This window comes from Dioscorea cayenensis, chromosome 2 (genome assembly GCF_009730915.1).
Source record: "Dioscorea cayenensis subsp. rotundata cultivar TDr96_F1 chromosome 2, TDr96_F1_v2_PseudoChromosome.rev07_lg8_w22 25.fasta, whole genome shotgun sequence".
NCBI lineage: Eukaryota > Viridiplantae > Streptophyta > Magnoliopsida > Dioscoreales > Dioscoreaceae > Dioscorea > Dioscorea cayenensis.
In genome coordinates, this window is record NC_052472.1 from 17,785,439 (window position 1) to 17,857,527 (window position 72,089).

The following is a 72,089-nucleotide window of genomic DNA, read 5'->3' on the forward strand; positions in this document are numbered from 1 at the left end:
CACAAACCATGATATGTATAAAAACACATTCCTTACCTCTTGATTCCTAACCAATTCCACAAGATATACATATTATCACCCACACATGAGATCAAACAAATGCATTTAAAAATTTCAACTCATATTTAGCAACAAACAAGGGATCCACATTTATTATTCCTTCATGAAGGAGTGCTCATACAAACTAACAACTAAGCCCATCAATACCATTGAAGTCATTACAAAATTAAATCACACAATTCTCACAATTATATCCCCAAATATTTGTATTCAACACTAGGAGGCAATTAGTCAAACACCTTATAGATCACCCAAATTCCATTCCATGGACTCTAGCATAACTCAATAATATGATTTCTTTACACACTAATCTACACTTGCATAATTCACCAAAAATAGAACTCCCCAAGACCTTACATCTGTCATGGACCCAATTAACAACAAGTATGATATTTTTAAGCAAAACCATGCCAAGTTCCAATCAACATCATGCCAAAACAACACCCAAACATGCAAAATAATTTACAAGAACCAAAATAAATCAAGAATGATTCGGTTAGCTCCACTCACCTTGCCATATTCTCTTCTCATCCTCTCTACTTCCATTAATCTAGGGAAAATAAGAGGGAAAACAAGAAGAACACAAAACCCTAAGTTTATACTAAGGTTATCAACAAGAGCATAAAATGAAAAGTAATGGAAACAAGAATTACTTACCTATCTTTAATCATTAAAAGCAAGAAGAGGAGAAGGACATGGCGGGGTTTCCAACAAGTATGAATGGGAAATGGAAGAGAGGGGCTGAAACTTTTAGAAGGGAAGAAAAGTATTTTCGACATGCTACGATCTGCGTCTTTGTAGTGTTGGGCTTTATAAAGTTGCTACGATGAATGGGTCTGAGAGTTATAACTTGACTATGGTACCAAATTTCTCCTCGGAGCAACCGGTACCGCAGCCATGGACCCGTGCGGATGCTCAGTTCGTGAAGGATGCGTCGACGATCTCCCCTGTATCGTACCCTACGAAGGTGGCGCCACTACCGGAGGACAGAACTTCAGAGGCTACGGAGGGTGGGGATGATGCGCTGAAGAGAAAAGCTAGGGAGGTTAAGAGCAATGAGTTGGTGAAGAGTTATTTTAGGGTTCAAGCGGAAGAGGTTATCCCGTTTCTGACTCTGATCATCAAGCAGGAGAGGAGGCCGCAGAAGCTACCAATGAATCTCGGAGAGGCCATCAAAGAATTAAAGGCTAGTACAAGTATAAAAAAAAAAATCATAATTTCCTTGAAACTGTTGAAACCCATGTGAACCCTGGTGTGGATCCGCATCGAGGAGATCAGATGATATGGGGTGCTCTAACTCTTCCTCATGGCTCTAGGAAGACTGTCAGGGTTGTTGTATTTGCTGAAGGTGCTGCAGCGGAGGAAGCGAAAGCTGCAGGTGCTGACATAGTTGGTACTTGGTAGTGATGAACTCATTGAGGAAATAAAAAAAATAGAGGTGGCAAGATTAATTTTGATAAGTGCATAGCAACGCCTATATATGATCATGCCTCGCCTTTCCAAGATAGCTAGGATTCTTGGTCCTCGTGGTTTAATGCCAAATCCCAAACTAGGTTCTGTGATCAGTAATGTTAAGTTTCTATTACAGTAAAAGAAGCCAAGAGTAGTCGCATGCTGGGCTTGGGAAGGTTAACTTCTCAGATGAGGCCTTATGGAAAAATATTGGAGCTTTTGTGAATGCTCTTTTGCTGGCAAAACCTGTTGGCCTGAAGAAGACTTCCAAATATACAGGGTACGTATGCGAAGAACTTCACATTAAGCAGCACGATGGGCCCTGGTTTCCCTGTTACGATACAATCTTTATCTGTCACCGCCGATAAATATGCCAAACTTCAAGTCTCGTTCACGCCGGAGAAACTCAGAACCGAATGATGCAACAATTCTAATATTTTTTTTCGAAATATCTCACAACGCCCTTTTTGCCGGTAATCGACATTACAAAGAAGACATTCTATTAAACCCGGGAGGCATGCAGGCAGGGTCTAACTATCATTTATCAATTACCATGCAAAGTTGGTGGCCTCTAATGTCTCATAAAAAATACAAACTTTTGTGACCATTCAGTATTGTTGGAATTTTTTTTTAAGTGCTACTTTACATATGAAAATTGTGCATGCTGAACATTTGAATGAGAGCCTGATGTGTTCTTGTTTTAAGTACTAATAAACGAATTCAAACTAAACATAATGGAAGTCATGTCACAAGACTGATGTCCAATAATTTTGTAAAAAATCATTATATGCATGCACATATGCAAAATGCACGAAATTAAATAAATAAATAAATAAATAAATAAGGAGGATTCATTATATGCATGCATACATGCATAATATAAAAAATTCATTATATGCATGCATGAGATAAAAATTTAAGAAGCATGCTATGGTGTCATAAAAGGGCCTGGGCCCACTAAAAAATTAAATACCTGCTTGATAAACAAAATTGAAAAGCATGCATAAATAAAATAAAAAAATATTAAAAAAAATGAAATGAGAAGCATGCATATGTGCATGACATGAAAAAAATAATAAATATAAAAATGAATGAAATAATGAGAAGAATAGGAGGGGCATGCATGACATAAAAAAAAATGAGAAGATGGATAAAAAATAAAAAAATAAAAAAATGAGAAGCATGCATGATAAAAAAATGAGAAGCAAAAAAATAAAAAAAATAAAAAAATATATATAAAAAATAAAAAAAATTTTGAGAAGCATTCACAGGTGCAAATATAAAGCATGCATACGGCCCACTATGAAGAGATATACATGGGCATGTTAAAAAATGAAATTTATTATATGCATGCAAGCATGCACGTTCCACCTTTCTATCAATGGCATGAAAGAACTATAATAATTATGGGAAGTGCTGAGAAGTTGCTCGAGAGGAATAAGCTTGTTTCAGCAACCAAGGAAAGATTTGATAATCACTATTTAGAGGATTGAGATCATAAAGAACAAGTTCATCAAGAAAATTTTCAAAGGAACAAAGAAAATTTTCAACGCAACTGAAATAAAGCTAGTTGTCTTTTTTATATCATTCACAAACCCTGGTACCCAAAACGACACATAAATTTAGTGACTATAGCATGCGTCTGCACTGAATCCATTCAACCTCTTAGGCCGTTCTGCCTCAAACTAAGAAGAAAACCTGATGATGATCAAATCCCAGCCGTCCATTTATTCTTCAGATCACCTTGCTTCAGTTGCCTCGAACTTAAACTATGTGGCTTGATAATGAAATCTGGACCCTTGATCAAAATGTTTGATAATGAGATATTTATCTCAAGATGGCGATCAGGCATGCAATATGGCGACGAGGCATATGCAACAAGTTATGTTCAAGTATATATGTGATGCGACAAAAAATATATATATATGGATGTATAAAATCCAAAGCCAAAGCAGCCAAGCTAGGACTCAAGATATGAAAAGAGTCAATATTTGAAAATCTATAAAAAATTGACAATTGAGCTCAGTGATCTCAAGACATCGAAAGTCAAAGACCCAAAGAGTTTCACAAGTCAATATTTAAAATTCTATAAAAATCGACAATTGAGCTCAACGGTCTCAAGACATCAGAAATCAAAGACACAAAGAGTTTCATAAGTCAATATTTAAAAATCTATAAAAAAAAAATCGACAATTGAACTTAGTGGTCTCAGGACATCAAAACTCGAAGACCCAAAGAGGTTCACAAGTCAATATTACAAAGAATTTATATATATAAATTGACAATTGAACTCAGTAGTCTCTAAACATCAGAGGTCAAAGACTCAAAGAGTTTCACAAGTCAAGAAGGGAGCTTCACAAGTATAAAAGCCGAAGCTTATGAAAAGTCAAAATCAAGTCTATGGTTCATCAACATGGAGAAGTCATAACTTAAAATTCAAGTCAAATTCAAGATGTAAATCAAATCCACTATGCAAAATGTCCAAGACACAAGTTCGGATACAAGTCCCATAAGTCAAGATGATTTCAAATTTCTTGTATTTCGAATGAAATATATGAATTCATATTTATCAAAATATATGAAATTGATTGTCACAACTTGTTTCATTATTCACACTTATTTCTTAATCGGAGGTTCTGCGACAATGTCCAGGGTAATTAACATTAACGGGCTTGCCCCTAATGGAAGTCATGAACCCATAATCACTTGAAGTCATAAAAAAATTGATTTGTGATCCATGCTTTTTTAACCGGTTTGACACCAAAATCAAAGGCCGGGTGGAAAGAAAGGAGCCCACAGTAAGTTTATTATTTTTCAAAATTCTTTTTGAAGGTGTAATTTTAATAATTTTGTATTGAATAATTTATTTGATAATTTTCATAGGCTTCACACCAAACTTTGGTAGTCATGAAAAGGAACCACATACTCACAAAAATTAAAAACAGGAGGTCAATATCAAAAGAAAGCATAGTATTTAGAATTTTTTTTTTAATTATTTCATTTTGTTATTTAATTTTTCTTATAATGATTCACAATGTGTATTATTTTATTATGTTTGTTATTTTTGGCAAATTATGTAATTTTGTAATAATTGTTATTTTAAATTTCTAATTATTTTATTTACCTATTATTTTATTTTTGATTCAATTTTTTTTTTATCAACTTTAGAAAAAAAAATGGCATCACGTGGTGGAAGCTCGAAGGGAAAGAGTGTCGTTGGTTTGGCCTCGTTACCTACCCAATAAAGCAATGAATGGCAAGAATATGAAAGTCCTGTCGAAGAGCTGACACCGTCTACTTTACCTTCAGAGACCGGAGGAACAAATCCAACAAAAGAATTTACCCCTAAATCCGACTTTTTAAAGTGCATTTTACAAAAATATATAATAATGATGGTATTGTAACCCATGCTAAATGTAATTATTTTAATTATGAATTTAAGCATAGTAAGGGAGGAGAGTATGCCACATTTACTAGATATATGGAAAAAAACATCCCGACAAATTAGGACATTCTCGGACACAATCTCAAATCCGATTTGCCATAGATGAAGGCACGGATTCTCACTCTTCTTTATTTACATTTTCTCAACCAAGATATAAGGATAAAATCACGGAGACAATTTTATTGGAGCACTTACCATTTAACTTTGCTGAGCGATGCCAAGTGCAAGAATGCATCAATGAGACATTACAACCGGCATACAAAAAGGTTTTAAAGAGGACTATTCAAAGAACAATTTTCAAATGTTATAAACACGGTAAAGAACAACTCTGTGAGTATTTTCGCACTTGTACTTCTTCTATTAATTTATGTTGTGATATATGGACTGATGTATTCCATGAAATTCTTTTATTGTTTTTGCGGCACATTGGATTGATGACTCGTGGAATATCCAAAAGCGAGTCATTGCTTTTAGGGTATTCAATGAGGCCCATACTACTGATAACATTTACAGAATGATCCGTGAAATCATCGAAGAATATGGCTTAACTTTAAGATTTTTTCAATTTTCGTTTGATAATGCTTCTGCTAATACTGCCTCAATTATACCTTTAGAAGAATATTTGAGACCTAATGGGGGGGCAAATATTTTCATATTAGATGTGCTTGTCATGTATTGAACCTATGTGTGCAAATCAGGCTAGAGTCCCTAAACCAATTTGTAGGACCAATTAGGGATATGTGGTATCATATATAGGAAGGAACACGACCCTCATGAAATAATGGTCTCGTTATTATAGAGCAAACAACATGAAAGGCAAAAAGTTCCCAAAAGATGTTAAGACTAGATGGAACTCTACTTATCGACTTCTTAATGCGACATTTTCTTATAAAACATTGTTGACTGCTTTTGTTAATGAAGCTTTGCTTGGTTCTAGTTTATTTGAATATCAATGGAATATTATTACTAGAGTTATGGATTTACATTGTGTTTAATACATGTATAAATTTATTTTCGCAAGTTTATTTTTCCACTGCACATTTATTCTTATGTGGTGCTATTGATGTTACTGAATAATTGTGGAAGTTTAGATTAGATACTCAATTAATTATGGGCCTTATGGACATGAAGGCTAAGTGGTTGAGCTATTATAGAAATATAACTACTATTGCTTTAGTTGCATTTGTTTTGGATTCTAGACAGAAATTAGAAAGTTTATCTGCATATTTAGAAGCTTATTATAAGTTCTTAGTGTTCAATGGAGGTCAGGATTCCCAATCATGAGCCATGAGTGAGTTAGAGACCCAATGGTATGCATTGGAGTCGGACTTCTTTATAGATGTTAGTGTAATTGTGGTTAATGTTAAGTCACAACTTTTTGAATTGTATGAGAGCTATTGCTCTTATTATGTCCATGTAATTCCACAGGTTACAAATGAGGAGATAGGACAGTCCAGTAGTAACGGGGGAGAATCATTTCGGCAAAAACAAGCAAAAAAGAAGCCTAAGGGTTCATAATACACTGAGGTCGATCTGTACTTGAACACTACCTTTCGGTTCTCTGAAGACATGAATGTAGATATGACCTTCAATATTTTTCAGTGATGGCAAAGAAATAAAAATCAATATTTTATTATTTTATTAATTGTAAAATATATTTTTGCGTGCCAGCACTAAGTCTCACTTTTACTGTACTCCTTTGTACAATCCCAACAATGAACAAGATTATTGCTGCCTTGCAAGCTAACATGCATAGACTTTGGATTCTCCAATCAAAGCTGAATTGGCTACTGTAATCTTCACAATTTAGACCTGTCTCTCTAATGACTTGGTTCCATCTCGTCTATACTGTGATTGCCCGGGGATTGCTCATCTGGTGAAGCACTACAACGCCTGCGTTGCTTGGCACGTCAAAATGGAGCTCCTGATTTTAAAGTCTACCCTGGCTCGTTGCCCCAACATCTCTATTGAAACGATTCCGAGGGTGGAAAACTTTGTTGTTGATGCTCTCACAAGCTTTGGAAGATTGAATCATGGGCCACCCAAATTGGCTCGACGACCTCCTAGCTGCTCATGATCTTAACTTTTAATTTTGTTTTGCTTTTGTTTTTGTTTTTCCTTTAGCTTCTTGCTCTGTTTGTCAAAAAAAAATAAAAAAATCTGGTAAAATCACAAGCCAAAATTGCAAGTTCACTATTGAACCCAACTTCATCAAATGGTAGGCCATGCAAACCTTTGATTGAAGTCTAGTTTATTAGCATGTTACCCAACCCTATAACCCTACTATCCTCTACCCTATATGGTGAGGGGATCTTTCTTTGTTATAGTAGTGATTTACAGTTTGCTAAAAGACAAGTGAGATGATGATTTCTAGCCATCTTTAGGGACAATGCAACATAGTACTTGTTGAATGGCTACGATTATTGCATTGGAAGAGGGAAAGAGTGAAAGTGACCTCTACTTCATTTGTTTAGAACACATAATATTAATTTATTATTTTCTACCATGTATATATAAATATATAATTTTTCATGAAGTTTTAATTCCATTATTATAAAAATATCTTTAAGTGAATGAATATGTGAAATATTAATTATCCTTCTGATAATATACTTTTAAACATTTAACATATCTTTAACTTCTTATTGCACCTTTGTCTCTAATTAATTAACATGTTCTAGATAATATGTAAATGATTAAAAGATACAAAGGATTTTTTTCAAGTACAAATTATTAGTCATGTAATAACCCATAATTAATGACAAAGTGTTGCATTTTTGTAATTTAATTTTGTACCAGCTAAATTATTTTGCTTGGATTAACACATGTAGCATATTGATGACACAATTCATTGTCACTCTTGACACATATCTAATGATTTTGATGCAATAATAAAACCAGTTACAGATTAGACTATGTGCTAAACAAACACAACAATAAAAGCACAAAACTAAGAATATTTAATTAAAAAGAGACAGCAAACCAAAGCCAAATCTATTGGCAGTTTCTCAACAAAGCAGTAACACAAACTAGATCACTCCATAGCGAGTAGCAGTACATCTAATGTTCCCCCAAATGATCATACAAATCTAACCAAGTGATCTAGCAGGGAAAACCATGTCAAAACTTAGCCTATATATATAAAGCACACTCCCTCCCTCTCTCTCAATTTCCTTCACTCCTCAACATTTGAGCAATGAAAAAGACCTTCACATCAAACATTATCTGAGGTTGATGAAGGAAGCAATGGTTGAGTTAAAGAAGTCTTGAAAGCTGTAGCAGTGGCTGCTGCTCTAATGGCATCATGTTCTTGAGTAGAAGTAATAGTGGAAGCAGCTTCTCTTGCAGCAAAGGCTTTCTCTTCACTCTTTCCATAGAGCACCAAGTATAATCCAATGACTACAAGTATGGCTCCAATAATCCTGTTATAATTATGAGATTTAAGCAAAGTTAATTATAATTATTAAGTATTTAGATAAACATAAAACAGGTTCGAAATATAATAACTAGTGTATAAATTATAGTTACCCTCCAAGATAGAACTCTTCTCCAAGTGTTAAAGAAGCCATGATGGCCACTGTGAGTGTTTGCACAGGTTGGTAAACAGCCACAAAGACAGGACCACCCCTATCAATGCACCATATCTGAACTGCAAATGCAATACCTGATGCCACAAAGCCCTGCATATTCTCATTCAATTCATTGTTAATTAAAAGTGTTTAGGACTCTTAACATACTTAAGAAGTATACCTTTTCTTATAATATAATTATTATAAAGATGGGGCCTTTATTGATTCCTTTGCAACCTTTTCTTTGCAATATTTTTCTTATAAAACAACAAAGAAGGTCCTCTTTTCCATCATGGTTCTCACACTTGGTTCAACTTTAATTTTGATCACTCACTCTCTCTCTCTCTCTATATATATACACACACACACACTTTTTAACCTTTAAACTGAAGAAGAGTCTATTTTGTCCACATGCATGTTCATGTGTGCATATATATATGTATATATATATTAAGAGTGACATATATTTAATTAATTAAAAATATATGGAAATATTACCGCATATAAGATAGTGAAAACTTCACCACCAGAGTGAAAGATCCAAGAATTAGGATCTCTTTCCATGAAAGCAGCAATGGCTAGGAACTGAAGAACACCAAAGAAACAAGTGTATGAAGTAACTGAGAGCCTGGCAGGGTACTTTTTAAGGACAGGTGCCTGTAAAACAAGCCAACCAGACCAAGAAAGACAGTGCCCAAAGAGGTATAGACACCCTAGAGTCCAGTTCTTTGGCTTAGCATCTCCAAGCCAAACCAATGCTGGAGGCTTCTCATGGTTCAAAGACTTTGTAGGTGAGAAGATGGCAGGGCCTTTGTACAGTGTGATCACTGAAGCTCCACAAACACATGCCAAAGTCCCTGCAATCTTTGCTATTCCATCTCTTCTGTTTAGCTTCACCTTCTCAATCCTATAAATAAAACTCACATCATGTTAATTACTTATGAACATAATATATATATATATATATATATCTTGAAATGTAGGAGAAGTGAAGCGCACCGGAGAGCGGCAGCCATAAGAAAAGTAAGGACAGGGACAGAGTTTTGAAGAGCGGAGGCGAAGGTTGGAGAAGTGTTATCAAGGCCAAGGAGATAGAAACCTTGATTTGCAGTTATACTTAGTTTGCATGAACAAATGAAACAAACACAGAAGATTAATAAGTAAACATATAACTTGAAAGATGGAAAAGAAATATGAATATGTTAATTAGGAACATATATATATATATATATATATATATATACCCAATGAGAGCAAGAAAGAAGAACTGAATGATGAAGGAGAGATTCATGGCAGGGCGATCCTTCCTATCAAAAGTTCAAACAAGATAAATAAAAGAGAGTAAAAATAATAAAAAGAGAGTTGAAGAGGAGCTAGGATGTGTGTATTAGTACTTTTCAAAGAAGTAGGCGAAAGGGAGGAGGAGAAGGAGTGCAATAATGTTTCGGTAAACAGGGTAGACAAGCTTGCTTATGCCCATGTTTAGGGCTGCCCTTGAGACAACATGAAAGCCAGCATAGCCAAACTGTAAGGCTAACATGGCTCCATGAAGTTGCACCTTCTCTGGCACCCCACATATTTGCTTATCTGCCATTGTTCTTCCTTACCAGCTAGAACTCTTTACTTATTTCACTACTTCAAGAATTGAAGAAGAAGAAGAAGAAGAAGATGATGAAGAAGAGAGTATAGAGAGAGAGGAAGGTGGTGGGAAGGAAGGGGAAGGGGAAGGGGTCCTAAATATGGAGGGAAAGAGGAGAGGAGGTGGAGCCCTCAAAACAAGGGCACATTATACTCAATGTATCTCTTAAAAAATGAAAAAATAAAATAAAATAAAAATGAAGAAGTTATATCAAGGTATAAACTGAGTGAATCTTTTTAGGGAGGGTGTCTCCCACTTGAAAAGTCCAAAGAGGTTTCAAACAGACTTTGATGAATGGATGGCGGCAGTGTGGTAGAGCTTTCACTGCTTGCCAACTTGATTAGGGTTAGGGTTTCACTGAATGATACTGCATGCATGTGCATGTGTTTTTGCCCTAACTTGTATGAGCTTATAAATTCATTAAACATTTTCACTAGTTTTAAGGTTTCTATATATCTATATATATATGCATTTCTATTCTGATTTTTGTTATTCAAATAATATTAAGCTTGATCATAGCTATATCTATATACATATAGTATGAAACACACACACACAAACACACACACATATATATATATATAAAGTATACAATATATATCAAATGTAGTCATGCAGGAATATGTTATTGTGATACATATATTTATATACATATATATTATATATTGTGAAAAAGTGTGTATGGATGATCAAAGAGGGTGGGGGGCAAACACTAGGAATGATTAATGATGAAATAGATAGGAAAAGCATGCACGAGGGGCTCTCACACTCTCACTTGACTCCTCGAATGGCCCCTAAAGCATCCCACATATCTCCATCAACCAATCTTTGTCCACTCTTCCACTATCTCTTCTAATATATATATATATATATATTATATAGTAATATACTTTTTAATAAAAGTAAATTGTAATAATAAATTGTACGTATGTATTTGATTAATGATTTTACATTAAAGTATAAATCTATTTGATTGAAAAGGCAGTAAAACACAAGAATGTGAATAAAATGTTCACTCTCTCTTTTTCTCTAACATGAGTACTTTTAATTCCTTGTGTTTCTCCAAAGTGAATAGAAGGTTGCTGCTTTTGTCTCCTGATTCACCTGCCTGCCAAAGTGTGGGTGAAATCATGAGAACCCTGTGCTTGTTTCTTATAAACATTAATTGAAATATATTTAATATCATATGACAGTGCAGTTGGTTTTCCTTGTAAAGAAGACCTTTCTGTTCTTTCATGCTCACTAAAAGAACTACAAAAGTATTTCTCTGAACAACATCAGAGATTCCATGAGTTGCTTTCTTATATATATATTTATATATAAGAGATTTATTTGAAACCATTCTTTGAGTCTCTGAAAAAGAGGAGTCTTGTTTTCACTGTCAAAAGTAGATTGTATAATCCAGCAAATCAGTCGTATATATAACATTGTTATAAGTTTATACATTTTTAATAAAATAAATTCATGTTAAGTTATAATTAAATGTTTAAATATTTCCATTTTCAGCAAGAAATTACTTAACTGTCAAAAATATATATATATATATATATATATATAAAGAGACACATGTATATGCCAACCGGAATGGTTAATTAGCAAGTCAAGTCCATTCTCTTTTTAAGTACTATAGCTATACTAATTCTCCAATTAAGAAGAAAAACATGTCTTCATTGCACTAAACTAGGCCATATCATAAAAGGAATACAAAAAGTACAATGAAATATGGCCTAGCATTAGACTCCAAAAGAAGCTACAGTGAGAAAGTGAAGTATTATTATGTTAATTATAATTAATTAAATTAATTAAAACCAAACATTAATATTAATACAAAGAGACATAAATTTTGCTACTAATTAACCTCCAATCAAATGTTAGTTATATAAACTCAAAATTAAGCTTTAGCTAACGATAGTATATTTCTCCAATAAATTTTCACTCTAAATTAATTTCAAATTCTCCCTACATTTAATAAAAATAAGAACTAAATTTTCATATCAAACAACTTTTTTAATTGTGTGATTAAAGTCGAAAAATAACCCAACAACTTATAAAAATAGATTATATATATAGATAGATATATATCTTGATACCCACTCAACACCAACCAACAACCAAACACATACCTAATTGATTATTAAAACATGACATAATTAATTTAAAGCTCAAAGACACAAGTGTATTCTCTAATTAATGCAAATGCAAAAGACTAGTACTACTTTTTATTAGTGAGTAGTACATGTTCTCTCATATAATTAATCAAGAGTCCAAAACCCTAATTAAAACTTAAAAGTAGTCATCCACCATGAGAAGCACTAACATCCCACTCCAAGACTAACTTTTTTCACCTGAGAGACTCTGAGAGAGTGTTCACTCTTTCCTTCTTTTCATGGCTGGCTTTGTGTTTGCTCCATTCTCATCTCTTAACCTCTTTTCCTGCTTTTAGGGACATCCTGCCATCCTTCTTCCAGACACACCATCAATATTCTCACCCAAACCATCACCCCCAGCTTTTATTTTTCACCCTAAAAACTTTCCTTCTTTAGGGTTTTCTTTTTTATATAAATAAAAAATTATATATCTTGAAAAATAAGTGGATGTTACATTTATACCCCTCAAATCTGTATTGCGTATTTTTTTTATATGTATATATATAGAGGAACAGATCATCTGGGAATGTTCACAGAAACGCCCCCAGATTTTTAAAAAATTGAGAGAATAAAAGATGAGAGAGAAATAGATGGGTGTATGAGCATTACAAATCAACAGTATCCGAGCATAATATTCGGTCCAAACGAGTTGTTCAATTGTGTCTGGGTTTAGTTTTAGTTTAAATATAGGTCAAGTAGATAAATATAGGTCCAGTAGATAAATTTTTAATATGAGGACATGTGTAGTATATATATATACCTCATCCAGAAACATTGACATTTTTTTTTGTAATCTAAGTAGTTATTTGCACCCATAACTATAAATCTCACAACCTAATGCATACAACATAATAGGAAAAAAGAATTAATCAAAAAATAAAATTTCAAGCAACAAATTCTATCCACTTTGGAATAAAAAAACATATATAAACAAAGTACATATTTTGGTGTTTTGTTGCCTGCCCGATGGGGCACATATGTAACTAGGATTTTATGCACTTTCATAGAGTGTATTTACATACAAATTAGTCCTTTTTTTTATTTTTTATAATTAGTGTACAACCCTAAACAAGAAAGGGTATTTTGGTCAATATACATGCATGCTCTTAAAAAAAACCACACAAACTTTTATCAAAGAAAAAGCAGTTACAAACGTACTCTTTTCTTTCACCATTCTTCTGACAACCCACTGAACTCTGCCATGGCTTTCATTCCATGCATTCATTTTATTAATTTATTTTGTTTATATATATATATATATATTATTTGTTGTCTAGTTGTTGAGAGTTGAAGAATCCACTTGAGAAGGAAGTGTTCTTTTGGTACATAAGTTTACTGTTTACACAGTGATGCTTTGTCTCCCTCCTCCCAGAGCTTTACTTAGGGTTGGAATGGTTTAGAGGTTGATCTAATGGCCTAGGGTTTTCTATTGTGTTTGTACCCTTGTGTGATAGTGAACACAATGGCATCAAACAACATGGACACATGGAACTCAGAGTTGCATAATTATATCTTTTTTTTTTTCTCATCATATCAAATGCTCTCAATCTTGATTATATTTATTTAAACACTGCATGATGCTGTTAAGGGTTTTTTTTTTAGTTTGTGTTGACTCATTATTGTATGCTTGGTTATATTTAAGAATGAATGCTCTTGTTTAGGGTTGTTTTTAAGGCACATGGAGAAAGAGAATCTTTAAGGTTTTATTTTAAAGGAATCAAGATAATGGGTCTCTTGATGAACGCATTAAAAACAAACATAAAGTGAGAGAGTGAGTTTTTCTTATAATACGAAATGTGGATAAACCACATGTCAAAAATATATATAAACGTGAAGTTATAACTAACTGTAATATATATGTGCTCTTATTCTGCATAAGCTGAGCTTCAAGCTCACTTTCTTAGCATGACATAAATAGTAAATACCTTACGCAAGCCAATGAAATGTGTGTGTATATATATATGTATATATTTTATCCAAAAAAATTTTTAAGGTTGCAATAAAAAAATAATTACTTTAGGTTCTTTTCTTCTAATTTGATAATTAGTTTACTGCTTTATATTTTATCTGTGATTTCATAAAAATATGAATCTTGATATATGATTATGTATAAGAGATTAAATAAATCATACCATGAGTGGTTTATATTAATTTTAAAGATTTTTCCGGGGTACAATACATGATAAGTCAACAAATAATTTTTTATGTAAGTTAAACTGAATCTATACATGAAAAAAAAACTGCGCATAAATTATAAACATGGATAGCTCATGTAAAAAAATATTTATAAGAAAAAGATTAAAAAATTGAAGCAAGAAAAAGATTACATGAAAAAATTGAAACAAGAAAAAGAGAAAGACAAAGAATATTAAACTAATTAAAAAAAGAAAAAAATTTCCAAGAATATTTTCTTAATGCTAAAAGAGACCGACAAAGGATTATTTTCAAGTAAAGCTCATAATATAGGAATATTTTATTAAACATTGATAAAAATAAGTATTAAATTATTTTAAAAAGAGGTGGTATATGTAAATTATATTAAAGATAAAAAAAAAAAAAATAAAAAAATAAAAACCTTTTTCAAGTGGGAGCATGAGAGCCGTATGTTGGGCAACATGGTTGGCATTGCTTTATAACCTTTATATTAGTGCTCATTTAAAAGGATCCAAAGATTATGTTAAACAATTATTTAATTAATCAAAAGTAAAAAAAAACTTAATGATTGTATCATTTGGTTGTTATAAATAATTAGTTCTTAATAAATTTTTTTATCAGTATATATATATATTTTGTGATAATTGCAAAGATATGCATGTGTGTACATACGGCTAAAAAAATTCTCTTTTATTTTTGCTTACGATTTATGTAGCTTATTTTAATGAAATTTGTGATTTATTTATTTATTTTTTAAAAAATTATACAGCTTATTTTAATGAAGTTTGTGATTTATCTATTTTTTTAAAAAATTATGCAGCTCATTTTAATGAAGTTTATGATTTATCTATTATTTTTCAAAAAATTATGTACCTCATTTTGAAGTTTATAATTTATCTATTTATTAAACAAAAAACAAATTATGCAATTCTTTGTCGCATTTTATTTGGAGTATTAAATTTCAGATTATTTCATTATATTTTATTGAGAAAAAGGAAGATCATAATTTATCTAGAAAGGGAGTTTTGAGTGGAAGATCATTAAAGTAAACACAAATTAAAAAAAATAATGTATTTATTAATCAAATATCGAGCCTTTAAAATTAAACAATATTTGGAAAAATGGTTATAAAAAATTGATTATATATTCTTAAATATAGGAAAATTTTTAAATAATAATAACATTATCAACTCAATTATTTAACTTATAATGTCGTGTGTGTGATGTGTCACTTCTATGGACCAAAATGAAAAGAAAATATGGCCACCATTATGAATACCAAAGTGAGCAAAATGTCAACCATAAAAATCCAAAGCACGCTTCCATAAATAACAATACCAGAGATGTCTAAAATGCAAAACATATTGAGCATATTTCATACAATCATATTGATATATATAAACATAGCGACAAGGGGTATTAATGAAGAAATAAACGGATAAAAAAATACATTAATTACGATGACTTATATAATTTCTCCTCTCATATAGCCCATAGACGGAAAGAAAATTGTTTATCACACAGACCTCTCACAAAGGACCATGGGTATTTACGAATTAAAAAGCTCAAACTCGAGACCCTTCAATCACACTGCATAATAGATGCCACTAGATTATACCCTAATTTCTTACAAGGATCTAACCTAATAAACCATTAGAATTGGATCAACAATCTTTATTTATATATATTTGAAATTTTACAAATATATGCAAACAAATTTATATTGAATTATATGTATATAATGCGAGAAAATTATTGGAGGGCACTTTGTTGAATGGAAATATCAAAGAAAGTTTTGATGGTCCAAACAAAGAAAGGAAAATTAAAGCATTGGTTTGTAATACTAGTAGTAAGTGATTCTTTGAAGGCCACATGCAAAGCACATAAAAGTTTCTTCCAATCTCATGGCCAACTACTACACCACTGTGTTTTTTGGAGTTTTGGAATATACTTGTTATCATTTAGGACATTGAAAAGTTTGAAACCTCCCACTTTGAAAGGATGGTATATCTTGTTCATTGATTCTCCTTGCCTAGCAAAAATAGAATCTTGAATTTATGATTTTATTTATTTTTAATTTATTTTTTTATGCATAAATATGTAAGAGAAAAATCAAGTTTGGTATTCATTGATTTGTCTATAAAGTGTGTGAGGGTTCAAAATAATGAAAACTCAATAATAAAAATATAATAAAAATTGAAGTGTATATACCATTGAGGTATAAACTTGAATATCATATGAATTTGATCATAAACTTATATAAAAGAAAAATAGAGAAGGAAAACTCATTTGTTAGGTTATTTCAAACCTAACGAAATTGATATATATATATATATATATATATCATTTCAATTTTTTTTTATTTTATTTTGAGTGAACATCATTTTTTTCAGAACAATTTTTTTATTTATTTTATAATAAAATTTTTTTTAGAAAATATGTTACTATCTCATATATATATATATTAATAAAAAAATATTGATTATTATTAAAAAAAAGAAAAACACAAACAGAGGAATCACCATTTTTAAAAAAATTTCTATCAATTTGTAATCTCCTTCCGAGCTTTTTATCAATAACATGAACAATATATATAATGGATAAATTACACTGCATTAAAAAAATTAAAAAGAGATACAACCAAAAATAATTACAACCAAAATAGAGAAAAGACAACTGATAAATGACAATAATGCCCACTAGATGTGAAAACAACAAAAACGACAACAAAGTTACAAAAAGAAAAAACATCAAGAAATGAATAACAAGTAAAAGAAAAAAGGAGCACTAAAGAAAACGGAGGGAGACCGCACATGAACAAACTCTTACAAACTCATTTATAAATACTTCAATTACATATATATATATATATATATTGAGTTGTGGAATTAACGGGAATGAGACTATTAGTAATAATTAGAAGAAAGAAAACAATTTATAATAATGGAGAAGAGATTGATGCAGCGTGGGTTGTTAGTCATGATCCATAATTGATTAAAAAACACTTTTCAATGTTTCATAGTACATAAAGGAAGAGGGAGTTGAGTAGTAATGCATATATATGATATGGTGGTAGTAAACATGGCGGGAAGGGCGATAACTTGTTCCTCACAAGGCCGACTAACAGAATGATCTTTATCACCAACATGCTCATCATCATTCAATTCTTTTTTTTTAAATTTAATTTTTATTTTTTATGATTTGGTTGGTGAAATGGATTTTGATTAGATTGATATCCACTGTGAATATGTCAAACTTTTGATTATGTAATAGTCCCAAAAATTCCCCAGTTTACTTACCAAATCTTATGTCATGCATATGGACCAAGAATTCATAATTTTGGAAAATCATATATTGTTCTTGTTAAAAGTGTTTTTTTTTTCTAAAAGAACAAAAAAATAAAAATTTCGTGAGTAACAAAATGTTTATTAGCACATGCGTCCATTGTGTAATGCAGTTGAGAAAGGAACGAACCATCTTTTGGTCAGCGGCATGCGTCCATTGTCTAATGCGGTTGAGAAAGGAACAAACCATCTTTTGATCAACTGCCTTGTTCCATTCCCTTTCACTGCTTGGAGGCCGAGTCCTTTTGGGTTAGTGGTGGTGGTGGTGGTGGTGGGGGGATTATAAAAAAATTTCGTGAGTAACAAAATGTTTATTAGCACATGCGTCCATTGTGTAATGCAGCTGAGAAATGAACGAACCATCTTTTGGTCAGCGGCATGTGTCCATTGTCTAATGCAACTGAGAAAGGAACAAACCATCTTTTGATCAACTGCCTTGTTCCATTCCCTTTCACTCTGTTGGAGGCCGAGTCCTTTTAGGTTAGTGTTGGGGGGGATTATAAAAATTTCGTGAGTAACAAAATGTTTATTAGCACATGCGTCCATTGTGTAATGCAGCTGAGAAAGGAACGAACCATCTTTTGGTCAGCGGCATGTGTCCATTGTCTAATGCAGCTGAGAAAGGAACAAACCATCTTTTGATCAACTGCCTTGTTCCATTCCCTTTCACTCTGTTGGAGGCCGAGTCCTTTTGGGTTAGTGTTTGGGGGGGATGGATTATAAAAATTTCGTGAGTAACAAAATGTTTATTAGCACATGCGTCCATTGTGTAATGCAACTGAGAAAGGAACGAACCATCTTTTGGTCAGCGGCATGCGTCCATTGTCTAATGCAGTTGAGAAAGGAACAAACCATCTTTTGATCAATTGCCTAGTTCCATTCCCTTTCACTCTGTTAGAGGCTGAGTCCTTTTGGGTTAGTGTAGGGGGGAGCGCATTTAACCTTACTTGCTCATTGTCTGCATTTCTATAGTCCCTAACCCCACTCATCCACAACTTGAGGAGTCCCTGCACACACATGATCAAGCATAATCTGGTCTTTGCGGGCTCCAAGGCTTCTACCCCCTCAAGCCACCTGCTTGATGGCGTGTCCGTAACTTTCTAGTCCACTATCGCCCTCTCCTCTTGTTTTGTTTTGTTTGTTTCTGTGTTTGTTGTTTTTTGTTCATCTAAGGCTTCGCACCTCTGGTGATCTGCCTTTGTTTTGTTTTTGTTTTTGTTTTTTTTGTCTTTTTTGTTTTTCTGTTCTATTGTTGTCTTTTTGTTCTTAGCCCCTTCTTTTTTGCAATGAATTTGTAGTTTATCCACTTTAACAAAATATCTAAGTTTATTTAATTTGATGTTTAATATAGACTCAACAAGGTTCAACCCCATCTACTATAATCGACAAAGTTTTTATTAATTAGATTTATCAAAAGACGAGCAAATATAGAAATGCACAAATTATGATAGTTTATCTACCTTCTATAAACTTAGTAACTCAATCAGATGTCATATAAAACAATAAAATTCCATTACATATAAACTTAACCGCTTTAGAAGATTTACAGAAACTATAACTGATCCACTTAAAGCTTTGTCAATCAACAATACTGTTACAGTATTACAGTATTACAACACAGAAAATTTTATTTTGTACCTAGCCGATATCGAAATAATAATGTTGTTCACACACAACAGGTAAAAAAGCTTCACATCAAGTATCTTATAGTAACTGTTTTCTCCATCAAAATTCCATTGATCTCTAATAGATTGTTGCTTCTAATATAATATTAGTGCCATTGATGAAATAATAATGTAGTTAAACTATTAAGTATAAGACAAGAAAAATAAAGAAAAAATATATAAAAAAAACTATTCACAATGGACCTACTCACTCACAAAGATTTGACTGGTTTCTAGAAAATTAGACCTAACTCAAAAATGGAATGTATGTGTTTATCTGATAGTGCCACATAAGAATGTGATTTCTTCCAAACTTCCATTTTCATACAATTAATATTATTATTATTATTATCTGGGGGAGGTCACATTTCCATATATATATATATATATATTTTGTCACTGTGACCACAAATATCATGGACTTTATCTCCAGCTTATCTTAAAGTGAGAAAATAATAAGGGATTTTTTAAACACTTTAAATGAACATAACCTTTTTTGATTTTACACCATTTGGTATACCTAACATAATCAAAAAGACTAAATTACAAAAATACCCTTGAGGTATTATTAATGGTCAAACATGGTGCATAATCCCATAAAGCAGTCTCTATGATTTGAATTGAAGCCTCATAATTTTGTTCTTTTTGTCAGACTGTTGTCTGTCCAAAATGTGTTTTAAATGATGAAAATTACCAATATGACCTTCCATAAGTAAGAATTTGCTTCCAATCTACCTATCCATTTTAACATAAATTACTCCTCTTCAATCTACATGATCATAAAACCAATGTCCAAATGGTTTATCAGTAGTCGAGTCTCCATTAAAACTCTTCACAAACAGTGAAAGTTCAAATCATTTGTGATAACAGGATAATAATAGTGTGAATAGTAATTGTCTGTGACTGAATCCAACGCTCATATACATAGAGTCTACCCCACTTGCTCCACCAACATTTGTGCATACCTGTCTTTCATCTTGAGAAAAGAAACTACTGATCCCAAAATGACAATCAAATTCCATCATAATCATCATCATTATGATCATCATCTTCTTTCAAAAACATCCAAATCCTAATATGAACTAGCTAGTGCTCTAGACCCAAAACAAAGTCCAACTGGGTGAAGGATTACCAACCTCAATTATCCATACACTTTAGTCCCTAAAAATCTCAATCACTTTTCCAAACTTCTTCAAAGAAACAGTGAACCCATCCATCATTACTCATACACCACCTTCTTATACTTCAAAGTTCAAAGTGACATTTTCCTACAACTCATTCCACCACTGGGTCCCTAACACAAAGTGCCATTCCATTCCTTTCCAACCTTCACTGATAACTAAAGTTAGGCAGATACCATGTGTGCATCCATAAAATTATCACAATGCCAATGCTGTATACCTCCTGAATCCATATGTCCCATCACAAGCGTGGATTCCTCGTCTAATGGTGTCGATGAATCGTCTAATGGTGTGTGTGTGTGTCATTACAGCCATGATTTGCACCCATTCAGTGGGAGACACTGCTAAAAATTATTTCTGTGTTGACCCTACATATTTCCACTATTATAAGGAAAAAGAAATGAAAATAATTAACTCACAAACGATTGCATCTTGGACTGCTTTTCGTGATCGCATTAGCTCGTGCCGGCCATGCCACGGTATATACTGCTCAATGTGAGGTTGATGCCTGGATATAACAAAAAAAAATATTGTATTCAAAAGATGTTTGGAATGAAGGAATGTTGAACAGAATCAAAATGAGTAGCAGTGTTTGTCTATCCTGGTTGGTCATCATTCTCATCACAGTTCAAAGACTAAAAGTGAAGTAACCTGGCAGAGATTGATAAAAGCAATATGGAAAGCATACTTGTGGTTAAAGTAGTGCATTTCTGTGATATCTGATGAGACTGAATGCAGGGACACATACCAAGACTTATGAGTAATAAGGACCATTAGTAACCATCCAATGCTGCCTGTAAAATACGAGAACTAGAAAGGTTAGAAAAAGAGAAATCGAACATAAAAAATAAATTTCATACCAAGCTGATCGGTTCTCATCCCAGTTGAGAGTAGTTGGTCCATAACAATCAGGACTAATTTTTTTCAATAATAATATAAAGATTTTTCTTACTTCGAGCATTGGTGATCAATTTGATAAGAACAAATCAAAAGGACCACTATGAATTCAAAGGTTCATATGCATGCACCTTAGACAAAGCAAGTCTAATGCAATACATAATTGATGGTACAGCAGTTGAAAATAAAATAGCAATTCTAAACCATTTCCATGATAGACCTAGATCACATGCAAGCTTTATCTTTCATACAGACTAAATAAAATAATGGTCCAGTATCTCACACATCATGGTCCTTCAACCAAGTCTTTCTTGACGAATGGAAAAGGAAGATGGCGACAAAGGCGAGCACACAATGCATTTGAGCACTTGAAGGTTCTGCAAAAAGAGGTAATCTAGAATCTGTATATGAATTCAAATTGTACAAAGTAGAAGTGATAAAACCTACATGCACCAATAATGTTCCAGCGAATAGGCTTACATTAAATCAGCATCCCATTTCAATTAAGGCGCAAGTGACAAAACAGCCATTGATCCCCTGCAAAACTGAATATCAAGTTGTACATCCCAACACGAGCTAGAACCCAAAAGCACCATTAAACACTTCAAACAATAGGATTTTAAAGAGATGGTGAATGGCAAACATTTTCTAGACAGATATAATCTATTGCATAATTTATATGTGATAAGAAAATGCATATGGGAGCATATGCACCAGAAACTTGTTTGAAACAAGAGAAATGGAAATTAACTTGGTGCACCAAATTGTACTTAATCTCACCAAAGTTTTCATGTTAGTACAAAGCATGGTAATGTCATTGTTTACCTCTTATGAAAGAAGTGGAAGAAGTGGAAAGCATAACATCACATTCACCCATCAACCAATAATATCAGACAAACACAGCAAAGCACAACCAAATTTAAACGATATTCAGAATAATAAAGTATGAAGGTCTACAATGCCATTGACAAGATCCCATGTTTAAACAGCCTGAACGCAAAAGTTTTCAACAGCATAGCGACGAACATACATTAACATCTGTACATTCCGCAGCAGCAGGTTCTATAAGCCAAACAGCCGATCTCAAAAGTGACGAATTGGACTTGTGGTGAACTTGACCAGATAAAAACAGAAGATCAGGGCACCATCATAGACAGTCTTGAAGCTTAAGAACTATACCTGCTTCACAAATGCTTGCACCCTATAAATTGCTTAGGAGTTTTTTTTCTGGACAGTGTTTTGCAGAAGATATGAAGCTTTATTACGAACCTGAAGAATAAAATAGCATTTTAGTGATTTTCAGGATGCATTTTACAATGGAACTAAAAAGCTCTTATACCCACCTTTGATGCATAGGACCTCCAATCCGTGCTTGTAATTTGGCTTGAACAGTTGCGAAGAAATTTAAACCACATTTCATTAAGTTCATAGCTTTCTACTATCAAGTGATCATACAAGAGCCAGTTACCAACTAAATCTAAGTACATATACAGTCTGAAGAAATCACAATCTTTATCTTTAACACTTATTAACAACAGCATATCTAGGATCTCTTTACCACTTGTGCCCTGCATAAAAGAAAATGATCACTAGTAGAAATCCAATTTAACTTTAAAATCACAGGTATGTCCTGATATATTCTTACTCAGTATTCCGACATAAATAAGCAAATCAGTAATTGTGTTGTTTCCAATTTTGGAATATAATTAGCAATGATTTATAAAACAAAGCTACATATGGAGTGGAGCAGGTGTTATCGCAGTCAGTTGTGTACTTTAGCATGGGAAAACTTATATGAACCCTCTCTATGTTGTCATGCATGAGAGTAAGGGCCTCTTAGGCACTGCATTTGCAAGATAGCTTTCAGAAGAAGAAAAAAGTCCAAATAGGAGACTTTGCCAAAAACCTATTTTTCAGCCTTTTGAGCTCAAATGCTCTTCCCACTTAAGAGCCAAAACCCTCTGTTAAATTCAAAAGAGCTATGGATAGTTGAAAAGCATTTTTAGATCATCTCAAATACAGTGCAAACAGGCACAAGAATTAGAAGTAGAAAAAATACAAAAGTTCTTTTTAACTCAAGGCATGTGCTTTGATATTCATAAAAATCATGATGGATTCACTTGTTTCTATAATTACGCCTCAGTTTGTTCTTAGATGCAATGTCTATTGAGTAATAAGAGTACCTGATAAATTTTTCCAAGAGAAGCTCCTCTTGAATTTTTATCAAAAATTAGTAGAAAAAAAAAACCTTCTTTCTTAAAGTGGCAAGCATCTCTACTTTTCTAAGACAGAAGCAATTTCACATTGTCAAAATTTGTTAACTGTCAGTTGTTAGAAGAATCAAAAAGCTTTTCAGATAAATTTTATTTCTGAAAGTTGGCAAAAAAATTCAACATCACTTCATATCAAATAAGAAAAATGGCAATAAAATTAATTTGCTGAAGTATTTTTCCAAGATTTTATATTTTGCATGTGAATTTGCTCGGAAACATGTTTAACTTACTTTTTTATCAAAAGCAACTAGAAGTATCTGCAAGGCCAGCTGACCCTTTAGTTTCTTGGAACGATCATCAACTCCAGAAACACATTCTACTATTCTTAAACAGTTAACATCCTTTGGGATTCTGCAAGGGGAAGATCAAACATAAAATAATCTCTTAAGTTTGAAGTCAATGTAATCAATGTACAAAACTTAAAAATAAAATAAAACAAATCAGCATAACCCATTAGCTTAAGCAACCACAAATTTGACCGCAGTTATCCATGCTAATGAAACATTTAGCCTAACAACTATATCATCTTTGTTAAAAACTTGGGTCCTCTATGATATATACAAATTGCTGGCTCTTGTGCCAGACCAGCACATAGTACCAGAGAACAGCCCAGGACAAAACACACCCCAGTTAGTGATGGGAGTTGTACCAGCCACCATGTTGGCCCATATTAAAATTTCTTTTCTTTTAAAAATATTCAAAAAAATTTAAATCTAAAAAAATTCCATAAAGAATTACTTAAAATTGAAAATATTTATTACATAATTAACACTTAATTTAAATCATTTCATGAAAATATTTCAAAAAATTTTGTTTCACTTTAGTATGTTAATTTACAGGATATTAGCAACCAAATGCTTTTTTAGTGGACTTGTGGATCATTTCATTTGTTTCTTCTCCTTGGATTTTACGAAATTAGTCTTATATTTATTTGTATTTTGTTGGTATTTAATGTTATTTTCACCTGTGCAACTATATCTCATGATTAGAGTGTATATGTATTGAGACAAAATAAAATAAAATAATAAAAAAATGATGCATTTTTTTTCATTTAAAATTATTTTTGTATATCAAAAATGCCCTCACATGTTAAGCTAATTACGGTGGAGGTATATAGTACAACAGTTAAGTCTGGTTTATAGTATTATATATGATCATAATTGTGTATCTATGAGATCCATATACATGTCAATATATAATTATAATTATAGGTAGATGGGGAGCTGTACAACTTGGCAAGTGTGAAGATGAAACAAAAAAGGAAAAGGAAGCTAAATGCATCAATAGAATATAAAGTGATTGAAAGCCGCAACAATGAAAATTAAAATTGCAACAGAAAATTGGCAATGAATAGACGTAATTAAAAACCAAGATGAAATGGGAATGGTTTTATGTTGCTATGATTGATGATAGACTTAACCCCCCAGCAGTAAAACAACTGGGAACAGGGAAAAAAATGGAAAGGCTATAAAGAATTGAGAGCAAACATCACCATCCTCGAACTTAGACTCACAGTTATCCTGATCCAAGAAACTTGTGTTGCGTTTCACAGTACAATACTCAAAATTAAAATTATAAATCACTTGAGTTTGCTCAACAAGAAAAAAGAAGTATTTAGCCCTTGACACAAGAAATAAAACTCAATAATAAACTACAAATCTGATCATCAATATGGTCTATACAGACAGTGGAAGCAATCATGTCTTGAGTGGTAAATTTAGCTAATTTATCAAACATTAAAGTGGAATACCCAAATTACCCTTGCACACCATATTAGTCTTCTTCTTATGGTGCACACTACACTAATATGCACACGTAACATGAAATAGATAAAGTCATACTAATAAGCATCTAAACTGCCAAATTGATATTCAGTTTATCTCATTTTCAAATTTACTTTTAAATAGATGCAGATATTGGAACTCACAATGTAGCAGGACTCTGAAATAAGCTTAATCATAGTACCCTTATTTTATTAGTTTGCAATATCCATTAGTGTTAATTTGATATTGTGTTAGTTCTTATCTAATCTTGAGTTATGCCTATATATATTTATTTATGTTGTAATCATGTAAAGCATATATGGAACTAATGAGGATTCCGTTTTTCTATATCACAAATACTAATTTAGGAAGAAAACTATCAAAGTGAAATTGCAACTGCCTGATAAACCATAGACAACACCATTATAAAACATGACTTCCATATCAAAGAATGACAGACTTAAAGGGTCAAGAAAAAAATTCAAGTTGTAAGTAGTACCTGTACGCAATAGACTCAGCAACATTCCTGCAGCTGACCTCCCACTCATTCTCCATGAAGTAAGCAATAATTGATCGCATGCATTCACATAAGCAATATGACAACCCTATAAGTTGCCGATCCAAAAAGAGCCAGAAAATTATTTGAAGCAACTCCTCTGCTTCGGAGGTAGAAAAGATAGGTCTCGCACTCCTAAAACCATGGAAAAAGATACTGAATGATTATCCGTTAGCACAAGAATATCTCAGATGATCACTTCTACCCATTTTGTTGGTTGACAAAATATTTTAGAATTTACATATAATTCAGATGTATTTACATGATACCTAAATTGACAACAACTGGAGAGAACTCTGAGCCATGATCCAATATTCAATGGTGGCCCTTCATGCCTGAAATCTATAAGAAAAAGCTACTTAAATCATCTGATTTACCAAAAAATGAAGCTAAAGGCTTCATCAATGAATACCACCAAGAGAAAAAAAAAAACCGTCAAGGTGCCATCAAAATAAACAACTGAACATCATGCCTGTTGATTGCAGAAATAAAAGTGATACAGTGATTGCTTACAACTCCGTTTGTCACAAATGAACAACATATGAAAATTGACTGCCATTTTATTCACCAACATTTTCTATAAGGCACTATCACTATTTAGCATGTTCATACTTTCTATACATAATGTTGATATGTTCAAAAAGACTCACACATTAACCCGTTTTAACAATTAAATGCTCTGATTGTCATTAAACAATTAGATGGAAGTAAAATAATGCTTACCATATAGGGAATATATAAATTGGTAAAGCTGCAGATATGCACATAGAAACAGGGAAATAGAAAATTCAGGCAGATGGATAACCACACTTTCTGAGTGCATCATAGCTCAGGCCTCAAAGTTTTAAGTTGTAAAGGACTCACCAGTTGTAACAATTTTTGACATGGATGAACAATTATAAGATGCATCAGACTGATAGCCATAGCTTTTGAGTGCATCATTTAGCACAGCATAACAAGGAAACCAGCTAAGCTTCACTAGTGGCTGATCAGCCTACATAAGGATGGGTGATCAGAACATGATAATGTGAAAAACCATGTATCAAAGCATAGAATACCTCTGTTTTTGATAGAAGAACACTGCACCAAAAATCACATGCAGCTTCCTGTAACTCCTCATCAGATGAGTACAACACTGACAACTCAAAAATAAGCTAACATCCCAGAATTAGAAATTAAACAAACAATTAGATTTATAAATATACTGACTCTGGTTAAAAGTCCAAGAAGCTACGGAATCTTCAACAACACCACATGAAAACACCAGCTTTGTCAGCCAGCTATTTATTAGCAAACCCTCTAGAAAGTTCGTTCCTACAAGAACAAAAAAGACAAAATATCAGTTCATATTGAATCTATTTGAACATCAAAAAACATGGGAAGATGGAAGTGCAAGTTCTACACATGCACTGAAAAGAGATTCAAGTTTTCTTTTTTCAAAAAACTATACCTATAGCAAGATTTAAAGACAATGAATTTTATATAAACTTTTCATGAAGAATGAAATAATTACACAGTTATAAAATTACCATAATTCCATGCATGGTATTAGAGTTTTATTTAAAGCAGCATAGGCTAGCTCTAAGACATTGATACTTATGTTACTAATTTAATGATGAATGATGATATTATGCATCAGCCAATGGAGAAGCATGCATCATGGTAGAAAACAATTTGTGACCCAATAAATATAAATTTTTTTAGTTCCTCAAGTTGCATGCTTCAAACAAAGCACGATAGGCATTTTCATCAAGAGGCGTTAGCAAGATCACTTCACGCTTGGTCACTCAAGATTTGTACAAAGATTTGAAATGCTTCAGAAGCTCCATATAGAGATTTTAATCTAGCATAATGAAATCCATTATGCTTGAAGCTTTCACTAAGGACCTATTCTTTTGATACACTTGGAATGCTTGTGCAAATTTAAAATCATAAGTTTATAAATATAATAAGAAGAATAATTTCACGGTTTTGACCATCTCATAGGCAAATCAGAGTCATATCAAAAGAGAAATACAAAGGTGTAGTGTGGGTAGGGTATGAGGGTGTGGGCAAGAGAGGCATTGGTAAGTGGCCAGTGTGAACTTGGAATCATACATAATAAGAGCAATCACAAACCTTCTACAACATTAGCTTCAAAAATGGCATTAAGTTCCTTCTTCTTAAAAGTTTGTAAAAGTTTGCAGTTCAAAATCTTCGAGAAGTTTACCAGAGGAGGAGGTTGCTGCAATACATAATATAAAATGATCAATCATTGTATATTACAGGCAATGGAGAGTACTTCATCCTTGAAGCAATGAAAAATTAAATATCAGAATGTCACCAGAACCTGCTGTCCGAAAATTCTCAGTCCCCACAAAGGGATACTTTCTTCAGTACTCATTTCATGCACCTGCAACCAAGGCTATAAAAAATTGTGCTGCAGTTTACGCCTAAAAAAAAAAAAATGAAAGGATCTGGCTGATTCAGCATGCCTGTTTTTGGCACTCATCAACAAATTTGGAAAGCATTCTCTCTTTGTTTTTCTGAGTCTTATCATCTTCATCATCAGAATTATGACCTTTTGTCTTACGTTTCTTTGACTGTCTTTGAACAACTTTACTTTGCTCCTCATAATAATCAGTGAGAAGGTCATCCAAACCAATGACCTTCCTCCTGAAAATAAATTCATTTAATTCAGATCCAAAAGCCAATGACAGCTTACCAACATGAACTTACGTTGTAATATATCCAAGTAATTCAAATTAGTAGCATTCAAAAGCCAAAATCAAGCATCCATTTTTATGCTGAATTTAGGAATTAAGTTTTCCAACAAAGTGTCGGCCTTAACAAAATTCAATAAACTATGATCATAATTTGATTGACAAGAAATACATAGTCTCTAGGTCAAAAGAATTATATCATCATTTTCAAGCAAAACATCAAACATGATATCAACAAAAAGAAGATAAAAAAGTGCATCTTGCTAATTGTTGATGGTAGAGATTTACAAAGAATGATGCTATTCAAGTTGGCACAAAGCATATAAAATATAGTTTCAACCTATAATCAACTAAAATTGGCTAACTCTCCCAAACTTATGATAGGACTACACATGTACTGAAGCAGAAAATACATACAAGCATGTGCAGTGTTTTCACCAACCACAAATAGTAGTTTTCATCAATCCTACATCATTTTGTTTAATACACCAATCATCTTCTCCTTCAAAAGCAACCAATTAAAGATCCTTGACGAGATTCACACTATTATCACACCATCCAACATCATATACAAGATGATAAACCAGAACATAAAATTTCAAAAAGTCAAGTCACAATATACAATGTGCATCTAACAGACAAAATTATAACATGTTTCATGAGGATAGTACATTAAATGGTTCCCTCTGCAGATTAATGCTGGTTTTGACAAGCAAAAGGCAGACTTAACATAGCATGGAAGTTAAAATGTAGAAGATGAATCAACTACTCATATGGCTGCCACAATGCATGAAATCAGATCCCCTTCCCCACCGAATAAGACTGAAGAAGAATACTCTACATGAAGCCAGAGGGCATCATCCTCCAGTCATCAAATGACACCACAAAAACCTAACTTTAAAAAAGGTAGCAAATGTATTATCCCATTTATAAGGTTAGCATATCCTCAGATTAAAAAAAAGGAAGAAAAAAATCCATCCTCAAAACCTCCAGCAATGGCAACAAGCCACCATCTTCTCACAAGCATCACATTTAGTTCCATAATCTCACATTATCACCCTTCAAATCACCAAAAAAAGAGAACTTTACGGCTTATAAGATTGAACAAGATACCCCTCTACCAAAGACAAAATTAACAATCATCAATGCTCTTCTTCAAAGCAAAATAAACCTAACTTTGAATCCAAAATTCCAAAAAACCAACAAAAATCTCCAAAACTACTACAAAAAGATCAACAATCGGCAGCGAATGGGCATCAAGCCCTAAAAATGAGAGCTGGATAAGAATACAACGGAGGACCTCTTGGTGGTGGGGCGAGCGCTGAAGAGGAGCTTGTCCTCAGCCTCGAAGTCGAGAGGGTCATCCATGGCAGTCGATCGGCGACGCCGGCGGCGGCGATTGGGCCCTTCTCGTCAAGCGCCACCGACCAAGAACTGAAGCGTTTCAAAGCCTTGATTGGAAAAATGGGGGGAAATTGCTTTGCTTGGCGTTTCTGGGGCTTTTATAGGCCTTGTAATGGGCCGGGCCTTTAGTTTTGAATGGGCTTTGAGAAAGAGGGTAATGGCCCATTTGGATTTATTATTTTTAAATTTTTATTTTTTGTTTTTCAATTGTACTTATTTTATTAAAAATAATGTTATATTATGTGATGAAGTTGTCCAAAATCTTTACACGAGTGATGTGGATGCTTATTGGCATCTATCGCAGTCCTCCTCTTCATCTTTGCACAACCATCACCTCACATCCCATGCCAACAAGCTTGTTACCCGCTATCACTACTGCCACCGACGCCGACGAACCCCATCACTTGTCATCCACAAATAAACCTTGTCACCCGTGCCATCCCGTCTTCACCTTCGCCGACAAACAAACCCCGTTACTCTCTCTATCTCTCTCACATACTTACTAATTCTCCTCTGTCACCCTGTGCTCGTCGCCAGTGACCGAAAGTTTTCGGTGCCCACAATTAGCAGAGTTGCTATCTTAAACCAACCCGTGCCCATATCCTATCGCTAAACCTCGCCACACTTTTTTCGTTGTGCCATTTGGTAACACTCACTTACTCACACACACGTGTGTGAGGGAGCAAATAAGGATTAAATTAACTAACTAGTTTAATTATATATACAAATTTAATGCAATTTTAAACACATTGAGTTTTACGAGGTATACAGGTTTGTTGACTTGATTGTTGAAGCCTTGATTATTCAAACTGAGAAGAAGTTCAAAAGATGAAAGTATATTTACTTTTAAAAGTGTCTTCTTATACAATAGTCTAAATTTTCAACTTTCAACTAACACAAATGTTTCCAGACCATTCATATATACATTATGTCTCAGACAAAAGGTATACGATTTAATTTGTTTAAAGCTAAAAAAAATATGAGATAGCATGAAATAGGAGTTATTGTTTATAGCTTTATCAAATAAAACTATAATGTAATTTTAATTAATTTATTGTACTTATTTTTTTAACTATTAATATAGATGCAAATCGAGGAAAATATGGAAGAGTTATATGTTGGGTTTTCTGAATGGAGCAAGAATGAAGCAAAAGATGGATGTTCTAGTTAAGATATATTTAACAAGGAAAAAGAGAAATCAATACAACTAGAGGATTTATTATTTGAAAAAACAGTTCCAAAGGTCGATACGAGTGCTTGATTATGAAGAAGTAGTTTATAATTTCTATACTGAGTATGCTTGGCGAGAAGGGTTTGGTATTACAAAAAAGAATACAAGGTCGGATGATGATGGAAAATTAAAATATTACACACATACATGTCTAAAAAGTGGCAAAAGAATATCTACCTCAAATAATTTTTTCAATCCAAGGCTACCCACTAAGACAAATTGTCAGGGCCAAAAATTTAATGTCATTGTTGATAATGATGGATACTTTACTATTTCTAGTACTCATTTGGAGCATAATCATGAACTTAGTCTTCATAAATCCTGTTTTCAAAAGTGTAATAAAAAAATAGTATAATACATTAATTGATCCCTCTACTTTTCTCTCTCTTCCCTTTTGGTCACTCTACTCAAAAATGCGTATCACTAATCCCTCTACTCTTGAAAATGACCCAATATAGTCCCTCTACCCTTAATATTTTCTCATCTAGTATTTCTACTCTTGAAAAAAAAGCCAATAATTGGCCTATTTTAGAGTAGAAGGGACTAAGTAGAACCATTTTTAAGAGTAGAGGAAATTGGAAGCATTTTTAGTAGAGAGACCAAAAGAAAAAAGAGAGAAAAATAAAGGGACCAATTCGGGTATTATACCCATAAAAATGGATGCATATGCGAAGAGAAGGCTTGAACTACATGATCAAGCGGGCATAAGTTTAAGCAAAAAGTTTCATTCATTAGCTGTTGAAAGTGGCTGATATAAAAATTTAACCTATACTGAAAAATATTGTCGGAATTATATATTTATATTACAAAAACAAGGGATTTCAGACTTGGAGTTGGAGATGCTGAAGCACTTGTTAATTATTTTTGTCGTATGCAACGGAGAAATTCAATTTTTTTATTTGATTGATATGGATGAAGAAAGGCATTTGAAAAATGTATTTTTGGGAAGATGCAAGGTCTGTAATAGCTTACGAAGGTTTTGGTGATTTAATATCATTTGACACAACATACTTAACGAATAAGTATGATATGTCCTTTGCTCCATTTGTCGGGCGCAAACTATCATGGACAAACAATATTATTTGTATGTAGTTTATTGTCAAAAGAAGATACAAAAACCTACATATGGTTGCTTAAAACTTGGTTAGAATGCATGTCAGGCAAGGCCCCCAAGGCGACCATTACAAATCAATGTATGGCTATCGAAAATACAATTAGAGAAATCGTTCTAAATTGTCACCACTGTCTCTGTCTTTTGCATGTTATGAAGAAGGTTCCTGAGAATCTTAGAGGATTGACTGAGTACAAAGCAGTAATTTTTTTTAAAAGCACCATCTATGAAGCAACTAATATTCAAGAATTTGAAAACATTTAGTTGAAGATAATAAAGAGTTGTAATATTGAAAAAAAAATGAATGGTTGAATTTCTTATATAAAAATCGCCATCGTTAGGCTCTTATATATGACAAAGAATTTTTTGAGTGGGAATGTCTACCACTCAAAAAAGTGAAAATATAAATGTTTTTTTTATGGTCATATTGGTCCAACAACATTGTTGAAGCAATTTGTTAAGCAGTATGATAATGCATTGAAAAACAAGATTGAAAAAAATAATAAAAAAAAAAGCTGATTTTGCTTATTTTAACTCAAGTTTTGAATGATAACTAATTGTCATTTTGAGAGGCAACTACAAGAAGCTTATACGAATAAAGTTTTTAAGTTGTGTTAAGACAAGTTTAGTGGAATGTTTTATTGCAATCTTACATTTATCAATTTAGATGGGGTAATGTATACATTTCAGGTGACAGACATTCTTAGAGGAAAAAGAAGACAAGTGGTGTTCAATGTATTTTACAATGAAGTCAAATTTGATATTAAATGCACATGTTGTTTATTTGAGTTTAGAGGAGTTATTTGCAGACATATATGAAAAGTTTATATTGAAAAGAATGTAAAAAGATTCCATCTCAATGTATTTTACCTCGTTGGAGGAAGGATATTAAACGCATGCATACTTATGTGTTGAATTGTTGTGATGACTCATAAAGTAGTGAATAAAAACATGATACAACAAATTATATTCTCATTTTTCTAAAGCCGCTAACATTGAGGCAAAATAAATTGAGAAATATAATTTTCTAGTGAAATATGTGGATGAGGAAAAAAAAGAAGCTAATAGATAATGCAAATTATTGGGATTGGCATGCTAATGAAGTTCTACCACCGATGTTGTTGGAAGAAGAAACCAAACAACAATTTCAACAACAAAGTTTCTAACTCTTTTAAAGATGCATAGTATGAGGGCCGACCTCCATAGAAAAGAAAGAAGTCAAAAGTTGAGGAAATAATTATTAAAAATAAGAAAAATGTACTTATAATTTATATCACTCTTTCTCAATTATTTTTTTTGTTTAAAACTAGTGTTATTTCTTGTGAAAAGCTCAATCAAAGGAAATTGCACAAGCTCAAAACAACCCACAAGTTGAACTTTGTACACAAGAAAATACAGTAATGCGATGTTATTTAATATTAATATTTGTTATGATATCGCACAAAAAAAAATAACATATATTACATTTTTATTTTTCTCCTAGGCAATAGTACAACAATCTGGTTCTTCTTTGGGTTTTACAAGTCCATGCAATGAATGGACATCTTCACACATGCATCATTATGAATAAGGTAAATTCTCTTTATATAAATTTCACTATGAGATTATTAAAATTACCCAAAACATTTTTTTCTTATTTAGGTTTTTCAAACTGTTTAGGTAATCAATGTATTTGTTGTTGAGCAAGTGAGCTCTAGTAAAAATATTGAGTGTTTAGTTATCAGGAGTAGATTGGGGGAGGAGTGGAATAGGAGTGAGATGAGGGGGAGTGAAGTAGAAGTAAGAATGAAAAATGCGTTTGGTTGATAAAGATTGGAGAGTGTAATTTATTGAGAATGAGAAAAGTAAAGAAGGAAAATATGATAAAATGACACTTATGCCCTTTATGCAAATGAATATTATATATGGAAAATAAATAAATTAACTGTTATAAATAAATATTTAACTTTAATAGCTCACCAAATCTCAAAATTTTTTAATATCATTAATTAGTAATTAATTAACTAAATAAATAACTAATTACATGTTTAAAGATATTTTAAATAAATAATTAATGATATTTTGTTAATATCATTAATTATTAATTAATAAACTATAATAAATAACTAATTAATGGAGAAATATAACTAATTAATTATTTAAATAAATATTTAACTTTAATTATTAATTATTATTATTTCATTTTAATTATTAATTATTATTAAAATTATCTACTTAATTATTATATTTAATTAAATTATTATTAATTTAATCAATTATTATTTTAAAATTATTTATTTATTTATTATTTAAATCTAATTATTATTTAAATTATTAAAAAGTAAATTGGTCATTTCTCCCTAAGGAGTGCTCACTCCCCATCTACTCCTCTCTCAATCTCACTCATGGCTATCCAAACAATACTTTGGATTTACTCCCCTCTCACTCCCACTTCCACTCCAAGCATGTCATCTAAACAACCCCTATACTTTGCTGTAATAATTGCTATTTCCATCTCTTTTGTGATGGTGTAGTTTCCATCTCTTTTGTGATGCTTCTTGCAAGACTAAAATTGTTGTTGAGGGAGTGGGTTTACTCAATTTAGATTTTAATAAGTGTATTTTATTCGTAGAAAAATGGAGGCATTCTGAAGTTTCGAGTTTCTTAAAATCAATGATGTGTTAATATGAAGACATGGGTTATTTTTTTGATGTTGTTGAAAATCAATGATGTGTTTAAATATTTTGATGGTTTTTTTTTTTTGTAAAAATCAAGTTTGCAGGAAGATGGAGGTTTATTTTGTTGGAATGGCTTCAAAATCAATGGTGTGTTTACATATTGTGGTAGTAGTTAATTCTTAATAGTTGGGTTAAGAGTTTCTTAACAATTGAATGAAAAATCTACCCTGTAGCTCATTTAACCACAAAGGAAACAAATTTTTTGCTTTAGATACATTAATTTGGTAGAGTGATTATTAACTTTGTTGCAATGAATTCAAATACATTGATTTTAAACATAGGCATGCATAAAATCCATTCCCTGCTTTGCATCTTATTTACTTGGATGTAACACTAGTACATCTCATGTTTGCTCTATCCAACACTAACAACTCTTCAGCATGGTTTGGTTGTTTCATGGGCTTGAGATGTACATAAAAGTCTCACCAGATAAACTCTTTCTATAGTCACATGTAATCTTTGTATACTTCTCAGTGTTAATTTTCACCAATTGTAATCTTTGTATACTACCCCGCAACACAGATCCTATCAACATGCTTAACTAAATTCTCTGCATTATGATTAAGAAATAATTCATTTGATGATTATTAGTAGTGATAGTAATTGATCTACTGTAATTTAGCTACGCTTATTATAGATGCTTACCATTGCATTAAGCTTTTAATTTAAAGGTGATAACAGCTTCAATTGGCAACTATGATTTTCAAAGTTCTAACAATTCTTAATCATGGAACCAAACTTTTTCACAATAAAATCATTAACAGATGAAAATAAAAACATACATGAAAAGGTTATACAATTACATACATGAAGAAACTCAAAAATATGGAAAAATTCATAGGAAGGAAGAGCCTTCTAAGGATAACTCAGGTTTAACAGGCCATCTTTGATTCAAAATAATTAAAATGGAGAATAAATTCATTAGCAATAAGAAAGCTCAGAATGCACAACATCATTTTTATATGAGTGTTATATTATTGCTACACTAAAAAAGTGAGAAAGAAATAAAAAAAAAATGAAGTTTTAACAAAAGACAAACCTTACGAGAAAAATTACAAATATCTATTAAGCATGATATGAGAATTCCTCTACTCTGAAGTCGGCTTAGGAAAACTTATCTTGATCAATACTAACAAATGCATCTAAAACACAATGATATTGGCATATTGGCCCACCCAACATCACTGCCTTACAATGCATCCTTTGTCCCCTAAAGGGACAAAGATTAAAATATCAAAATTCAACCACCCCACTATTATATTCTTCTAAAATCATCAAATTTCAAAGAATTTAAAGTGTTATAAAATATAAACTGGAAATCCTTAATGTGCAAACTTATAAAACTCTTTATGTACAACCATTAGATTGAACATTTACAATTGAATTTAAAACAGTTGAGGCAATTTAAAGAACCATCATAAATGATATTTACTCACCATAATTACTACTGATCAAAACCACCATATTTAGATTAAGAATTTAAGAGTCCCAAATTATAGAAAAGAACACTTAAATGGAAGAAGTAAAAAGACCATATTCAAGTTCAAGATTCAAAAAATAAAAAAATAAAAAAAAAAAAAGACACATTTGAATCTTAACAAATACCAAACTTTTCACAATAAAATCATTAATAAACAAAATATTTCCACGGGGAGCGACAAGCACGGGGTGACTAAGGAGAGCCAATATGTATGTGAGAGAGATATAGAGAGTGACGGGGTTTATTTGCGGGCGAAGATGAAGACGGGATGGCACGGGTGGCCGGGTTTGTTTGCGAGCGATGGGTGATGGGGTTTGTTGGCATCGGTGATCGTAGTAGCAACGAGTGATGAGCTTGGTGGCGCTGGATGTGGGTAGTGGCCATGCAAATACGAAGAGAGAAGGGAGGAATTAGGGCATGGCTTGTTTTTGTTTTTGTTTTTGTTTTTTAAATCACTGACTAGGAGAGATAAAGGAGGATGATGTGGATGCCAACGGGTGTACATGTCGTTCGTGTAAAGATTTCGGGCAACTTCTTTGCATGATATAACATTACTCTTTTATTATGTATTTCAATAAGTTAAAATTCTATGTTATGTGTTTTATGAGAATGTGTGTGTAAAAGTATTTCTAATTACCGCTAAACCAGAGTTTAGAAAACATTAAGGGAAATTTGGTTTGAAGTAAGTAGGTGTAATGTAATTGTTTTTAGATATAAGTGACTATTTTGTTTGATGTAAAAGTTTCACTTACATATAAAAGTGGATGTAAAACAACTGACAACTCGGCAACGTTTATATCAATCCAACTTACGGCAAAATTTAGTATAAGTTGAATGTTGTAAAGTAAGTGACATCCACTCTAGTTATCTAAACACTGAAACTTATCTCATATTAATTACAAAATTATTATATAAATATTGTTAAAAAAATTTTAGTAATTGAAAATACTTTAAAATATTTAATAAAGTAAGTGTTTTTAAATTTTAATTATAAAAAAATATTTTCTTGAGTCATATACTTAAAGAAATATTAATTTTTTTATTTAATAAATAATTATTTATTTTAATTATTTTTTTACCTAAATTAATTTTTATGAAGAATGTTAAATATTTAGCGCTAATAACCACCTACCTTTTAACTTATATAAAATAAATAATAAAATAAATAAATATAGTATTTTTAGTTACAACAAATCAAACAATATTAATCTATTTTGAAATATAGTATTTTTACTTACATTGTGATTTTTATTTATAACGAAACAACCCCAAATGAGATTTAGTTATCAACAATAACTTGTTTAATAATTTTTGAAAAATAAATGAAAATCTAATTTGAATTTTTTTTTTTCTGAAAAAGATACTTTTTCCCTGCTCATATTAGAGTAAACAAAATAGTTTAATGACTTGTCATTTTTCAATCAGACATACTTTGCTCAAGAACCATGACCGCTATATTAGAAGTGAGCAATCAATTTAGAATTACAATCACAATAAAATCTCAATAAATACTCAACTAAAGCTTCAAAACAAGTTTGCAAGTCTAGTTTATTAAATATAATAACTATAGAAAATATTTTGATTTTAAATTAAGAAGCTTTAAACAAACTATGAAGAAAGTGATAAATTAAAATAAATTAACATTTTATAGAAATATTTTCAAGGGAAACATTGTTCTTCAACTACATTATTTTGATTTTTTTTGGAGAAAATGAATAAACCACTAATTTATTAAAAACGAGCAACAAAAGTAAACAACAACCTGATGAAAAGAAAATATACAAAAGAACAATTTACAAGACATCATTAGAAAATAGAAGTATCAAAGAGGATAATATGGCAAATCAAAGCATGGAAAGGGCCACCAAAAGTGATGCTAGCTTACAAACAAACTAAAAAGTAAAAACAAGACAAAAGATACAGTTGAGTCGGCAAAGTCCATCATGTGATAACAATAGTCCTACTCAGCTGTTATGGTGGAGTTGTTTACTCCGCTATAGACTCGAGGGTCGTGGTGTCGGCAATGTCTTCTTATCTAGCACTCAAGAAATCCAAGGAGAGCTTGAGTTTCTAAAGTGAATCTTTTGAAAAGCATTGCTGCGTGTCACGTGCTGCAGAAATCCAAGAAAGAAGTATATGAATACTTTTTATGATAATTGAAAAATGAGGGAGCATAAGGGATTTAAAGATTCTTCTATTTCTTTCAAGCTAGGTATTCCATAGGATGGCTCTTAGAAGGAGATCCCATAAAGCTCGTTGTATGACTTCCAGATGTTGGAAATATAGTACCACATCGGTTGTGTGATAGAAGTGTAATGAGTTTATATATAGGTATAGGGGTTGAGCCACTAAGTCTTGGACTTTTTGGTGTAAGACCCCTAAACTTATATAGAGCCCATATAGAGCCCACTAGTACCAAAATATAAAATCTAACATGGTATCAGAGCAATATAGTGGAGCCACCGATGTAGTACAAGTCCATGTGTGTATGACCTCTATGTGTGTAGGACCTCTAAGACACAAGTAGTGTACAAGTCCTGGTAAACAGACCTCTAGTGTACAAGTCTGAGCAAGTTCAAACGAGTTGAATTTGAGGGAGGGTGTTGGAAATATAGTACCACATCGGTTGTGTGATAGAAGTGTAATGAGTTTATATATAGGTATAGGGGTTGAGCCACTAAGTCTTGGGACTTTTTGGTGTAAGACCCCTAAGCTTATATAGAGCCCATATAGGGCCCACTAGTACAAAAATATAAAATCTAACACCAGAGAAGGAAACCAAGAGTTCCAGACCTCGCAATGTGTGAGAGGACAAAATTTCAAGCCCATGGTTTGGCTAAAGAAGTGTCAAATGCACTCAGCAAAAACACACTTAAAGAACAGGTGGGCTTATGTTTCAATAGCCTAATGGCAAAGTACACAAGTGTTAGTAGTGCAATGTATGTTGCAATCTCTCTTCAAAAGGTTGTCTAGGGTAAGGATATTTTTCGTCCCGAAGCTAACCAACATAACAATGTAATATTGCTTGGACAACTAGTCTTCTAGAAATATGGGCTCAGAGGACTATGTATTCCTCCATCAAAAAGGAATTAGTACAAGGATTGAATACGGAAAAGCCTGTTACTCTCTGGTCCCCATATCTTCTTGACATTTTAAGAGTTAGAACAATGTGGGGAAAAAGACATAAGTGACGAGATAACAGCAAGAAAGGTTGTTCAGAAAAAAATGTTTTCTAGAGTAAGGGCACCTTAGAAAAAGTGTCTTATTGAGATCCAAGGAACTGTACAATCGTTGTAGAGACCAAGCCATATGTCTTTGGGAGATTTACCATCTAACCATTTATTGTGCCAAAGTGAACTAGATGTGCCATTCTTGATACTTTGTGAGGAATAAGTGTGGAAAATAGGAAGAACGAAGCAATACTGGCCCAAAAGAAGGCTTTTTTCCTAGGTAGTTTGTGAAGCAATGGGCATTGAGGGCCTTGATTCAGGTAGTTGAACTGAATAATTTTTGGCAAACAATTATTTTGACTTCTACATATTTTCCACCACCATATTCTGAGTAACGCTTTATTAAAATCTTGAAGATTAAGAATTTCCCACCCATCCATCTTGCAAGGTATGCAAATCCTGTTCCAAGCCATAAGACGGATGCCCCTAGGACCTAGATCAGGGTCTTTTCAGAGAAAATCTCTTTGAATTTTGATCTATAGCCATAAAGCTTATAAAATTTTTATCCAAGTATTTTTTTTCTCCAAAAATAGAAGTATTATTCAAAAATCCCCATAAGGATTATTTGTAACATGAATTATTATTCATGGTTTTATGTGGTTTTTTATGCCATTTGTTTGGATTTCAATTCAGTTCAATTAGTGTATTTATGATATATTTTTTTTATTTGATATATTTAGGCTTAAAAAATTTGTTTGATATTCAACTTCAACTAGTTTGCCTATTTGGCAATTGACCTCAATTGTAACCCAGATTAACCAAATATTACTATTTCAAAGCATTGCCACTAATTATTTCTTATAATTTCTTAAGCGTGGTTTTTTTAGAAAAAAATGAATTTTTTTTTGTTTATATAACCACTAACTTTGAATTTCATAGATAACCATTTTGTGACATATTCTGTGACAATGTACTCAATTATTTTTAGGGTAAATTACCTAGTTGGTCACTAAAGTATTGCCCAATTCCTATTTGGGTCACTAAACTAAAAAAAATTCTATTTGGATCACTTAACTAAATAAATCATTCCAATCAAGTCACTATCACAAACGGCGTTAACGGAAGGCTGAGTTGGCTTGCCACCTTACCATTGGCCTCACCTCGTCAGCAACACCCGTGCAATGTTCATTTCTCACCATTCCCCTCTTACATCCAAACAACTCCTTCATCTCCTTCCAAACTCCTCTCTTTCTTTTCTTCTTTCTCTTCTCCATCTCTTTCTTCATCTTTTCAACCTTCATCTCCTTGTCCTCCTCTTCCTCCATTATCATCTTCTTCTTCCTCTCCTTCTGACTTCTACTTAGCTCATCTCCATTAATGAGCATCTCCCTTATATTCATATACCCAATAAGCAACATTTGAGCTACAAACCTCATTGGCATTCACAACCTCTGCTTCTTTTGCATTTGATTCAATCTCACTGCTTACAATGAAATAAGCATGTATTCTCTTAATGCACTCTATGTCATGGGTTAAAAGATCTTCAATGGAGACTTCAGTGAACTGTATGGCTATCATGGACTCAAGCCCATGAATGCATGATTATTTGCATGTACATCAATGGCGGCACATAGAATTTGAAGGCGATTTGATGCATGCATTGATCCTCTCTTTTTTGGTATTAACCCGCAATTGATTCAATGATCTTCTTGTTTTTGCTTCACAATTTGAAGGAGCTTGTTTTTTGAATTTGAATTGCTAATGAGGTTTGTAGCTCAAGTGTTGTTTATTGGGCAGATGGGGATAAGGGAGGTGCTCATTAGTGGAGATGAGCTGGGTAGTAGTGAGAAAGAAAGGAAACAGAAGATGATGATAATGGAGGAGGAGGAGAAGAAGGAGGAAAATGAGGGAGATGAAGGTTGAAAAGATGAAGAATGAGATGGAGAAGATAAAGATGAAGAGAAAAAGAGGAGTTTAGAAGGAGATAAAGGAGTTATTTGGATATAAGAGGGGAATGGTGAGAGAGGAACAGTGCGCTGGTGTTGCTGACAAGGCGAGGCCAATGGTGAGGTGGCAAGCCAAGTCAACCTTATGTTAATACTGTTTGTGATAGTGACTTGATTGGAATGATTTACTAAGTTAAGTGACCCAAATAGAATTTTTTTTAGTCCAGTGACTCAAATAGGAATTGACGCATAGTTTAGTGACCATTTGACTCATTTATCCTTATTTTTATAAAGAAATTGAAATATATATATATATATATAGAGGACCAATCCTCTATGGACGTCCATAGATAAAAAATCTATGGATGTCCATTACCAGCCGTTGGATCTCGATTCAACGGCTAACATTGATGAACAGTAGATACTACAATAATATGAACAGTAATTACTGTTCGGAACAATATAATGAACATTGATACTATTCATCAATGTCAGCCGTTGGATCATGATCCAACGGCTGATAATTGGACGTCCATAGATTTTTTATCTGTAGACGTCCACAGGGGATGTAAATTCATATATATATATATATTTCTTAAAAAAAGAGAGATCCTTAACAATTAGATAAGTTGGAATACATAAGTTCATAGACAAAAAGCTTTGACCAACTAATTTTTTAAAGCTTTTTTTCCCCCAAATAATATCTTAAATTATTATTATTATTATTATTAATTTCATATCTTTGCTCAATCCAATGAAAGAAAAAGACATTCAAAGTGTCAATTTTGCTTCTATCAATTTGCTCAGTTTTCTTTATAAGACATAGGTTGGTCCAATCTTCTTCTTTTTCTAGGGGTCCATCAAGCACGTTGCATGCCTACTTATACGTTGCCAAATTTTCCTCCCCAACTTTTATAGGCTTCCAAATTATTATTATTTTAATATTTTTATTTTAAAAACAAATGAATTAAATAATTCAATTGAACCAAATTTTTAGGGTTTAAGCTTCATGCATTATAATAATAATTATTAATAAAATAATATACAAGTAATGCATTGATGTTAGAGTAGACATTGATCAAAAGGATCAAAGAATCAAAGAATCTCATCATCTTGCAACCAGGTTATACCTTTTACACAAGACAAAGCAATTCCAAAATATTCATATATATTTATATATAATATTATTTTAAAATTAATTTTTTCTCTGCCTAATTAAACTTTTTCCAGTCACATTCTATAAAAAATATAACAATAAAAATGACACTAAGAATACAGTTAAATAACAATACAAAGTTCGTGTTTGAGATAATGATGACGTATTACTTCCATAAACCATGCCGAAATATCCATATGCATCTCCTCCTCCACCGCCGGCCCCATTGCCACCGCCAGACGTGACACCAGGGCCATTATAATTGGTGCCAGAATATGCGACTCCCTTATTCGTGTCCCTATCGACAAGGACAAATCAGTAAATTGACTTCTTAACCTCCAACAATGTAGAACTATAGTCATAGAAATAATTGAAGACATCATTTGCATTATTTCAAACAAATTAAATAAATAATAATCAACACATAGGTCCATTCTTTTTAGTTATAAGTCATGAGAATGAGACTTGACTAAGGATTAGCTATGATTGAATCCATTATCAATTTAATAATCCACTTTAAAATAAAGCTTTTTTGGTGTAGAGGGTTGAAGTGAAGATGATCGACTAAAGCCATTGATAACCGTCGGATGTAAAATGGACGGTCAGGAGAAAAATTGCAACTTTGTAACTTTCAACCGGGCCCACACTCAAATATTATCAAAAGAACCGAAGCACGCCCTCGTCACGTGCTTCAATGTTGCTTTTTGGGCTTTTGGGAACCATAAAAAGTAATTTTTTATTTGAAATAAAGTTTAAAAAGAAATTAATTAATATATATAATTAATAAATATATTTTCTCTTTTCTCTCATCCCAATGTCATACTTTCCGCTCATTCCGTTTGTCACTAAAAAAAAAATTCATTTTTTTCACTATAAAAATATATATTATATATAAAAAGGTCAAGTAGGGCCCAGTCTATTAGGCGGTGGAAAATGATTTGTCTAAAGGCTGTTCCCTGTTACAGGCTCCACAGCCTAAAAAGGACGTGTGTGGAAAATAAAACTTATCCACCATATAATCCCACTGATAAAACGTTTGCCACCTCAGCAATGTAGTGAAGATAAAGTTTTTTTTTTAAAAAAAAAATTAGCATTGTAAAAAAAACAAAATCTTAGAAATCAGTATTATACTTTAAAAAAACACATTTTTTAAAAATTTAAAAATAAGCAATTTATCAACCAAGATTGTTTCAACCAATAAAAAAAATTTTGAATTAAGTCATTTTAAATTAGAATTTTTGTGTTAAAAAAAAGTTCAATCGAAAAAGTTCTCTGTTTTGCCAATAACTTCTTAGTCTATTGACACTAAATTTTTTATGAAAAATGTTTATATCCGATTGAAAAAGTTACTTCGAACCTCAATTTCACAGGGTGCAAGCACAGATGTGTTGGGTGTTAATCCTGCCTTTATACATGCTCCTGACGTTATTTATCTATAAAAAACGTTGATCGAAAGAGTCTTAATTTACCAATAACCTCTTGGTCTATTGACACTAGATTTTTTTTATGTAAAATGTTTATGTCCTACTGAAAAAGTTACTTCGAATTTCAATTTATGCAAGGTGCAGAGCACAAATGTGCTGAGTGTCAATCCTGCCTTTGCTTCTCACATAATTTATCTATATTTATTAAAAAAAAAAATTCTATTTTTACTTAGTAATTAGTATTAGAACCATTAACACATAAAAACAAGTGTTTGAGTTTGAGATACAATTACAAAAGTTAAATGAATAATAGATAATAAACAATAAATAATAAATGAAGGTGGTTAAGACTAACCCATTTGGAGACATGACACCAGCGTTTCGGGTCAACTGATCGATGAACATAGCGGACCTAGGCTCGATGCTAGTTGCCTTAGCATATATCTCACGTCCCTCTCCGGACGGCACAAAGAAAGCGCCGTTAACCATTATATCTCCTTCTGTTTTCCAATTCCATGCTGCCCATTCACTTTCATCTGTGTCCACTCTCTTAGTCACCTACATATATTCATTATAAATATATATATATATATACATAAATATTATAAAATTAAATTCAAATCTTATAAATGTGTTAGGATAATAACATGCATGTGGATACTAAAATTTTTTTTTTAGTTTAGATGAAAAAAAATTAGATATATAAATGTGTATAAGCAAAAACAGATGAAAATTTGTGTGTTTTTTTTTCAACGTGGAACAAACTCAACTTTCATTTTTTATATGAGAGTCAAATATTTTAATTTAAAAATATGAAAAATAAGTGTTTTGCAAAGCAATAATACAGTTGTTGATTAGAAGTTCTTTTTTTAAGGTTTAAATATGAAATGACTTGAAATATGTGGAAAAAGCCAATGAGATGTTGATTTTTAAAAAAAGAAAGAAGCACCTCCTTAACTGGTTGGCATTAATATCAAACTCAATAAAAACTTTTGCTTTCTCTTTAAATGCAAAAAAACGCTAACCTATGATATATGAATCTGGTATGAACTTCAAAAATACCAAAAAAAAAAAACCCATGAAAAGTTTAAAATTTTAAAACACCTCATTGCCGTTGAGATCAATTTTTTTTTTCCTTTACTGTATTAGCTATAGATTCATCTAGAATCATATCTGTTATTTATGATATTATTATCCAATAAAGATACTTATTAAAAAATATTATAAAAATTTTTAAAACACCCCCACCCAAAAACAAAAAAATTTAAAATTAACGAGAGAATGAAAAAAATATAAGAAAACCCTATTTAACTATAAATTCATACAATACAATATATTTATGATATTATTATTATTTATTAAATATAGATAAACCACATCATATTATGAATGCACATAGGAAATCCCTCAATATATCTGTGCATTCAACCCTTTGTGTCAGCAGGACACAAACATCATAGAGGATAGTACCAATAGACTAAAAATGTAGTTGGTATATTTATAACATTATTATCCAAAAAATGCATATAATTATTTAATTTAAAAAATTTTCAAGAATTTTTCTAACACTAAAAAAAAATCCAAAACGAAGAAAAAAACCCTAACCTCCTTGCATTGGGATAAAAAAAAATTTATTATTATTATTTTTTTTACTAAATATGAATAAACCAAAGTGTAAAAAAATATGTTAAGAAAATCTCTCAACACATATGTGATGCTTATTTACTTGAGTTGAGTTTGAACTCATCTTTTCAGTAGAACACAAACACAATAGGCCAGGGACCCAGTGCCCAATACCCCAAACACGTCATTAGCATATTTATAACATTATTATCCAACAAATATAAAATATATATATATATAACTATTAAATTTTTAAAAAAAAATAATCAAGAATTTTGCAAAAATCCCCTAAAAAAATCCAAAATCAAGAAAAAAAAAAACCCTAACCTCTTTAGCATTGGGATCAAACGGAGCTGTGTAGCGATTTCCTTGGCTGTTAATGGTGGGATTGGCACTGCCTCCAATGGCGTACATCTCCCACCTCGTGAAGTCATTGTTCACGACGTGGATGTACCCTCGCCGGCACCTCGGCATCCTCTGCACCAGCTCTTCTCCGAAGTGGTTGAAGGCGATCGTCACCTGCATCCCTGAATCCGCCATGTACGCATCATTGTGCCCTAAAAGCATCACCTTGTCATGGTGTGAGAAGTAGCTGTTTGAGATTGTGATCGCCGTCGATCCCATGATGGCGTCGATCAACCCGTCGGTGCAGTAGGACAAGGAGCAGTGATCGATCCAGATCTCCCTTGCGCTGTAGATTGAGATTCCGTCGCCGTCTGATAGTGTTCTGTAGCTGTAGTGGGTTGGGGATGATCGGACGTTGGAGTGGCCGGCGGGGACGCAGTGGTGGATGTGGATGTTGTGGATGATGACGTTGGAGATGTATTGGAGAGTTATGCAAGCGCCGCCGGCGATGTGGATGTTGGCGCCGCGGCCGTCGATGGTTTTGAAGCTGTTGACGAGGAGTTCTTCGGCGAGGCGGATGGTCATGTCGGTGGCGAAGGTGATCCAGAGAGGGACGTCTTGGATGACGCCGTACCGGAGAGTGCCCGGTGGGGGGTTGACAGGGTCGGGGTCGGAGGAGTCAGTGACGACATAGAACTGGCCGGATTTGCCACCGAGAGCGGCGCGCCCAAAGCCGATGCCACAGTCGGCAAGGCGTTGCCTGTCGGCGCGCCAGTCCGTGCCCGTGCAGCGCCAGCAGTCGTCGATGGGGTTGCCGGTGAGGCAGGGGTCGAGGAGCGCGCGCCGGTTGGAGTCGTTCACCTTCCTGCATAGCCGAGTTCAGGTACGCACACAAGGTGTTTGCTTTATTGTCTCTGTGAATGTGATTGCTTTGTTTTGGTTGCTTACCTTTGGAGTTCTTGAACAATGAAGTCTGGGTCTGTGTGAGTGGAGTTTAGGACTGCTGTGGTGAAGGAGAAGAGGAGAATGTAGGTGATGGTGATGATGTGCATGGTGATCATGGTGTTCATGGTGTTGAAGGTGTTCTTCTTCTTCTTTATCATCATCATCATCATCATCTTCATGGTGATTGTCTTGATGAAGATGAAGAAGAGTTGATGGAGGAGTATTTATAAGGCTTAAGAATTGGGAAAAGATTCATGCTTTGATGAATATAGTGAATTGAGAGATTTGTGAATGAAAAGTTGAAGGTGATGTAGGAATGAATGGGATTTGCATTCTTTGCTTGAGGAGTGAGATTAAGAAGAAGGGGAAGGGGAGGGTTAAAAAATGGAAGGTTAAAGAAAGAGGAAAACTAGGTAACAAGTTGGTTTTAGGATCTTGGAAAAAAAGTGATGGATTGTTTATTGTGAGGTTTTGTACTAGCTAAGTAATGGAAAGGAATAAAAACTATATATATATATATATATGTATGTATGTATTTTGGGATGATATTTGATTGATATAGGTTGGAAAATAGAGGATATAAATTATAATTAAAGAAAGAGATGAGGAGATGGAGACAAAAAGAAGAAAAAGAGGGAGCAAATGAGAAAGCAAATGAAAGGCAAAAGAAAACAAAAAAAAAACCTGTTTTTAAGCTTGTTGAAGTGAAGTATGCTTGAGCTCCTTAACTGGTTCACTGTATTCTTTGACTAAAAGATCAAACTCAGAAAGATTAGGCTTCCAAACTTTGTTTTCTTTTTGTCATGCTTAATTAAGAAGGAAATTTTTGTATGCACTGTAATTCATTGCATCAAAATTATTAAACATGTGCTGTGTTGTATTTAGATGACCTTGAATGGTTCATTTTCATTTATATGACCAAGTGACATTTATAGGTTTAATGCATGCATCTGGTATGTTCAATACAAAAATGAAACGGTAGATTGCTCCCTGTTTTTCGTGTTTTTCTTCTGTATATACACAAATTCAAACTCGAAATCACTTCCTAAACTGCTGCCACTTGAACCGATCTTATGGTGGTTTATATTTGTTTTAAAAAATATATAAAATTATGTCTGCCAATTCTTTACATTGTGTTTGGTTTGAAGATGAACAGAAAAAGTTATTCTTGGCTTTGTATAACTAATTAAGGTTAATGTAAAAGTAGCTTGAGAAAAAAAAGAGAACCAATTTTTTAAGGTTGTTGAGAAGGGCCTTTGCTGAGCTCCTATGTACTAATGAGGAGATTGAAAATTATAAAGACACTGTTAATATTATGTTTGGTTTGCAAGAGAACAGAAGAAAAGGTTGTTTAGGTTTTATATTACTGATTAAGTTTAATTTGAAAGTAAATTAAGAGAAAATAAAATAAGTTTTTTCAAGGTTGTTATGGAGGGGCCTAAGATAAGCTCTTCTTTGATTGATGAAAGAGTTTGAAAATTATGAAGGCATTGTTATCTTGTGTTTAGATTGGAGGCAAACAGAGGAATTAGTGGTTTGGGTTTTGGATTTTTAATTAAGTTTAATTAAAAAAATATATACCAAATGCATTATTAGGGACATAAAAAATTGCCCATAATTTGGCATGCTATATTTTATAATAAATTAAAATGTACAATTTTATTATTAAATCATATTAGTACTGTTAAGCATATTTTTATGATGATTTGTCATAAAATGGATGATATCATAGTGTGACAGAGACATCTATCATTAACAAAAATATAATTCAATTTTAAAAAACCCATTTTGATTAATATTAATTAATGTTCAATTCTTTGTTTAATTAATTAATGCAAGATAATCGTTTGAATATAAGCGCCTCAAATAAGTTATACTATACATGTATATATCCTTTTTTTATTTTTTTATTTTTGTTTAATAAGAAAAAAGTCAGTATCAGCATTTTTGGGAGTATGTGTGTTGATCTAAATATCCCAAAATTTGGAAAACAATTCTTAAAAGATATCCTTTTTCAAGAAGAGGGGGGCTTCTCACAATAACTAAAAAAAAAGTGTTCACTATCCGTTTCTTATCACATAACTTTATATATTTATTTAAATTTTTCCTCTTTAAATAAAGTGAACCTTATCTGTGTATCTACTTGTAACATGGCGGCTGATGAACAGGATAAAAAAAAATTCCTTTTCCTTTTTTCCACAGATTCATCAATAAAAATAAATAATGAATAGCAAAAAAAAAAAAAGGGGTGCCAACTATCTTTTAGTTTATTGGTAGATTCTTTGTGCATTTAGTGGAAAAAGGGGTTTTTATTACAGACATACCCTTGCAAAAATATGGAAAATTTAATTAAATTATTTCTAGTAAATAAAAAAATATCTAAAAAGTAAATATGTAATGTTGGTGGTAATATATGTAGCATGAAATATTTAATATATGCATTTAAAGATAAATATTTCACCCATTTTCCTCTAGTATTAAAAATTAATTGGTAGTAAATAATCTCAATTTTTCTTTAATTAGTGTGTATGAGAGGAGTAACTTTGCCAAAAAGCATATGTTGCCAAAAGATTTGTAACCTAACGGGCGTTTCGTTTCACTATGAAAAGCGAGCTTGAAATGTTTAACTATCTTGAGTTCGAGTCTGCTAAATACATTGATGGTTAAAAATCTTTGGTTATGGGTTTAGATTTACAATCCACATCTTGTGTCACTGGGTATATATATATATATATATGATTTTCTGTATTTAAAGGGAAAATAAAATAAAGAAAATGTGGAATATCAAATGAATCTTTAGAAGACTTTTTATCAGAAACCAAACTTTTGATGCAAAAATTGGAAAGTATGGACAAAGTTTGAAAACCAAGTCATATTGATGTGGATGATGTGGATCATGTGTTTGCCTATGTGTTGATCTGAATGCCTCCAAATTAGGGTTCATGGTATTTGACAAGGAAAAGTTGCTTAGTTGGTTTGCATAAATAATAAATAAATTAAATATTATTATTAGTTAAAGATTAGTTTGTTTACATCATCCATACTTTGATTCAGCAAGTTTTAATTAAGCTCATTCAATTGTTAAACACCATATTTTTTTTTAAAGGTTTATACACTTGTACTTTTGATAAAGTAATGTAAGTTGGATTCATATTATTGTAATCATGTGACCATTTTATAAATTATTTTGGTAGTTTTTTTCTTTACATTAGAGAATGAGTTTATAATGGTTGGATAAGTTTAAGTTAGAAATTATTTTTGTATTATCTCATGTTGACTCAGAGTTCAACTTAATTCTTCTTTAGAGTTGGAGTATATCCTCATTTAATTTGAAATAAGATTCTGGTTGAATTTAATTGAATTAAGTTTTCATGTATATATATATATATATTACTCAAAATTTATATTAATTAGGGTACAATATAATTATTTAAAATAATAAAATTTATATTCACCGCACAAGATGAGGGCACATGTGAGGTGTAAATGGTAGCAAATTTACTCGTGAAAATTACTCGAGATCAGGCTCGATCGATACTTCGAGTCGATTCGATTTTTTAGCTGGCCAGAGCTCGAGTACTCGTTTATCGTTAGCCGAGCTCGAGCCCGTAAAAAATCTTCGATTTCGTGAGAGCCATGACTAAAGCGAAACTTTTTATATATAAAATATTAAATTATTTATATATAAATTACAAAAATACATAATTATATAACCTATATAAAAATTACAAAAATACTTATGTATACATGCTAATCGAGCTGAACAGAGCCGAGCTCAAGCTACTTGAGGCTTTTTTAGCGAGCTCGAGCCTCGAGCACAAAAAATAGCCGAGCAGGCTCGAGCTCGAGCCCCGAGATAGTATACTCGGTCGAGGGCTCGAGGCACTGGTGATACTCGGCTCGGCTCGGCTCGTTTACATCCCTAGGCACATGTTCACATTTATGTACATTTCTAATTTCTCTTAAATATCAATGGATCCACAAGCTAATGGTTCTTAAGGATGTGTGGCCCCGCATCATACGGCTAGATTGAAAACATTCTATTATCAATGATTGCCCAAAAAAAATATGATTTTTGTTGTTTTTTAATAAATTATAATGAAGTTAATTATATCAACATTCTGAATTGTGTGATGTATTTTAATAAGTCATTGTTTTACATAGAATACGGGAAACTATTTCTTAGTTGATATTTTAATAATAATAATAATGTACCAATTGGGTTGTTCCAGTAACTTGAGTAGCTTAAACAAATAATTTTTAAATTTGATTTTTTATGCAAAAAAAAAAAAAATCATTGGTAGAAGTTTATCTTTTTATAGATCCCATAGTACTTCACACATGATTAGTTTAGAACCCGCAGTTCCTAAATATTACCGAGTCAAAATCCATAATAATAATAATAATAAAATTTTTTTATTATTAATAATAATAATTTTATTATTCTTGGTTTTATTATACATTTTTTTTCCCTAAAATCGTCATATCACTGGGTATGGTTGTAACCACTAAGCTAAGACCCATGCTATGAAGTTTGATGTCTTAACAACTAACATTATAACTAAATAGACTTCTTTTTTTTTTAATTAGTTGAGTGTGGATCTAATCACTTTCAAATCAAGCTTAATAACATGTATTAATAATTAATATTTTGAAGTTCATCATTTAAAAAGTAATAATATCTAAACATCATTAAATTCTTTTTAATCCAAATCCAAAAGTATCTTCATATATAATAATAATAATAATAATAATAATAATAATAATAATAATAGTTTTAAATAAATATTGTAATAAATGGAAAATAAATATATATAGATTAAGTGTTAAAGATATCTATTATTTAATTTTGAATTAATTGTTGGTTATTTGGCTGATTAAGATACATATACAAAATATGGACAAATGAAGTCTCAAAATCTTGTATGTCTCATGATGCTTAATTTAGTTAATAATTCATCTTAATTTTCTCATGATGCTTAATTTAATTAATAATTCATCTTAATTATTTATCAATAGCAATAAGCAATAAATGATGGTACTAATAACAAAGAACTAATTAATCTAAATTTCATTATTTTTAAATATTTAATTAATATAGAGTTTGCCTCTAAGACAATGACAAAAACACAATGACATATATTCATGTTAATACTAATTTTTGTAATAAAGCTTAGTGTCTGAGCATATATTAAAATGATAACTAACAAATATTAACCATTTTTTTTAATTTATTTTTATGAGGAAATAAATAAAAAAACCCTCCCTCAATTTCGATTATCCACAAAACAAAAAACCAACAAGTTTCAATATTCACACAAAGTTCGTCTTTTTTTTTATATGAGTTTCTTTTGCAATCCTTCTATTAGCAAACGGGATGAAGTTTGGAGTGTTTTAATGAAAATACCCTTCAATTATTGTCTCACTGTCTAGACATTGAGAAGTAGTTTGGGTAGTTGCGAATCTAGATGAGTAAATGGTGATCATAGGTTAATTTTTCATTTAGAATCATAATGTTTTACTTGCGAATTTGTTTTCCTATTTATAGTTGCAAGTTTTCGTATACAATACAAGTTTTCTAATTAGTATGCTCTATTTTCATTTAAAATTTTACTTTCCAATTGAGATGTAATATTTTTATGTATAAAAAATTAAGTGAAAAGATGAGAAAAAGTGATTGAAGTGATGTCTATCTGTACATTTTTTAAAAAATATACAGGATTTGGCGGAATTTTTCATGCCAATATTGCAAGTTTGGAATTATTTAAAAAAAAAAAGCTAACTAAGTGAGTTGTGATGACTAGAAAAGTAAACAACCTGAAAAAAGAGTGTATGCTAGTGACATTCAAATGTTAGATAGATTTATTGGGATGTCTAGAAACTTTCATGACCTATAATTAATTTTCCCTTAATTATATTTTAATTAGATTTATTTTTTATATGATTAATTTTTAATTTTTAAAATTAAAAAGAAATGAACTCGAGACAGACCTAGCACACTAACTTAATGAGGTGGAATTATGAAGATGCCTGAAAGATTGATTTATTTTCCATTAAGAAAGATAGAAAGAGAGGAAAAGAGAAAAAGATTGATTGACCGACTGACTGATTGATGTTATTAAGCCATGCTTTTTTTTTATTTAATGCGTGACTTAAATTTGGATGAATGAGAAATATTGATTGCTAGCCTAATAAATAATTTAAAGAATATTTTTCCTCCGTTAAATATTTTAAAATTTAATTTTAGAAAATAATTAATGATTCTTAAATTAATAGCATGTACGGGCATTTATATGACAAAAATGAAATGTCAAATGACGGTCACAATGCTCCCATAAATAGAAATGAACATATAAGCAATATTAATGAAGTGAGTTGATCTCTCAAACTCTCACTTAGCGGTTAAAAAAAAAAAAAAATCTTTTTAACGAAAGTGGTACAAATTCATGTCTCTTTCATCTCATATCAGTTGAGCAAACAAGGGCATATAATTCAAAAGCAACCCTCTTGTGATCCATTGATTTATCCTATAATCACATTATTAAACTCTTTATCAAGTGATCTATTAACTTATCATATACATCCACATTATTAAACTTTATCTATTAAATCATGGTTTGGCCGGAAACAACAATTTCTTTGTTTTTAAACAAGCGAATAAACTATATATATTAAAATAAAACTAGAAATATAATGGAGTACATATAAGCAAATGAACGAAGAATAGGGGTACAAGAATAAAAGCAGTGAGAAAAAACTGAACACAAGTTCACTAAGAGTGAGCACAAACACATAAAGCATAATAAGTATGCTCAATATATGTATATCCTAGAGAGTAAGGATCCCCTTAGGAGGGCTCAGGCAACAAAGAAATGCCCAACATACGCATATTCTAGATAGTAAGAATCCCCTTAGGAGGGCTTAGGCAACAAGGAAAATATGGTCAGGTTATGCAGGTGCTAGTGCTTGTTTCCCAGGGCTACTTGACTCGCCCTTTTGCCAGCAACAAACTCTAGAATTCTTTTGACTGTGGCTGCCACTTAATTTCTATTTTATTTATTTATTTAGTTATTTTTGTTGACGTCATTAAGGATAACATATGAGACCAGTGATAGGAATATATTATTAAACTTCAACTAAAACAAATTATAATTTAAATTGGTTTTATAACCGACTATCAAATATCTGCATAAATTTTTTATAATGTGGTCAAATTCCTTAATTTAATTTGACAAAGTATGCACATGGTATGCACCCGGCTATCCTTGCATCCATTCCATATAAGTGCTGTGAACACTCAAATTCCCAAATCTTGATCTCTCTGAGCTAACAGTTTAGATTTCTCCTAGGGTTTTAAAAGGTGAGAGAAAGAGAGGCTTTGTGGAAATAAGAGAGAGTGAAAAATAGCACCTCATCTTGTTAGGGTGAATCCCTTGTTGGTTTGAAGTGAAGGCAGGTTGTGAGAGCTTTGTAATCTTTTTGTGGCTTGGTTCAAGCTATTGTTTTCTCCTTGCTACTCTTGTAATGTCCCAAAATATAGTAAAGTTTTGTCTTTCTGTGGTGGATGTAGGTTTGTTTTGGCCGAACCATATTAAATTTTTTTCTCTCTCCTTTGATTGTTTGTGTGTCTCTTTGATTGCCATTTTATGAGTAATGCTATATAGAGCGAACCAGTTACACGAACCAGCTACATGACTGATGTGCTAGTGACGTGGCGACTGGTTCTCTCTCCTCTTGTTTATATATTTTTTATTTTAAAAATCAAAACATTTAATAAAATGAGAAGCTCTCTCTCTATCACTTTCTATCTCCCGTGTCTCCTCTCTCTCTCTCTCTCTCTCTCTCTCTCTCTCTCGATTCCCAACTCCTGACCGCCGCTCCCATAGAATGAATTCATGTTTCGTCAAAGGCTAAGATCTTGCCCCTCGATTCTTTCACATGGATAAACCTAAATCAAGGGCTGCAACTAAAGTTGCCACGCCACACAATCTCCATACTCATTTATAGGGCAAATCATCATGGCCACAAGAACATCTGAAAGAGTAATGCTACATAGAGCGAACCAAATACACAAACCAGCTACATCAATGATTTATGATGAATATATATAAAATATCAAGCAACAGAATGAAAAAAGAGGCTCAGATTCAACAGTGAAAATTTTCTCCCACCCTTCCCCCTCCCTCTACAACAATAGGAGTAGCGGTTGCCTACTAGGCCATCCAAGCTACTACGCCATCGTTGTAGAGAGACGAGGGCATGAGAGAATTTTTTAGGGCATCATTATTGCCTCTGTACTTGATTTCAAGCTGAGCTGAGACTCTCGGAAAAGGGCACCAGAGAGGGGAGCAGCAGTCGGGAGTAGAGGCACGAGAGAGAATAGGGCAGCCAGGCTTTCATCCCAAAATTTCAGAGAACCTAGGGCACGAGTGAGAGATTGACCGGGATCTGCCGCACGAGAGAGAGAGGGGGAGCGGCGGCCTCATTTTATCGCATAAGAGGGAGAGGAGAGAGAGAGAGAGAGAGAGGGGGTGGGGGGATGGCGGCCAGCCTCTTTGGCTTTTAAGAGAAGCTAGGGCACATACACGAGAGAGATAGAGGGAGTGGCTGCCTGAATCGGGGGCACAGCAGAGAGGGGCACTCGTGTCGCAAGAGAGAGGAAAACGGTGGTCAGAATTGGTGGTGCAGGAGAGAGAAGATGGGGGAGTGGTGGGAATCGAGAGAGAGAAATGAGAGATAGAAAGTGATAGAGAGAGTTTCTCGTTTTATTAAATGTTTTAATTTTTTTTAAATATAAACAAGAGGAGAGAGAACCGTTCCCCACGTCACCAGCCACATCAGTCGTGTGGCTGGTTCGTGTGACTGGTTTGTTCTATATAGCATTACTCATAAAAAAGATGAGAGAGAACCGATCGTCACGTCACTCAGCCACATCAGTCGTGTGCCTGGTTCGTGTGATTAGTTCGCTCTATATAGCATTACTCTTTATTGAGATACATGGTTGTATGCCCTTGTAACACTGCACATTAAGTGTTCAACGAATGGACACATCCGCTAAATAATTAACACATAATTAACACACTGATCTTGAACTTTGAGTTGCTTTCAAGACAAACAGAGATAAACAGTAAAAAAAGAACACATATTCTGACATCAAACAATAGCACTAAATAATAAACAAACAGACATTTTGCAGCGCTAACACAGTAAACTTGTATTTACAGTTTGCAAGGCCTGAAAGTTCACACTTGAGTGTTATCATCATTAAGATCACCAACAGTAAATAGCCTGGTTTATCTATGGAGGTTTGGTGTCTGCTTTATCTCAGTCCCAAGCTCTTGCTCAATCCGATGCCTGCACAACCACCCATCTCTAGTAATTTAATGCAAAAAAGAAAGAAGAAGAAAACAACATTAGGAAGAAGCTTGGCTTAGTGGATTTCATGCAAGAACTGTTTGCAATTGATTAATTGCTTTCTCTTTACTAATTTTAAGTATTTTGTTTTTTCTAACATACTATTGTCATACAGAGAGTTTTGAGTGATAATTTGTTCCTTGGATAAAGAAATCGGCTTGTTAAAAAACCTCACAGTGTTGGATTTGAGCTCGAATTGATTCTTCGGTGCCATTCATGACCATATGAGAAGGAATGTGGGAAGGATGAAGAGTTTTTTTTTTTTGTTTTTTTTTAAGAATTTCCCATTTTTTATATTTACAACCCAAGAAAAATACTCATAAAAGGAGTCATCATTTTTGCATGTTCATAAAAAATGATGCATGCTAGATTTGATAATCTATTTCATAGAGGCCAAGTATCACACGTGCATGGCATGCATTTAATCTTTCCCATGTAAGCCATGGCATGCTCAATCATGCATACATAAAGACTTTTCTCTTGCCATATATATATATATATATATATATATATATATATATATATATATATATATATATATATATATATTTATTTCTCTTATTGTGTATTTCTTGGATTAAAGATGGGTGGTGTACCTTGTTGAACGCTGTGGGAGAAATTTTTGGCAATCCAATGATCCTTCTTCTCCAAATTTTTCGTCTCCTTCTCCGTAAAGAACCAAAACCTCTTCCTTCTCTCCTACTCTTAGTCCTCTTCTCTTCTTTTCTTCTATTTTTTCCTTTTCCAAACTCTGTCTCTTTTTTCTCCTTTCTCTGTCTCTCCTCTTGTTTCCTTCTCTCTCCCCCCAAAGAATCCTCAACTCCCCGAGAGATTTTTTTTCTAAAAATTTAAATTCAAAATTTTCCAATTCTAATATTCTTTTTTTAAAAAAAAAATTTATTTTTGAATTTCAAACCCTCTTTTTTTCCCTCTCTTTTTAATTTTTTTTATTTTTATTATTCAAAAAAATTTATTGTTATTATTATTTTTTTACTTTAATAATATTAGGAATTAAAAAATCCATATAAACACGGACATTGAGTAGTTGAAAAGTGTGTTGAGATTCAGCAAGCCGGAACTTGAAGTTGCTTGTGAAGATTTCAGTAACATAATTGGTGTCTTCCACATAAAGTAAAATCTACAAAGGCACAATGATGAATGGGCCCGAAATTGTTGTTTTCTCACTTAGTAATTCAGAAAATTAACTACTTTGAGGTTCAGTTTCAGAATGAGGTAATTATTTTAACAACAGGTTTCTGCAAGAACAGAGATTTAGAGTTGATCATACACATTGAGTGAGGGAACTCTTTGTATTGAATTTAGGTTGCAGATTTTGTGAGGTTAAATAATGAGAATACAACGAAGTCATCGGGGTATTGCAGAGAAAGAGAACCATATTCAAGGATGCTTGTTTTTTGAATATGCGGCAAATGGAACACTATACTATGATCATCTTCATTGTATGTGTGTTCTGTTATGGTTTCTTATTGACTTGTATCTTTATCATCTCAACAACATTATGTGTGAATTCATCATAGACGGTGAGCGATGCCAATTCTCTTGGCTAAGACTAATGAAAATAGATATCGAGTATAGCTCGCGGACTAAAATATTTGCACACTAAACTCCAACATTCATTCACAATATCTGAGTTGAACTCCAGTTCTGTGTATCTTACTGAAGATTTTTCTCCAAAGGTGTGCAATTATATTATTTGATGATACTTACAAAAGATTTTTCTCCAAAAGTGTCCTCTTATTTTTCTTCTTTTGTTCATGAATTAACTTAACTACTACTGATGATAAAATCTATGGTATCTATGTAGTTGGTTGATTTTGAAAGGTGGAAAACCTTTGTTTCAAAACCAGACATAAATGGTTCTCTGTCGCCAATGGCCTACCCTATCATGGGTTTATCATCTCAAGCTGAGGCCATAACCCTTTTCCAATATCAAGCTGAGGCCAGACGTGAAGCCCTTGTTCGAAAAGGATCAATCATATCAGATGTCTCTCCGAAGAAAGGGAGGGTCGAGCTCGGCGGCCCGTCCTCCTGAGCTTGTTACCTTTCCTGTCTTCCACGCTTGTTAATCCCTCTGGATTTGTTCTCTCTTCCATACTCTCATTATGGTTTTAATGATTATGACTAAAATAATATGTTGGAACTGCAGGGGCATTTCTTCGGGCGACACTTCGTCCCGTATCCTTTAACTCATTCGCACTCTCAAACCCGCAGTGATTTGCCTTGTTGAGACTAGAGCTAATGAAGATCGGCTTATTCGTTTTTGCAGGAAAGTTCCTAAATGCTGGGAATGGGCTGCTCTTCTCTCTGACGGTTACTCAGGCGGTATCATCGTTTTTTGGCATAAGACCATCGGCACAGTTACTCGGTCGCTGCGTCCAGACGTGCCCTACATATCGTTATATCCTTTGATTCTTCTAAAACCTTTCTCATTTCCGTGGTTTACAACTCAACTCGCTTTCGCAATCAGTGCTATCTCTGGAACGAGCTTTCCAAAATTACTGCTTTACTTATCCCCTGGCTTATTGTGGGTGATTTTAACACTGTTCTCCACAGATCTGAGCACAAGGGGGGTTCCTTTTCTTATCATGATCGTAAATCTTGGTTTTTTCTTGATTTTGTCGAAAGCAATAACTTGATTGATCTGAACTATTCTGGTTCTCATTTTACTTGGTATAATAATCAATCGGGGCTTGCTAGGCGGTGGGCCAGACTGGATCGGTGTCTGATGAACCTCGCTTGGTCTAGTTATTTTAAGTTTAATAATTTAAAGCATCTTTCTCGTTCTTTCTCTGATCACTCTCAGCTTTTTCTCTGTTCGTCCCCAACTCATATTCTCAATAAACGTGTTTTCAGGTTTGATAATAGCTGGTTTGATTTTTTAGCTGCAATTCAGATGGCTTGGGTGTGCTCCCCTCATGGGAATCCCATGCATGCTCTGTCGCATCTTCTGTCGCGCACTTGCACCAATCTCCGGTCTTGGCGCTGGTCCGGAGTTAACAGGGTTGATTCCGAGTTACTTCGCACCGAAGCTGAGATTGATTTCCTTGAAAATTCTGATTTTAACTTGGTTTCTCAGGCTAATCTTATGGAGCTTTACAGTAATTTATCTAACTTGCAATGCTATAGTAATAACATGCGGGCACAATGTGCCCGTCTTTCTTGGATCAAAGATGGCGATAGGAATACGACTTTTTTTCATGCTGTCACTTGTATTCGTGCTCAAACTAATTGTATTGCGCAGGTTGTTAATGCTTAAGGAATCCTTTTCCGCGACCATGCAAGCATCGAGAGTGCCTTCCTCACCTTTTATAAAAATCTGTGGACCTCCCCGATTTGTCCCCTGGCGAATCCTCTTGATGCTAGCTCTTCCTTGTGATCTTCCCCGTCTATCGGATTCTGACGCTGCATCGCTAGTTTGTGAGGTAACAAAAGAAGAAGTTTATCGTACCATTCTTGACCTCCCTACTGGTAAGGCTCCTGGTCCCGACGGGTTTACAGTTGAGTTTTATCGCAAGGTTTGGCCTCTTATTGGTGATCACCTTTACTCAACTATTCGGTTTTTCTTTGACAACTATTTTATTCCTTCTTCTGGGGGTAAAACCTTCATTTCTCTTATTCCCAAGAAGGAAAAACCTAAACTCGTCTCTGATTTCAGACCGATTTCTTTATACAATGTCAATTTCAAAATTATTTCTAAAATCTTAGCTAATCGACTGAGGCATGTTCTGCCTCTTTTGATTGGCCGTGAGCAAGCTGGTTTTGTGTCGGATCGGTGCTTCTTCGATAATATTATTGCGGTGCAAGAGATTGTGCATTCGATGGAATCTGATACTAAAAACCCCCCGAGGATGTTAATCAAACTCGATATTGAAAAAGCATACGACACTGTGAACTGGAGTGCAATTCTTGTTGTTCTGTCCAGAATGAATTCCCCCCCTCTGGATATCCTGGATATCCACTTGTCTCCGATCTTCCTCTTTCTCTGTTCTAGTTAATGGTTCCCCTTCCTCCTGGTTCTCTTCGTCTCGTGGGGTTCGGCATGGTGACCCCATCTCCTCTTATTTGTTCATACTAGTGTCTCAAATTCTCTCTAATCTTCTTAATTTTGGTCTCGCTATTGATAAGATTCCTGGTTTTAATTCAAATTTAATTCACAATTTTAATCATCTCATGTTCGCTGACGACCTTATTCTTATCATTCGAGCCTCTAGATCCACAGCCCGTAATATCAATCTTTGTCTGAATTTCTACTCTAGCTTTTCAGGGCAATTTCCTAATTACTCTAAATCACAAATTTTTTTTCCAACCTGGTGTAACTAGCATATTTCCAAACGTATTTGTTCTATTTTAAATATTTACATCGACCTCTTTTCCCTTTTTACTTATCTCGAATTTTTAATTTCTCCCTAATAGAATCACGCATACGCTTTTTAAAAAAACATGGTTGATCGAATTCGTCGTACTTGCAATAGCTGGAGCCGGTTCCATCTTTCTTTGACACCATAGTTGGTGCACCACCGTACCTACCTGTCCTTTGACACCTCTTGTGGGGTGGCACTTGTCGCCTGTTTGTTAAAACCAAACCCCTCTCAAAATATTTAAAACAAAGATAATTTCCCTTTCTCTCCCTTGAATAGCCAAAGGGAGTGCCATAGTGCCACATTGAAATTCAACTTTAGATTGTTTATAGGTTGTGCCGATTGGTGAGTTTTCTCTCTTTGCTCAATTTCTTCTAAGTTTATATTTTATTTTATTTTTATTATAGAGACTTATCCTGCTTTATACCTAATTTAATTTGTTTAATTTTTGTTGGATTATTTGTAGTGAAAAATTGATATTTGTTGGACAATTGTTAGATATTTATTTGATTAGTTGTTGTGAGTTCTTTTATTATTCATTAGGTTATTTGTTGAATAATTGTTGTATTAAATAATTGATTATAAATTTGTGTTAAGTTGTTTTTTAATTGCACTCTATGTTGCTTTGGTTCTTAATTGTTAGTTGAGTTAATTGTTACTTATGTAGATATGCAGAGGTTTTTCCACCTAAACCAAAAATTTATGAATTGAGAACACATGTTTCTTTTGAGACATGCATTGCAACACAAAAAAAGAATTTTTGAAATATTGATTATTATAAACCCAAGTTTGAATTAATATAATTTTTAAACATTTATAAATTTTAAAAAATTGAATTCAGTACTTCCTTAATTTTGTTTCTAGTTTTGTCATTGCAGTATAAGCGTACATTTAGGTCCTTTGTAGAGGTGTTTATTTAAGAAAGAATCTGAGATTGAACTCCAAAGATTCAAGGTTAGGGTACATGTGTGTTGATGTATTAACTTCATGCCTTTGTTTACCCCTAACTTCCCTTAAATGGGGTTGCTTGTTATCTATTTATATATATAAAAAAAAAAGTATAAGTGCACATTAAAGCAATAATAGATTAAACTCATCAATTACATTTAAAAGTTTAAATTATTGTTTATGTTGGTCTTTGATTTGAAAAATAAATCTACTTATTATTTCCAAACTATAAGAATTTTTTATTTTAGTATTTCATCCGATATAAACTCACATAAATGTGTTATTGATTGTGCATGCCTGTGTTGAGAAAATACTGAACAAATAAATTTGTATAATTCAAAGGCTAAAACAAATAATAAAGTATATTTTAAAAACTAGCATACTTGCCAATGAGCTTATAGCTTAGTGACACAACCCATTTACATAATATGATGGTAGGAGACTTTTATTAACTGAGTTCAAATCCTCTTTATTGCAATGTGGTGGCAACAGGCCCTAGTGTGTGGCCAAGCTTGCAACCAAAATCTTGCATCCCAATTGTGGGCATAGAGTTGGATGATCAATCCCTAGGCATCCAAGTACAACACTTTTTTGATAAGCACTTTATTGGTTTTCCCAAAACTAGTAGAAGTTTAAATAATTTTTTCCGGTAGATAAAATATTTTATTGGATTAAAATAACAAATTCGAAAGAGTTCAAAGGCCAGTGGCATTGGTCGCACTACATAAAGTGTTGGTGGGGGATTTAAAAAGTTCCAAATCTACCTTGCCCAATTACTAATTACAATAATGTTTAAATGGGTTCTAGGTGGGTCTCTCTATAGGAGTTCTATCTTTCTTTACCAAAGCTGCATGGTAAGAGAGATTTATTAGTTCATTATGGTTCATACAAATCTTCTGGTTGTGCATGTAGCAGACTTTCATTGCTCTATGGAATATCTGGCCACCAAAACTGATGCATCTCTATATAGTATGTCCCTTGATAAACCCTTAAGTAGGGGTGTAACACTTGTCGAGTCTATTGTCAGACATATATAAATAAATGTTTTGAGCCGTCTTTGAAGTGAAATAGGGACAAAGAGTTCATGTTCCTTTTATGAAAAGGTCAATTTTGCCAATATTGGTTTAGATCATCCATACGAGAGGCCCAAAGTTCGAATCCCTCCTTACTTATGATGAATAGAGTAAAATGTAGCTTTCTCATTTTATTAAAAAATAAATAATTAGATAATTAAAATCATTTTTCATATTCATATACAAGCACCAAAGGGTCATATCTAGCGGTACTTAACCTTAATGAGAAAACTTAGAGTGAGACATTAAAAAAATTGAGTTCAAGACTCATTTGACGTAATAATATTAACAGATCGTTGGTTGTGGGTGCAAGCTCGCAGCCCAAACCCCTTGTCCCTAACTGAGAGTGCGCGGATAAGTTTTTGAGCCATGTGAAATACGGACAAGGAGGTCATTTTTCTTTTTTTGATAAATCAAAATTTCATATTCATATATATGTTTCATTAATAGGGCCAGATAGGTTAAATTGATTTGTTGACTTGACTCAAATGTAGGAGTTAGTAAACATAAAATTTCCACGAAATTGTAGACCGTTTGTGATGGGAACAAATGCATATTAAATTAATGAATTAAAGTCATCGATGGTAGAATTGAAGATCACGGAAGCAAGTAATGCAGAAAGAAAAAGCTCCTTGATGGTGCCAATGGGAAACAGCGTTGTCTTTAGTTCTCAAGCCAGATGTTCATAGCTCACATAAATATATAATTTATATATCATGAAATAATGCCGAAAATAAATAAATTTTTTATAACTAATTAGTCAACAAACAATTAAAATCAAAATAAACAATTTTTTATTCATGGGTGGAAATAATAATGATCCACTAATTTTTATTCTCTGGCTTTGATCCTGAATTAATTGATGGTAAAGATGCACCAATAAGCAAATTTTCACTCAAAATTACCATATAAAAAATTAAATAGAATTAAAATAAAATTATTTTTTAAAATAAATTTCAAGCTTAGAAATGCCTGTATAATCGAGTCAAGTGAAACACAATAACATTGAATTTTGAATAAATTATGGCCAGTGTTAGCTATTATAATTTTTTTTCTTTTAATGATTGTGGTTTATCTATCTTTTAAAAAAAAAAGAAAAAAAGAAATAGCATCTAGTCACCCAATAATCACTTGTACACAAAAACAAACGGAGTATTTTTCTAATGAAATTATAATTTCTACTAGTCGGAAAAATGCATCAATGACCACAGAAGGATGTCATGGTGATTAGACATTCTACCCGATAATAAGAAAGTGTGTGAAATACAACGAACTCCTTGATCATAGATAACATTGAAATAAGCGGGAAAACTACACCCAATCAATTTTTTTTAAAAAAAGATGAATAAACTACTTCTATTAAACCCAAAAACAAGTACAAATAGACTCCTACCGAACCGTAGGATACAAAACAAAATTCCAACAACCACTAGGCGTGATACACCCAATCAATTGTTAGCTATTGTTAGCTCTAGATATGAGTATCACCATAAAAGTACGAAACATTTAAATGTTAAGGAGTAATGAAATAACATTGTGGACTCCACTAAAATTTTTATTTAATGTTTACGATTTTTTTAAAAATATATTTTTTATTAATTTTTAAATCTACCTTATCCTTCCGGTAACTGTGAGTCCACGTTCTTTGCTACCTCTTGTGGTTACATGGTTTTCTATTTAAAAATAAAAATTAAAGAAATTTGGAGCATGCTTTGTCCTTGTCTTTTTTGTTGTGTGGTAGTGGCGACAACATCAACGAGTGGATCTTTTGGCAGGAGCTTTCTCGTGCAGCCAAGATAGGCAATTCTTGCTCCCTTGATTGATGTCAATAAATTACAAATATTAAAAATTTTAGAGTTCCATATTTTTCGAATTTATTTTATGGTATGTTTTTCTGTGTCTGTGAATTTTTTCTTGATCCTGAATAACCTTACTACTAGAAAGTGGGATTTTTTGACGGGTAAATGTTGAAGGCACAAAGGGAATTAGTTTTTCATGAAACGCTTACCTCATTAACCTTCACGGGTCGTTTGTTTTTTGGGGAATTGTACAATGTTTTTCCTTGTATTATATTAGCTTTTAATGTGAGATTCATGAAAGGGAGAAATCTGAAAAGCAGAAAAATGGCCATGCATGTTGAACCGTACCTTATTGTTTTATTATCTTGTCATATTCATTACTTCTTGCATGATAATTTTTCTTTTCCACAGATTCATCAATAAAAATAAATAATTAATAGCAAAAAAAAAAAAATTTAGGTGCCAACTATCTTTTAGTTTATTGGTGGATTCTTTGTGCATTTAGTGAAAAATGGGTTTTTTTTTTTCCTACATACCCCTGCAAAAATATGGAAAATTGTACTAAATAAATCATTAAATTATTTTAGTAAATAAAAAATCACCTTAAAAGGTAAATATGTAACGTAGGTAGTAATATATGTAGCATGACATTTAATATATGCATGTAAAAGATAAATATTTCACCCATTTTCCTCTAGTATTAAAAACTATGGTAGGAAATAATCTTAATTTTTTAATCTTCACGTATGAAAGGAGTAACTTTGTAAAAAATATATATAGCCAAAAAAGACTTTGTAACCTAATGGCATTTGTCTCACCACGAAAACCGAATTTGAAATGTTTAATGGTCTTGAATTCAAGTCTGTTGGATATGTTGATAGTAAAAATTTTCTGGTTGTGGGTTCGGATTTACAGTTTGCATCTTGCGTCACTGGGTGAGAGCGAGCAGATTGTACGTTTAATTCTCGGTTTATGCACATACCCTTTTAACTAATAGTCCTTGTCGTATTATCATATATATATATATATATATATGGAAAAAAAAATCATCTGTGGATGTTCGTATGAACGTCCGCAGGCAAGTACAGTGCCAATTAACATGCTACAGTTAGACATAATTAAGGGTTAGTTGGGTTGATTAGTTTGGTTTTGGTTTTTTTTAAAAATTTGCGGTAGGGTTGGACGGTTTAGATTTATCCAAATACTGTGCACGAATTGATTGAATGTTTTAGATCAAATCACTGTGTATCCCACTTTGGCACGTGCTAAAATTAGACATAATTAAGGGTTAGTTGGGTTAATTAGTTTAGTTTTGGTTTTAAGTATAGTACGTAACACTATTTATAAAACAGTGACGAACCGTTAGATCGCAATGTATATAATTTCAAGTATTTAAAGAGAAAATAAAATAAAGAAACTGTGGAAGATCAAATGAATCTTTAGAACACTTTTTATCAAAAACCAAACTTTTGATGCAAAAATTGGGAAGTATGGACAAAGTTTGAAAACCAAGTCATATTGATGTGGATCATGTGGATCATGTGTTTGTCTATGTGTTGATCTGAATGCCTCCAAATTAGGGTTCATGGTATTTGACAACAAAAAGTTGCTTGTTTGGTTTGCATAAATAATAAATAAGTAAATAAATAATATTATTAGTTAAAGATTAGTTTGTTTACATCATCCATACTTTGATTCAGCAAGTTCTAATTAAGCTCATTCAATTGTTAAACACCATTTTTATTTTTTAAGGTTTATGCATTTGTACTTTTGATAAAGTAATGTAAGTTGGATTCATATTAATATAATCATGTGACCATTTTATAAATTATTTTGGTAGTTTTTTTCTTTACATTATAATGGTTGGATAAGTTCAAGTTAGAAATTATTTTGGTATTATCTCATGTTGACTCAGAGTTCAACTTAATTTTTTTTTTTTTTAGAGTTGGAGTATATTCTCATTTAATTTGAAATAAGATTCTGGTTGAATTTAATTGAATTAAGTTTTCATGTATATATATATATATATATAACTCAAAATTTATATTAATTAGGGTACAATATAATTATTTAAAATAATAAAATTTATATTTACCGCATAAGATGAGGGCATATGTCCACGTCTATGTACATTTCTAATTTTTTTTTTTTTAAATTGTAATGAATCCACACAAGCTAATGGCTCTTAAGGAGGTGCGTAGTATGTGTGGCCCTGGATCATATATGGCTAGATTGAAAACATTCTATTATCGGTGATTGCCCAAAAGAAAACATGATTTTTGTTGTATTTTAATAAATTATAATAAATTTATTATCAACACTCTGAATTGTGTGATATTTTTTAATAAGTCATTGCTTTACTTAGGATACGAGAAAGCATTTCTTAGTTGATATTTTAATAATAATAATAATATATCAATTGGGTTGTTCCAGTCAACTTGAGTAGTTTAAACAAATAATTTTAAGTTTAATTTTTTATGCATAAAAAAAATTCATTGGTAGAAGTTATTTTTTTATAGATCCCACAATACTTCACACGTGATTAGTTTAGAACCCGCGACTTCTAAATATCACTGAGTCAAAATTCATAATAATAATAACAATTTTATTAATAATAATAATTTTATTATTCTTGGTTTTATTATCATTTTTTTTTCCCTAAAATCATCATATCACTAGGTATGGTTGTAATCACTGAGCCAAGACCCATGCTATGAAGTCTGATGTTTTTAACAACTAACATTATAACTAAAAAGACTTTTTAGTTAGTTGAGTGGATCTAATCACTTGCAAATCAAGCTTTAATAACAGTATTAATAATTAATATTTTTGAAGTTCATCATTTTAAAAAGTAATAATATTTAAAACATCAATAAATTCTTGTTAATCAAATCCAAAAAGTATCTTCTATATATATATATATATATATATTAAATATAATTTTTAAAATAAATATTGTAATCAATGGAAAACAAATATATATATATATATACACATTATGCTAAAGATTTATCTATTATTTAATTTTTTATTAATGGTTGGTTATTTGGCTGATTAAGATAAATATACAAAAACATGGACAAATGAAGTCTCAAAAATTTTTGTATGTCTTGAACTTAATTTTTCTCATGATGCTTAATTTAGTTAATAATTCATCTTAATTATTTCACTACAAGAAGATGCTGAATTACAAACCATAATTTAGTAACGGACTTGTTTTGTTACTAATTTGCAACGGATTAGTAATGGATTATCAATCCGATTCGTTTTACAAAATGAAATTTACATTCATTTTCAACATTTGAAATGTAAATGTCATCCGTTGGCAATAAGCAATAAAATGATGGTACTAATAACAAAGAACCAATTAATCCAAATTTGATTATTTTTAAAGACTTAATTAATATAGAGTTTGCCTCTAAAGCCAATGACATATTTACATATTAATACTGATTTTTGTAATAAAGCTAGTGTCTGAGCATATTTTAAAATGATAACTAACAGATATTAACCATTTTTTTCTTAATTTATTTTTATGAGGAAATGAATAAAAAGCCCTACTCAAATTCAGTTATCCACAACAAAAAAAAACCCTACCAGTTTCAATATTCGCACGAAGTCTCTCTATTTTTTAATAAATTTCTTTTTCAATCCTTCCATACGGGGTGAAGTTTGGAGTGTTTTGACAAAAATACCCTCCACTCATTGTCTCGCCGTCAGTTGCAAATCCCGATGAGGAAATGATGATCATAGGTTAATTTTCCATTTAGAATCTTAATGTTTTGCTTACGAATACGCTTTGTAGTTTATGATTATGAGTTCCCGTATACAATACAAGTTTTTTAATTAATATTCTATGTTTTCATTAAAAATTTTACTTCCTGATTAACATATAGTATTTGTGTAAAAAAAACTAAGTGAAAAAATGTGAAAAAATGATTGAAATGTTGGCTATCATACATTTTTTTTTAAAGTTGGACTAGATTTGGTGGGATTTTTCCCAGCAACATTGAAAAGTAATTTTAAAATTATTTAAAAAAAACTAACGAAGTGAAATGTGATGACTAAAAAAATAAATAAATTGATTTAAAAATGAAATTCAAATGTCAGAGTGATCGATTATGATGTTTTAAAACTTATAGTCATATAATTACTTTTTCTCTTAATTATATTTTAATTATATTTATTTTTTATATGATTTAATTATTAATTTTAAAAATTAAAATAAAATGAACTTTAGACAAACCTAGTACACTAACTTAATGAGGTGGAATTATGAAGATGCATTAAAGATTGATTTATTTTCCATTAAGAAAGAGAGAAAGAGAGAAAAAGATTGATTGACTGATTGATTGATGTTGTTAAGCTATTCTTTTGTTTTTTTTATTTAATGCGTGATTTGAATGCTGATGAATGGGAAACAAGAACATTTTTCCACCGTAAAATAATTTAAAATTTTATTTTTGAAGATAATTAATAATTCTTAAATAGCATGCATGTATGGGCATTTATATGATAAAAATGAAATGTGAAATGACGGTCACATTGCTTTCATAAATAAAAATAAACATTAAAAAAATAATGAAATTTAAAATGAATATTGAGAGGACATATTAACACAAAATAATTTTTTGAATATAAAGAAAAATCATGTTACAAATACAGAATCTTGTCAAGATAAATAGAGCTCAAGTCATGTATTGGACCATGTCATGCCTTTTTATGTATAAATTCAAAATAAGCATAACAAAAATTTATATATTTATATAGAAAAGATAACTTAGGCAGCTTCCCTAAATTACTATTTTTTAAAGATGTTTAATCACAACCATTGGATTATTCAATGACTGTTTCTTTATATAGTTGCTGTATATTTTTTTCTATTCACGAATACGACACTGTAAAACGTGTTTTAATACTTTGTGAACGTCCCTAAATTATTTATCCTCACACACACACACATATATATATATATATATATATATCCAAACACACACAAGAGAGAAATACCATATGTTAAAACAAAGTCCCATGTTAGATAAATAAAAACCAAACATGAATAAAATAATAACAATTAATGAGATCAAAGCACCAAAATAAAGTCTCAACGTACTTTGAACAAATAAATGGTCAAACAAATTTTAAAACCAACCAACATAAAACAAAAACGCTTTAATTTCTTCTGGCCGTCTAGGATGCCCCTTGCTCATTCCAACATCTTCATTCCTTCTTCCATAAAAAACAAACAATAATACACACACAAATATAATAATATTGCATGGGAATTAATGACATTTGTTACAAAAAGAGTCTCTTAACAATTACAACATAATAGACTTGATCAAAGGCCGTCTTCTAAACATAGTTTATGAGTACAAACAATAGCTATAAGACATGAAATACAAGCTATGATATAATACTTATGTTTTGATACTATTCTTTGAAACTAGGATAGGGTGAGATGGAGATACAATTGGGTGGTGAGAGTAAGGTGGGTGGCTCGTTTAAGAGAGTTTTCACCTCCATGTCACCTCCGGGAAACTTGGTCACCAATGGCTCTGTTGATATTCATGGACATACTGCTGATAAATCAACTACCGGAGGATGGAAGGCCTCACCTTTCATTATTGGTTTGTATTTATATATATGGTTGTTTTAATTAATTTTTTGTAATATTTATAAGTATGTGTTTACTATTTATTTTAAAAAATTGTTTAATTGTGGTTGATTTGCTAATATAGAAATTTTTAAGGTGAAATTTTTCTTTTTGATAAAATGTTTTCAACTTATTATTAAAATATATTTAATATTTTAGTATATTAGGATTTTAGGGGGAAAATGTTTAGTCATAAATAATAAGGGAACTATGTATTGCTCAATATTTTTTTAGTATTAATCTTAAATAACTTTTGCAATGGTGAAAACAAATGGCTGTTTATCTAATTATGTTTTTTTATTATTTTTCAAAAGTTCTTATGAATTTTATATAATAATTTATTCATCATTTTTATTTGGAAAGCTTGTTCTAAAAACACAATAAAAACAAATAATAGAGGTTTAGATTATTTACACAAGTAGTTTTGAAATCGAATTTTTTATGTTAAAAAAAAATAAAAAAAAAATAAACTAAATAGAAACATGTTGAGAGAAGTTTACTCTTTCATATGCTTTGAGTCTTTTTTCTAGGACTAATTTAGAATTGGTGGGTCTTAAAATTCGAGCCAACAACAACAACAAAATAATAATAAGAATAAGTTTTTACAAAAAATTATAATATTTAAAAATGTAAATCAAATAACTACCTCTCCAATAGGAGACATAGTATTTTATGTCTCCAAACTTACAAAAACAACATGTTTGAGAGATATACTTTTTTTATAGTTTTCTCCGTATTTAATTTTAAAAAATCACCAAAGGGTTCATAGCTTAACAATATTTAGCCTTTATTATAGAAAACGAGGGTGACATGTTCAAAAAGTCTTGAGTTCAAGACTCATTGAAAATAATAATTGTAACGATCACTAGTTGTGGGTGTTGGCTCATAGTTTAACCCTCTCATCCCCGGTTGAGAATATAATATGGGTTTGATGATTAATTTCTAACCCGTGCGCACGCCTCTAATGTCTATAGCGATTGTCCTTTTTTGTAAAAAGAATTTTTTTTTGAAAAACCGATTGATCAAAAATAAAAATAAAGAAATAGATTTTTGTAAAAAAATCAAATCAAATAAATTAAATAGAAGACAACAACACAACATTAATTGAGCACAACATTAATTGAGCAGTGTGTGTATATATATATATATATATGTTGGTATCATGCAGTGAATGAGGTGGCGGAGAGGATGGCATTCTATGCTATAGCAGTGAACATGGTGGCGTACTTAGTGAGGGAGATGCACCAATCTTTGCCTGATGCGGCCACCCATGTAAACGATTGGGTTGGTGCGGCCTTTGTGCTCACCATCCTTGGCGCCTTTCTTGCTGATGCCTATCTCGGAAGATTCCTCACCATTGTTATTTTCACTCTCATTTACTCTCTTGTAAGTACTCTTTATTATTATTATTATTAGAAAAAA

At 32.2% G+C, this 72,089-nt stretch overlaps 4 protein-coding genes and 1 pseudogene across 6 annotated transcripts in view; 2 read left to right on the plus strand and 3 right to left on the minus strand.

Moving 5' to 3' along the window:
* The first annotated feature begins 886 nt into the window (after positions 1-886).
* LOC120273568 lies at positions 887-1,932 on the plus strand (annotated as a pseudogene).
* Positions 1,933-7,896: 5,964 nt separating this feature from the next.
* Positions 7,897-10,237, minus strand: LOC120280193 (protein WALLS ARE THIN 1-like). Its single transcript, XM_039286963.1, has 6 exons — positions 9,921-10,237; positions 9,771-9,833; positions 9,526-9,642; positions 9,025-9,433; positions 8,486-8,637; positions 7,897-8,379 (listed from the first exon to the last, which is right to left on the minus strand). Exons 1-6 carry the CDS (start codon positions 10,118-10,120, stop codon positions 8,172-8,174), a joined length of 1,149 nt encoding a protein of 382 aa, XP_039142897.1. The 5' UTR covers positions 10,121-10,237; the 3' UTR covers positions 7,897-8,171.
* A 12,183-nt stretch (positions 10,238-22,420) lies between these two features.
* On the minus strand, positions 22,421-30,303 carry LOC120280670. 3 transcript variants are annotated; one of them, XM_039287596.1, is made up of 13 exons: positions 30,147-30,303; positions 28,619-28,799; positions 28,468-28,536; positions 28,263-28,368; positions 27,354-27,458; positions 27,203-27,279; positions 27,009-27,138; positions 26,414-26,486; positions 26,088-26,279; positions 24,056-24,176; positions 22,896-23,120; positions 22,732-22,821; positions 22,421-22,665 (listed from the first exon to the last, which is right to left on the minus strand). In XM_039287596.1, the coding sequence occupies exons 1-12, from the start codon at positions 30,212-30,214 to the stop codon at positions 22,765-22,767; spliced, it is 1,404 nt and encodes a 467-aa protein (XP_039143530.1). In that variant the 5' UTR covers positions 30,215-30,303; the 3' UTR covers positions 22,421-22,665; positions 22,732-22,764. The 3 variants fall into 3 exon arrangements, with proteins under 3 accessions (XP_039143530.1, XP_039143523.1, XP_039143540.1); XM_039287589.1 differs by having other exon boundaries at positions 22,422-22,821; XM_039287606.1 differs by having other exon boundaries at positions 22,423-22,821; positions 28,474-28,536.
* A 12,812-nt stretch (positions 30,304-43,115) lies between these two features.
* LOC120277248 (probable pectate lyase 5) lies at positions 43,116-47,852 on the minus strand. Its single transcript, XM_039284009.1, has 4 exons — positions 47,402-47,852; positions 46,436-47,318; positions 44,841-45,043; positions 43,116-43,359 (listed from the first exon to the last, which is right to left on the minus strand). The coding sequence occupies exons 1-4, from the start codon at positions 47,575-47,577 to the stop codon at positions 43,143-43,145; spliced, it is 1,479 nt and encodes a 492-aa protein (XP_039139943.1). The 5' UTR covers positions 47,578-47,852; the 3' UTR covers positions 43,116-43,142.
* A 22,623-nt stretch (positions 47,853-70,475) lies between these two features.
* The window catches only part of LOC120280075 (protein NRT1/ PTR FAMILY 8.2-like), a 5,254-nt gene continuing 3,640 nt past the window's right edge, over positions 70,476-72,089 (plus strand). The window contains 2 exon segments of the mRNA XM_039286808.1: positions 70,476-70,641; positions 71,836-72,053. Coding sequence (XP_039142742.1) covers positions 70,536-70,641; positions 71,836-72,053 — 324 coding nt within the window. The 5' untranslated portion in view covers positions 70,476-70,535.

Excerpts from the sequence above, each read along its gene's own strand:
- LOC120280193 (XM_039286963.1), bottom strand. The coding sequence starts at position 10,120 with ATGGCAGATAAGCAAATATGTGGGGTGCCAGAGAAGGTGCAACTTCAT. Across the intron at positions 9,834-9,920 it reads TTCGCCTACTTCTTTGAAAA|GAAGGATCGCCCTGCCATGA; the intron begins GTACTAATACAC and ends AACTTTTGATAG. Across the intron at positions 9,643-9,770 it reads TTCTTTCTTGCTCTCATTGG|TATAACTGCAAATCAAGGTT; the intron begins GTATATATATAT and ends ATGCAAACTAAG.
- LOC120280670 (XM_039287596.1), bottom strand. The coding sequence starts at position 30,214 with ATGGATGACCCTCTCGACTTCGAGGCTGAGGACAAGCTCCTCTTCAGC. Across the intron at positions 28,537-28,618 it reads TTGATGAGTGCCAAAAACAG|GTGCATGAAATGAGTACTGA; the intron begins GCATGCTGAATC and ends CCTTGGTTGCAG. Across the intron at positions 24,177-26,087 it reads GCTGAGTCTATTGCGTACAG|AATCCCAAAGGATGTTAACT; the intron begins GTACTACTTACA and ends TTCCCCTTGCAG.
- LOC120277248 (XM_039284009.1), bottom strand. The coding sequence starts at position 47,577 with ATGAAGATGATGATGATGATGATGATAAAGAAGAAGAAGAACACCTTC. Across the intron at positions 47,319-47,401 it reads ATTGTTCAAGAACTCCAAAG|GAAGGTGAACGACTCCAACC; the intron begins GTAAGCAACCAA and ends TCGGCTATGCAG. Across the intron at positions 45,044-46,435 it reads TTGATCCCAATGCTAAAGAG|GTGACTAAGAGAGTGGACAC; the intron begins GTTAGGGTTTTT and ends GAATATATGTAG.